At 42.0% G+C, this 61,063-nt stretch overlaps 4 protein-coding genes across 5 annotated transcripts in view; 3 read left to right on the top strand and 1 right to left on the bottom strand.

The window, feature by feature from the left end:
* Positions 1–3,002, top strand: part of smad3b (SMAD family member 3b) — a 16,543-nt gene extending 13,541 nt beyond the window's left edge. Inside the window, exon 9 of the mRNA XM_084058922.1 lies at positions 1,095–3,002. Coding sequence (XP_083915048.1) covers positions 1,095–1,218 — 124 coding nt within the window. The 3' untranslated portion in view covers positions 1,219–3,002. The remainder of the gene's footprint in view (positions 1–1,094) is intronic.
* A 114-nt stretch (positions 3,003–3,116) lies between these two features.
* aagab (alpha and gamma adaptin binding protein) lies at positions 3,117–7,856 on the bottom strand. The gene is made up of 10 exons (XM_084058923.1): positions 7,678–7,856; positions 7,025–7,215; positions 6,103–6,199; positions 5,268–5,357; positions 5,076–5,159; positions 4,886–4,965; positions 4,677–4,773; positions 4,446–4,550; positions 4,110–4,159; positions 3,117–3,772 (listed from the first exon to the last, which is right to left on the bottom strand). The coding sequence occupies exons 1-10, from the start codon at positions 7,778–7,780 to the stop codon at positions 3,695–3,697; spliced, it is 975 nt and encodes a 324-aa protein (XP_083915049.1). The 5' UTR covers positions 7,781–7,856; the 3' UTR covers positions 3,117–3,694.
* A 2,148-nt stretch (positions 7,857–10,004) lies between these two features.
* iqch (IQ motif containing H) lies at positions 10,005–34,005 on the top strand (the record flags this gene model as incomplete). Its single annotated transcript, XM_084059590.1, has 20 exons — positions 10,005–10,055; positions 10,358–10,465; positions 10,547–10,644; positions 11,254–11,329; positions 11,479–11,587; positions 15,975–16,100; positions 16,638–16,840; positions 17,007–17,561; positions 18,289–18,355; positions 19,405–19,488; positions 19,711–19,892; positions 20,823–21,095; positions 21,244–21,432; positions 26,807–26,927; positions 27,261–27,547; positions 30,574–30,729; positions 32,126–32,248; positions 32,401–32,462; positions 33,583–33,691; positions 33,928–34,005. The coding sequence occupies 20 exons, from the start codon at positions 10,005–10,007 to the stop codon at positions 34,003–34,005; spliced, it is 3,057 nt and encodes a 1,018-aa protein (XP_083915716.1).
* An 876-nt stretch (positions 34,006–34,881) lies between these two features.
* cUnh15orf61 (chromosome Un C15orf61 homolog) lies at positions 34,882–36,274 on the top strand. Of its 2 annotated transcripts, none has more exons than XM_084060026.1 (2): positions 34,882–35,762; positions 35,893–36,274. In XM_084060026.1, the coding sequence occupies exons 1-2, from the start codon at positions 35,420–35,422 to the stop codon at positions 36,018–36,020; spliced, it is 471 nt and encodes a 156-aa protein (XP_083916152.1). In that variant the 5' UTR covers positions 34,882–35,419; the 3' UTR covers positions 36,021–36,274. The 2 variants fall into 2 exon arrangements, with proteins under 2 accessions (XP_083916152.1, XP_083916153.1); XM_084060027.1 differs by having other exon boundaries at positions 35,908–36,274.
* The last annotated feature ends 24,789 nt before the right edge of the window (positions 36,275–61,063 follow it).

Genomic DNA, 61,063 nt, shown 5'->3' on the forward strand with positions numbered 1-61,063 from the left:
CCCACTCTACCTTTCTCACGCAGGCTCCCTATCTTCTCACTTCTGCTGTCTCCTCCCCTGTTCCGTAGCTCACGGAAAAAAAACAAAAAACATTCAGAGTTTACTCTGGTGGGCCTGTCAACTTTTCCTACCTTTTTTTTCCAGCATTTGTTTGTACATCTCAAAATGTCCTTCCTTAATGGCTCCTTTCCTCTTACCACAACATATTGGGCTGTTTACATTATAGCATTATATTTCTTTGTCTCTGCCTGTCTGAACCTACTACTGAACCTATGCAAGACAATCAAATAGTCCTCAACTTAGGGTGTCTGGGATATCCTCTGACTCATGTAAGGACCTAATATTGTTATACTAGTAAAGTTTATTTTCCTGCAGACATCCGAGTTACATGTCAATGACAAGTGTCTGTTTCACTGCATTTGAGATGGCTGAAACATGTCATCAGTGAGTGGTTGAGCTCAAGCATGACAGAGACGCTATCGGTGGTGGTGGGGCTTTGGTCTATATGGCCAAAATGGGTTTTTGGAGTGGGGGTCAGACAAGGAAAAAGGACAAAGAATAAATGGATATTGTGCACAGGCAACCGGCAGACTTTTTAGGGGGAGAGGGGGCGGTAAATGATGGGGGAGGGGGTGCAACAGTGAGACGGCAGGAGAGAGTTGACTAATGGGGGAAGAATGCAGAGGAGGCATGCAGTGGCGGAGGGGTGGGAGAGAGTGAGAGGTGAACGCGTTCAGACACCATCTACAACGGGGATTCCCACTGGACTCACTGGAGCAGCCAGTGTTACATTTCTCTTTCTGACACCAAATACCCCAGAGAAGACAAGAATCCTGGTAAAAACATGCATGATTTTAGAAATGGCCAGTAAAATTCTGCTTGTGTGCAAAATTGGGCTTGTGTGCAGAAGAAAGACGTACAGAGTAGAGGATATTTTTTATAACAAAATAAAGTACAATCAAGTCAATTAAGTAAACTTAAAGGTAGGTGAGTGATAAAAACTACCGGTATACGTTTGTGATGTTCTTCTGATGTATTTTGTATGGACATAGATTATATGAACAAAGATGCCCTTCTCTGTCTCTGTCCTCCAGGCGTCAGACAGTGACCAGCACCCCCTGCTGGATCGAGCTGCACCTCAACGGGCCTTTGCAGTGGCTGGACAAGGTACTTACACAGATGGGTTCTCCCAGCATCCGCTGCTCTAGTGTGTCCTAGGACCACCCCACCCACATGCAACACACATAGGAAAACAAGACGCTCTGTCAATGTTAAGGAAAGACAAAAGACTTGGCTCACCAGATCACTCTCATCCCGCATCAACCACCCCAACATTTCACCTCACACACTGTAAAGCACTTTCCTTGTAAGGATAGCATTTCATTTGATGGTTTTGATGACTCATGTGTTGTTTTGTTGTCTCATGCTGAATGGTCAGTCATAGCATGTTAGCAGTAGGTTTTAGAAGGCTGAGCATATTTTACCTATTTCTCTCCCTTCATCGCACATTCAGACAATGTTGTCTGGACATTATGTAATGTTGTCTTTATCGCTGTTAGATAAACGGCATATAAGTTTTCCTTTTTTCCATGTTCTCGTCTTTGTACAGATTCAGTCATCTCTTAAAACATTTCACCATGTTTTGTGTCAGCTAAATTCTATTAATCTTTCAGCTAAAACTATTGTTTATTTTATACTACAGTAAGTGGTGTTTCACTGTGCCACCCTGCCCCCACCACTCTTTTTAATTGTGAATAGGGAGGCTTGTTTATCAACTTAACTTCATTTTGAACATAAAATTACCATTATTTTGGGTAGTGATTAAATGACTTATATATTTGTTAAATATATATTAATATATAATTACTTTACCCAGACTGATAAATGTCTATATTAACAAACTTGTGAAATCCTATAAGTCCTAAAATTGGTATTTTAAATGTTTTTAAGCAAGGAAATAGATAATAGTGCCATTGTGTTTTTCTTGAAAAGGAACCCTTGTATGAAAACTATTTTGATCAATGAAAGAGACATTTTATAAGTTATTTTTGCATACTGTCTTGCATGGGGAATATATTTTTATTATTGCCCCACTAAGATCATTGTACATAAATATTTATAGCTTGCATTGAATCGTGGCGTTACGTTGCTTAGTGGATCCAGCTGACCTCTTGGCATGTAAGAAAATAAATACATGAACAAGTGGGCTTTTGATCTATCAATTCAAGCCAGAATCTACTTTAAAGAAGTGTTGCAAACACTTCAAAGATATATATTTTTGTGCAGAGAAAAGGGAAGGAAGCGCAAGTTCCGCGGGTCAGGTCAGAGGCAGCGTTTAGGCTTAGTGCATTTCTTTGAATCATGACATTGTACCTGTACCATTAATGGAAACGGGAAAAGGACATTATATAATATCCTTTTCAGAATATATGACAAACCACATGTGACAAATGTTTGGCAGTTGTTGACTTGAGCACTGTGTGAACCCTGTGGGTAGAGCACGCACCAGCAGTGTAATGTCCCATTTGAGGTACTTAAGTCTGCAAAAACCTCCTACACCTTTTACCCTACAGTATGCTATGGGGTAAATTACGCATTTCCAACTTCTTTGTGATGATCCATATTAAGCTTTGGTAGTAGTTGGTGTTTTTGCTTGTCCAGTGATTACAGTATATCCCACATTACATGTACAATGCTACAATACAATATAAGGCATGTGTAATCTGCTAGATGTCTTTGAATAGTGTCTGTCCAATCACCATGTGAATATTGCACTTACAAAAAAGACATGTCATGTAATCTATTCAAAGCAGTTACACGGTGCTAAACTAAACATACTGTGTGTACAACAATGCATAATAGTTGGTAGACCTGTATCAGTAATTCTATTCCTTTGTACTCTTGTTACTTAGTTTGTGCTTTTTGTTTTGTTTTATGTACATGTTTTGTTAAATTTATTTTAAAATGACCATTGTTTTGTTATGTGACAATTTAATAAAACTGTAACTGAATGAGTCAAAACTCAGAATAGTCATTGTTCAGACTATAAATCACATAAGCTTACAGTGCGACAATAAGTTTCACTTTTGCAAAACACACAGAAGACCAGTGAAATAAATTAAAGGCGTCTTTAATCATCTATGTTGATTCAACAGAATGTACACTAAATGTCTTACTATTTACTTTTTTTCAATTGGAAGACACACATGTCACTTAGAAAGAAATGTGACATCTGTACCTACACATGGACAATCCAAAGATTTGAAAATCAACCACACAGAATTTATCTATTCAATGTTTTACTTTCACTTGTATTACCATAAAGCCTTCAGGTTCACTAAAATAAAAAAGGTGCAGCCAAGGATCCAGAAGAGGCGGTGAGTTACGGTTAGTGTAACCAATGCACTTAAGAACTGTCCATAGCCTCATGACAGCACTTTTCCATTTCTTCCAAGCAGCTTTCTGTCCCTGATAAGGAAATCCAACTGCTTCCCATTATACTGCAGCATTGCATAATTTAATATGAGGAGACGAAGGGCCACACGGCCATAATGTCACAATGTACCACCTTTCAGTCTTTCTGCAATCCCAGTGCTAGGAACCAGTCCAAAGGGTGCTGCATCTTGAAAGGGCCCTAGGATAGCTCTGATGGACCAGGGGAAAGGATGACTCAGTCACTGGCACTGGCGTTTGTTTAGCTTTCCTCTCCTGATGATAAGCCCTCTATCTCGTCTTCATCCCCACCAATGGCCATCCAAAAAGCTTTTGCAACCTGGAGAACAGATTAAGCTTAATTCGAATCGTCAGATGGAGAATTTTAACTCAAATTGCATTAACACATTTCTTGTTGACCAACAGATTGGGCTGTGCTAAATAATAACTCCCACTTACACATATCCTGGGAATAGATAGAGAAACTGCTAACAAATGCAAGGATACTGTACTCTATTTTCAGATTGTGTCACAATGTGCAACACATTACTGGTAATGCCTTTTTATCTCATTAATGAAAAAAAAAAGAAGCTCTGCACACAACACTATAATAACACTGAACCAATTCATTTTAATTGTGCGGAATCTTGTAGCCAGAGGCGAGTACATTTGCTTACCTTTTCCGCATGAACCTTTCTCTGCTCATGGGGTAAAGATGAAGCTTTGTCTGGAAATTGTAAAACAGAATGCATCTTCATATCAAAGAAAAACAGCACCTACTGCACATGAATTTACACAAATGTCATAACAATAGTAATGCTGTAGGTGATCCTGTGATTCCATATGTCTCATAATGGTTACTGTCCAGGCTTCCTAACCCAATTATGTATTTTGTATAGATATTTGTAGATGGTCCTTTATGACCCAATTTACAAATTGGAAACACCTGATCACTATCAGCTGACTGACACATATAGATGAGTGTGTGTTACATTCACTGGTTCAATGACTACCTTTCATCTCTTTTAGTTTGGTGAAGAGACGCTCAAAGTTCTCCACATCTGCATCCCCTGCTGTTAGATTGGCTAGTTCCTGGATGTCTAAATCAAGCATTGGATCTAAGAAAGGAAACAACTGGTAAATCATTATGTCACATTTATTGGTACAGTGCCTACAAGGCTGAACATACCCTTATAGGTAAATATATTATCCTCATTCTGGTACATAGGCAATGATTCACTCACCAACTATTGTTTCCACCTGTGTGTCTGTGTTGCCACCAGTCTCTGTTACCTTGGCATCATTGTTGTCATTTGCGCCCTCTAGTGGCAAACTAGAAGACTGTCACAGAAATTACAGAACAAAAATATGTTCAAACATGGATTCTCACGTGTTAAATACCCAAAAATAAGGTTTACATTTAAAATCAGTGATGACAAAAAATATGACTGACAGCTGGGTCTGGGCAGCTACGTGGGTTGTTATGCCTGTTGGCCACAAGGTTACTCATTAGGCCAAATCCCTGGTTGTGTTCTGGGAAACAGAGAAAATGTTCAGATACTGAGGTATGTATGTCTACACCAACAGGAATACAAACGGCAAATAATATGATCAGCTGAATTCACGTTGTCACGTTGTCTCACCGTCTTTCATCTCCATATTAGACCACACATTGGCATTGAGGGCCTGTACGATTCTCTTCACTCCCGTAGACTCCGGGAAGTCATCTGGCAAATGCAACCACGACAATATGAATGGGAAAGCAAACATGACGAATATGTAGTATGAATGTAAATATCAATATGAATGAGGTTTAGTTGCCATCCCAAACTCACCATCTTCATCTGGCAACTCCAGAGGATTGAGCTCTACTAGTTCAAAGGCGTGACTCAAACACCACTGCTGTGCTTCATGCCTGGTAACCCCTATAGATTATGAATGAATATATCAATGTCACATGTGGATGACACACACTGTCCTGGGCTTATCAGCACACAAAGAGGCACACTGATTAACCACTTAAGGCAGTGGTCTTCAACAGGGGGGCCGCCAAATCTTTGTGATTGGAACGTTGTTGAACCCTAGCATCCCTATTCTGAGTGGAACATTAGCCAAAAATAGCAGATCTACATGCACACACTGCGAGGCGTTGTGCTTGTAGATCTGCTATTTTTGGCAAAGAGGTTTGGGGTAGAGGGATAAAAGAGCAGACCAAGTACAGAGTGAAAGGTCAAGTTTGCTAAGAATTGATGGTTTAAGTGGTTAAATGTCTGAAAATACACATTAACATAAATACAACATGCACTGATGATAGTGTGCAGTCAAACAAGTCTGAAGCTATATGAAATTATGAAAAGGTTTAATCTAAACACAATTTTATACAATGTAGTGGGGGTCCTTGCTTCATCTCTCTCTCAGCTAAGGGGTCCTTGGCATGAAACACGTTGAAGACCCTTGACTTAATTAAGACCAATACTTTTTTTGTGCGATGAATAGCAAAAATAGCCAATCAACTTAAAAGCTCCCGTGTTCCATCGTGACGCGTTGTGAGTTTGCTTGTAGTGTAGATTGGCTATTTTAGCTTTTGAAAGAAAATAAAAAACATTATCGCCTATAATGACATGCCCAAAATAGGGACACCAGGTTGAAAGTGGTTAGGTTTTTACTCACCACTTTCACAAACTCTGTCACACACCAGAATGAGCACCTCTGGTGTGAGATCTTCCACCACAGATATCCAGGGAGAAAGCTTTTCCAAACCATCCTTCTGTGAACACCACATATGACATGCACAACATTGCATAAGCTGTTTTAGCCCTAGAATGGCTGATATTCCATACAATACATGTATTCTATACACAGCCATAGTACTCAATGCATTTTCTTGGAGGGATCCATTTCGGTGGCATTCTGAATAGTTGTGCTCTCTGTGTGTACTCGCCCAATAATTAATTGCTGCTTTATGGAGTCATCATCTACGTACATTTTAAAGTTATGGCAGAAAACGTGTATTTAGAAAACTCCACCTTTCCACAAGATTCACAAGGACCACATTCTCTTTACGTGATCACAGCAGCACTAACACACGGTAACAGGATAGGTGGGCACCAAGGAAAAGTGGGCACCTCTGTGTTAAATTGGGTATTTTTTCTAAAATGTAAAAAAATATATATATATATTTGGAAACTGTTTTAAAATCAACTATACATTATTAGAACATGCTTAAACATTCGACAATTAAGGTCTAATATTTGTACAATTGCAACAAAACCTGTATATCCACTCATTTTGGGGCATAAACAAGAGGTTGAAGGATAAAATTAAGTCTGGTAATGATGCACCGTGCATGTTCACATCATGTATACTTTATACTTAAGCATTTTTCGAATATTTTATTTTCTAACATTTTAGACAAATAGGTGCCCAGATGTCCCTAGTGCCCACCTATCCTGTATCCCAAACACACCACAAATTGAATGCCTCCACGAAAATGCCTTGAGTGTTCTATGGCGAAATAAGACATTAACTTAAATATCAGTCATTCTAGGCCTAAAGCTGTCTTGGAAGTCAACTTCCTGATGCAGGAACCTACCGATGTGCTGTCAAAGTAAGCTATGAAAGCTTGCATGGACTGAGCAATCTCTGAAGTCATCTGGAATGTGCTTGGCACTGCGCATAGACTGACATCCGCTGTGTAGTATTTGTTGTTGATCGTCCATGGGTACCAAACCACTGACTGTTCTTGCTTGGAGGGCTCTGGCAAACTTTTTGGACTGAGGATGTCTAAAATAAAGAACAATTAAAATCACAAATGTTCTTCTGTCACACGAGCAAGTGAAAATCTAAAACAGGCTACAGTTTACTTACAGAGAGGTAATACAGGAGGACAAACTACTGAAGATGTGTAAAAAGTCTAAGTATATATATTTTTTTTTTCTTAAAATGTCTCGATGAATTGAATGAATACACAGGACCCCAATGTAAACAAGCCGTGCTTTCTTGGGTTTATCCTTTTAGCATCTCTGTGTAAAACTGTACCTCTGTGCTTATTTTTGCTAACTGTTAAAGTATTCAATCAAGACAGGTCAACAACAACATTGTGTTTACTTCGGCACATCACAAGTGAGATCACAAATAGCGTGTCATTAATAACAACACAACAACATATATTGTCGACCTAATGTCACATCAGCGGTGCTGCTCGTCAAGTACATTTCCTGCGATGTCAAGCCTCAATAAACGTACGTTTTATCAGCTCTTCTTCCTTAAAGGAAACATCACAGCTCGTGATGAGCACAGATGGAGGTGTGGTTGGTGTGTCTTCTTCTTCTTCACACGCCGACATCATTGCTGTGTTTACAGTTTAGATCAGACCAGAACCTCTAGAAAGCTACTAGCATGGCACTAGCTAGCATCAGCTACTATTACTTTACCTTTCAACTATGAACCGACGGGACTCCCTCTTTCTTTGGTGTTTCGCCCAGGTGGGCGTGGTTATGTGTCTAAACCTAAACCTAACCCATGCCCTAACCTAACCTCACAGAAAATTAAGTGGTTCCCAAAGGCGTGACCCAAAAGAGAAATTTGATGTCTTCCCGGGACCCAAACTAGTGAAGTTAGCCGATTGTAGATCTAGTTATTTTTTTTTTTGGGGGGGGGGGGTTAAAAAAAAGAGGTTAAAAAAAAGGGATATTTACTTTCGAGTAGCGATGGGTCCCGACCATAGAGTGGTCCCGACTCACTATTTGGGAATCGCTGCCTTTTAAATCTAATCTCAAAACCACGCCTACCTGGGCAAAACACCTGGTAAAGTGAGAGTCCGTAACCGACCGACATATTCTCTTCCGGTGCAAATATCTGCAGTAAACGCCTCATTGGCCACTGGGCCGCTCGTCAACGCCCCCCTTATTATGTAGGGCGGCCAGTGTTGCCATGTCCACTTATTATAAGCGACTTTGGGCTTATTTTTCTGTGAAGTTACATGTAAATATTGGTGGTTGCGGTTTTTTGGGCTTGTTTCTAAAGTGTGGTTGCATATTTTGTATTGTTTAAACCAGTAGTTCTCAAATATTTTTATGTCAAATATATTCGTTTAATAATTAATTTAATGTATGTCCCTAACCCCCCATCTGAAAATGTTTTGTGTCAGGGAGCCCCGTACCAGATTTGTGTTGTTAGACTGTTTCAAAAACATTCCAAATATTCCACATTTTATATCAAGATACGTTGTGAGCTTGTAGATCGGCTATTTTCAATGCATATAGGTTAAAGTACTCATAGTGCCTTAGTTGCTTCTTTTGGGCTTGTTTTCCTAAACCTGGTTGCTTATTTCTCTCACAAAATCTGGCAAAACTGACTGGGCAGCTTGTCATCCACTGCAATGTACCTGTGAGACTCTCAAACGTGTTTATTTCTGCTACTATACTGTAAGATAAGGTGTTTTGGTATGAAAACCCGCATTCGTTTTTTTTCACCAACTGCTCTATATCATAATTACATAGCGTCAGACATTTGTGACAAACCAAACCGCATGGAAATCAAGAATTCAGCGAGTTGTGATTAATTTAATTGTGGAGAAAGACCTCCTGCTGGGGTACACGCACGGCCGCGCTGACGCATGCTCTAATGCAGTAGTGGTTCCCATAGAAAGAAAAGAAAAAGATGAGATGTTTTCATTTTATGTATGAGCCACTTTATAAACTAATTCAGGGGTCTTCAACAGGGGGTCCGGGACCCCTAGGGGGTCCTCAGAGTTACTACAGGGGGCCCACCCAAATCTTTGTGTGATATGATTTTTTTTTTTTTTTAAATTAAGCACTTGAACCCTAGTTCAAGTGGTTAACTTTAGCCAAAAATAGCAGACCTACAAGCTCACAGCCTCGCAGCTATTTTTGGCAAAGAGTTACAGGTGTGTAGAGGGACAAAAGAGCAGCAAAAGTTTATCTGAAACACAATTTTATACAATATAGAGGGTCCCTGTTTCATCTCTCTCTCTTAGCTAGGGGGTCCTTGGCCTGAAAACGTTGAAGACCCCTGAACTAATTAATCTACATCGGCTATTTGAAAATAGCCGATCTACAAGCTCACTCACAAGGCTTTGCGATGTGATGTGTTGTTGTGAGCTTGTAGATCTGCTATTTTCAAAACGATCTTGAAAAGAAGGGCAAAATGTGGAATATTTTTTTGAAACATTCTAAAGACACAAATCTGGTACAGGCGTCCCTGGCACAAAATGTTTTCAGATGGGGATCCGCAGACAACTGCATATTAATTTGGGGGTCCATGACATGAAAATGTTTAAGAAACACTTGTCGAAACAACATTTACGTAGCAACACACAGTGGCTGTAGTTCCATTGTTGTAGTTTGCCTCCCAGTGCAATAGAGAAAATTACGTAGATGACCTGAGAGTGCGTCGTGTTGTTGCCATGGTTACGAACAATGTTTCGGAACAGATTTTTACGGAGTGGCTTTTTGGGGTTTGTATGGATACATAGGTTAGCTAGCTTTTACCTGCATGAAATGTATTGATCGTGACATTCTGATACTTATTTTGAATACAGGTTTCACAAAATGTCTGAAGCGCTTCAATACGAAGATGAAGTTGGAAAAGTTTTAATTCAGGTAATTTGTTCATGAATCATCTGCAAAAAAAAGAAAGCACCATCCCGAATGTTTAAGTTTGGCTAAGATCATATTCTTGACATTTTTAATCTGAAATACAGCCCAACAGATATGGCAAAACAACTTAAATGATAAGTGTACCTTGCATTCTAAATATTATATATATTATAACTTTCATAAGCACAGATTGAAACGTTCTATAGGTTTTTAATTAAAAAAATATGGTCTGTTCATGGGTGCTTGTGTGTGTTTTTTTTATAGCTAAATTAAATTATCCAGAATTTGTATAATGTGTCTTGCAGGTCCAAGATGACTTGAGACAGCTGAAGCACACTATCAGTGGTGGAGGAGAAACATTGGACTTTCAAGCTCTAGATACTGCCATCTGCAGGACAGAACGTGTGATCAAGGTGTGGCTCTATCTTTAGACAAATATTGACTGCTGTGAGGAACATCTTCATCTTATTTTCTATCTTCTCATGTCTGTCTAGAAACGTGCAGAAGACTATCTGAAAACAGTGAACAAGCAGTTGCTAATTCTTCCTTGCATTGAAGACCTACAGAAGAAGACATCACAGATTCCCAAATGGTAAGATAAAGCAGAGCCCATGTTCCATGCTTTAACACTGGGGTCTTTAATGTTTTTTCAGCCCAAGGACCCCCTAGCTGAGAGAGAGAGATGAAGCAGGGCGTTTTCATAGGTTTCATAAATAGCTTCATAGACTTGTTTGACAGCACTATCATCAGTGTTGTGTCAATTGGTTACAGTGTTGGAGTTATTTATTTTCAGATATTTAACCACTTAAACCCTCAATACTTAGCGAACTTGACCTGTCACTGTGTACTTGGTCTGCTCTTTTTTCCCTCTACACCAAACATGGTTCAAGTTATTAATGTAAAAAAAAGAGCCCCCCCTGTAGTAACTCTGAGGACCCCCTCCTGGACCCCCTGTTGAAGACACCTGCTTTAACATGTTTAAATTGCATTCAAACATGCAAAGGAGAAAGTAGGCTACAGCATCTAAACTTTGAGCTTTGTGAACTCTCCTGCTTGACCTAGCTAGCCTATAGCCCTAGGGTGGAGACTGGTGAGACTATAATTCAGTATTTACTTTAGTATCAAGTTAGTTACCAGCAGCAATATGAAAAAAAAAAAATGGTAATGGAAATTGTGAGCCTAAAATGTTTCCTTCCTACAGGAAGCCAACTTTGGAGAGTATTCCAGCCATCAGCCATCAAACAGTGGACCCTACAAGACCCTCACCTGGCGAAAAGGTAGACAAGATGATTGTATTTGTTTTTTAATCGATATTTTCATTTTGACATTGCTATTGCGATAGGTCATCTATGTATTATCTATACATACAACTCTAAACGTGATCGCATTGTTCATTTTTCATTCCTGTTCTTTCTGTCTCCTTCAGCACAAATCAGCATTTGCGATGCGTTTGTTGTGTAATCCTGGGCACCCAAAGAACAGAGCGCTGATGCATGAAAAGTTTGGGATTCCGCTCCCTGATGTGCACAGAAAGAGTATAAATACAGTGAGTAATCTGTGAGAGTGTAACTTAGTTTACCTTTTGCTACAGATAAGGGTCGTAAGATTTGTTTACACCATAAATCTTTAGGCTACTCATTTTTCCTTCCAGTATGTTTTGTGCAGCCAAAACAGCCAAAATACATGGTACTGTTTGTGCTAAAAGTTTGTCATTGTGAGTCGGTGAACATCATAATTACAAATCAGGCATCAGTTCAAGTTGAGTTCAGCTTTAATTCTGTTGAGTAGCCCGCACATGGCAAGAGGTGTTCAGAAGAATAACTAAATTTGATACCTGTTCCCACTCAGGAACTATAAAGGCCTCGAATTTGATGCTCATCTGATAATGAGTAACTGTCGAATTGCATAGAAGATACCTAGATACAGTATATTAAAAATATGTACATATAAACATGTGGCCAGCAGTCCGAGACTATGCAAAGATTAAACATTAGAAGGACAATGAAAACAGTACATATGGTAGTTAAGTTAAATTGAATTTGAAATGCTTCGCTGTCATCTTTTAAATATTCTGGGACTCGTTCCATTGCTCGAAATAGGACACTCCACTCATAAAGCAGGTAAAAACAAAAGGACAAAAAAGAAGACGCTAGGAATGATATGCATTTGAATGCTGACCCAGGTCTGTCCCAAACTTGTCCTGGAGTCACACAGACCCTCAATGGACGGGAAGTGACAATTGATTATTCTCTCCAGTTGCCAGAAGAGACACTGAAGTTTGCCCTAGGATCAGGCAGATCATCAGATGGAGTAGTGAACAAGACAGTTACGACGTATGTGATACTATGGCTGCGTAGAATTGAACCAGTACTGTTGACCTCCTTCATTCACCAATTGAAATGAGATCCATTTGCTGTCAGGGCTTGATGGAGGTGAACTTCTTGTTTGCTGCAAGCTCAGCTATTTTTTGGGGAGCTGAGGCCTACCAGGGTTATGAGGTGCTTAGCTGTCACCAGTAACTGCATTATAATGTACAGCTGTGTGTAATTCACCTATTATTCACTCAATCAGTGCTTCTCATTTTTTCATTATACCATGAGATATTGATCCCCTGTGTCCTGAGCTTTTATTGATATCAATTGTAGCATACAGCACCACTGTTATAGGGAGGTTTTGATTAGGAAGCATTATGAGAATTCTTGCAGCTAACTGAGATGAATTCGACATTGCTGCTTCTGTGCCTGTTATTGCAAAAGACACTTTATGCTGGAGTGAAGAGTGATGGGATCGCTCTGTATTAATAGATGACTCAAGTCTCCATGAACAGACAGAGAGACAGTGACACAAAGGTCACTTGGCTTAGTGATGACAGCCCGTACCCATCACAGTAAACAAATTAATCTTTGCAAAGGTCGCCATTAGTTTCAGACATACTTTGCACACTTCCCTCTCCAATGCCTTTTTTTCCCGGTGCTTCTATGCCATGCTTGTCATGAGGAATAGAGGCCAAGACTGTCACTCTGATACAGGAGAGGATGGAAGTGCTGGCTGCGAGAAGCGTAAAGCGGCAGATTGCAACACATCAGCATTCTTCTAAGGAAACGGGTGCCTGATTGCTGTGCTATGGGCTACTGGTTTACAGCTGTCTCTGGACAGAAGTGGGTACCTGCTCCAGCATGCCAATAAGACAGCCGTGGCTTACCCAACTGCTAACCACTGGCTCTCTGCCTGCTTCCTCCTCCCGTAAACTCAGGCCAGCTCTTCTCCGCTCCCCACTCATGCCAGGGGAACAGCTTTTGCATTTTTGCAATTTTACAAAAGGTGCCCCCCCTAGCCCCATCTGAAAACAGATGTGTGCCTTTGAGGGGAGGTTCTCTCAGCACCTGGCTGCTACCTGTGGTCTGTCAGAGAGCTCAGTGGTCTGAGGAGAAACAAGCAGGTGGACATCAGGTGACAGATTCAGAGGACCAGCAGCACTGACTTCATGTGCATCTTCAGACCAGTCAGATGCTCGGAGCCATCATTCTGAGAGGAAACAGAGGCCACTATTTCGCTAAAGGCGGCAAACAAAAGTGTAGCTGCTTTTGTATTATCTGTTGTTGGATCAGTTATGTGTTTTAATTCCAAGTAGTGTGTTTTCAAACTCTACACCTTCCATGTTGATAATAAAAGAATTAATAGTTTGTGTTTTTTTCACGTTTTTTTTGTAACCTGTAAGCTTTGCCAACTTGTGATTAATTGCTGCAGGAAGTGGGTTTTTGGCCAGTTTACAAGTTTGTCAATTCCTGAGCTATAGCTCCCCCGTTCCTTAATGAATGCAGAAAATCTGTTGGTTGTAATCATATACAATAACCCCTCCCTCCCTTTCTCACTTATTCTGCCAGAAAGTCATATTTCCTGACATCAACAAGCTGCCACCGGTCTGATTAATGGATGGTCGCCTTCCTAGACTTTTGCAAAGTTCTGTCTTGAAGAAAATCTAGTTACTGACCCGAAGCAAATTGTATTCAGATTGAACAAGCTCTCAAACTTGCACTGCTTGAATTTCCTTTGATGAGGCCGGGCCAGACTTTGGCTTGAATGTTGACAACTGCTTTTTTGGGACTGCATAAGTAGCTATCAGCCTTCTGGAAATGCATACCATTACGGCCAAAAGTCATGTCTCGGTTGCTTACTTATACAAGATAGAAATAAATGTAGGCAGGTAGGTAGGTAGGTACATTATTCATCCCCGAGGGGAAATCAAGGTGTTACAGCAACTCTCATAGTTGTCATACTTCAAAATTACAAAACATAAAAAATGGCCACTTTATATGTAGAGTATTATATACAGTTAAATTATGTTAAGTGTTGCTTCTGCACGTCTGTGGTGGGCACGCACTTATGCCCATATATGGACTGGACATTTGCCTGTAATGACTGGCAATGGAGCTCTGCGTTATCAACCTAGATATGGACATGCTAGACGTCATCACAGATCGTCATATTACACGCCCATACATAGAGATACTTGTGGGTGTTTGTACCAAATTATGCCCATATATGGGGATTTGTGCCGTCAGCGCAGATTTACATTGTTAAGCAACGTTTTCTGTTGTGATTGACGTTACATGCCCATATACAGTAATGGAGATCCCCAACAACAGAGAGACAGAGAGGCAAAGAGGAGCGCGGGTGTTTCGAGTCCTATGCTGGTATTATTTAGTTGCATACCTGAAGCACATTTCTCAATTAGTTTAGTCACTTCTACACAGGGGAACATGTTTATTTAATGCAGCCAAAATATATCTAAAATGTATTTGTCAAAATGTATTTTAAGAAATATAGATTTGTGAACATGTTTTTTGCATATTTCGAGTCATATACTGTGCATGTGAAATACACTGTGTACAGTGTGGAATTAAATAATGTTTTATGATGTATTTCATATATATATATATTTATAATTTTGTATCCCCCCTTGTTATTTTGTTTTAGTATTTATTCTAACACTTCTATCTTACTGGTTAGGTTCCACATCATAGAATAACCACAGGCACCACAGTGAGCAACATATCTGCTGTGGCTGGACCATATCGCCATCCCCTCTACCCGACAAAGGCTGAAGAAGACATGAGAGCAGGTGATCACCAATTATACCACCTCTGTTTCACACATTTTACCCCTATGGGGTACTAGCAAAATGGCCACCGACCGTGTGAATGTAGTCAATTCAATTATTTTTTTGTTTGTTTGATCATAATCAAATTACTACACTCAACACATTATAATTATATTGTGACTGTACAGTAGTTTTGATTTGATTTAGAATTTTGACTATAGCTCCACATTAGGTAGTAGATTGGGCAGTCCACTCCCTCTGTAATTTTCCTTAATTGAGACTCACAGAAGGAGATGAAAATGGAGTAGCGGAAAGATGGAAGTGATGGGTCCAGTATGTGTGCATGTTGTTCCAGGGACGGGGGCATAAACCACGACACTATCCCCTGACCACAGGGATTTATTACATTTTTTTCCTCTTAAATGTTTATTTGTCAAGGATAATGTATGTGTAAACTAATAAACCAGGAATACATGTATTAATGACGTATTAATGCTAGATTTAGGTCTCATGCTAGAGTATTCGCTTTAATGTATTATTTGGATTTTGGCACTGATTGTACACACACACACACACACACACACACACACACACACACACACACACACACACACACACACACACACACACACACACACACACACACACACACACACACACACACACACACACACTTTTTATTAATTTTTATTAATCTTTGCTTGATTATAGTATACTTTAGTTATAATTTAATATAACCACATTTTAGGCCTATTTCTGTTTTACTATACAGCATTTAGAAAATATGTATAATATGGTTCTCATATTCTTCTGTATCACAGACATCTCAAGTCTGTTGGAGACGGGCTTTCCCTCATCAGCAGTAGATGTGTGTTTGCTTCAGACTTTCATACAGCACAAGTCAGCCTCTCTTCACCGTAGAGAAGAGCCCTGTTCTTCCAAGATGGGTGAGTCCATCTTCTGGGACTTACCGCAGATTGCACCTGCTTCTTCGGTGGCATATCATTTTCATGTCACTTTAACATAAAATAAACATATTATTATGAGGGGATCGAGTTGGTCCACATGAATGACTTTCAATTACCAGGTCATTAAGAACATTGTTCATGCTTGGATGAGCATGAAGAAAGGCTGCGTCTCTCCTCGGAACCATTCCTGAATTTAGGAAGCTTGGCATGGGAACACGATAACAAAAGCCCTGCCTCTGTGGCAATCAAGCATTGTGTTGGAGCTTATTGGAACAACACTGGCGATTATACATCCCCTCTCCTGCTCCAGAATTGTGAGAGTCAAGCCAATCTAATCATTTGCAGTCATTCGGTCATTGTTTGAAAGAGTTTTGGTTCAAATCCCTCACTGCGAGTCATCGGTAGTTAAAGATGTGGGGACAGCTGCCAGTCAGATTTGACAGTGATGGCTGGCTGCACCTGATTAAACACAGCCAGAGATAGAGTACAGTTGCGTTCGTATGTTTGTGTCTTCAGGCCTGACAGACAGGAGGTCCAGGTGTCACAAGCGGCTGACATGGGGGAAGGAGCCCGGACCCACCCAAGAGAGAGCTGGCAGAGGATGCACGCCCACCTGGACCGCCAATGCACCCACGCCCCCTCCCTCGGCAGCCTCCAAGAGTTCAGGCCACACCAGTGTGAAGGAAGACGCCAAGTGCTTCACCCTTGAAAATCCTGAGGTATAAACACTGAACTAGTTAAAAACAAAAGAGGTGATCAGGGTGGGGATGTGAACTCTTTGGTCCAGGGCTAACCCTAAATATAATGAGTTGGTGAAATCCTAATAGCTGTTCTGTCTGACTACATGGTGGCTGTACCTCACACTCGGCTCTCTGTCTTCAACAGGACCTCTCTGCTCTAGTCCCCGTCGCCAAAAGCAAACTCCCCTTCATCATCACGAAGGGGCGTATTGATCCATCAGCTGCAGATTTCTGCCGCTTCAAACAGCACTATCAAATGTACTGGGACAGCATGATAGACCCTCTTGAAACCCTGGAGAAGCTGCTCAGGGAGTTTGCCGTGCCTCTGGCCAGGGTGAGTGGGGAGCGACTAGGGGTCTTCCGCCGGGGCAGTGACATTTGCTTTGGACGTTGGACAAGGACTCCTCTGGTGACGGACCTGCTGTGGGTGCTTGAGAACAGGGAGGAGGTGTTGGACGTGGTGCGACAGCCCGGTCGCCGCTACAAGGGGGAGGGAGGCGTCGAGGCTGCCTCCATCCGCATCCAGTCCTGCTGGAGGCGATACGTGGCGCAGGCGGCCTTCGCGCGCCACCGCCGGCGCAAGTGGGCGGCGGTGACCATCGCCACGTCCTGGCTGATGCATGCTCAGATGCGCCGCGTCAGGGAGGCCCTGCAGGCCCGACGCTTCAGACAGCTGGAAAATCACCGGAGCCGAGTCCAGGTGAGGGTGCTATAATTCAAAGCTGTGCCTCATACCAAGACTTCATATAATTTAATCTCTTTCTCTCTCTTTTTCTCTTTTTCTCTTTATCTCGCATGTCAACACTCGTGAAATCAATTTCAGTGGTGTAACGTTACGTTCCACATTGTTGACATACTCTGCTTGCTTTAATGACGTCTAAATCAAATTAGATTAGACAAATGAAATGAATGCTTTCGATTAGTTCTTCAACAGAGTGGCGTGACAGACACGCAATCTTCCTAGATACACCATGTGTAATATCCTTTTTTCCAGTCAGTGCAGATGTCATGTCTATGCTGTCATCTTGGTTGTAACATCCTGGTGAACATAGACAGTGTTTTAATTAGTGCCTACGAGTTCATTTACTTTTACCATCACTCTGTGTGTATACATGCACTAAATGTATGTTCTCACCCTTTAAACATTCATACCCTGTTAATTAAGCCCCCTAATCTTCCCCTGGCAGTAGCATCATGTACCTTGCTGATTGAATTAATTGGGAGAAGATGTTTCTAAGTAAGCGCTTAATTTAATTATGGTGGTATTTTATGCTTGGTTTGATTCCGTTAGGCCCAGAGAGGGATTGGCTTGATGTATTTGTGTTGTGCACTCATGTGATGATTTGTGCGTGTGTGCATGTATGCATGTGTCTGTGTGTCTGTGTGCATGTACGTATGTATGTATCACTCCTCTCCTCCATCCCTAGCATCTGGCAACCAACTGGAAACACATCCAGTCCTCCAAGAGGACCATTATCCACATCCCATCATTAGGTAGCTCTCTCTCTCTCGTCTCTGCCCAACACACACACACACACACATATACACGTGCACACGCGCACACACGCACACACACACACACACACACACACACACACACACACACACACACACACACACACACACACACACACACACACACACACACACACACACACACACGAGTGTCTGATCTAGCAGCAGTCAGCCCTGCCACTCTGCTGTCCCAGTCTGCAGCGCCTTGTGGAGGTTGCCTGTCTCATTCAAATGGCTCTCTGCAGGAAAGCACTCACAAAGATGATGACAGTCCACATGCCAGGGAGCTGAACAATTTAGCCTCAATTGCCATTTAATTTGCAGATTAAGCAAATGAAAAGCCATTATGTCAGAATATTTTCAAGGGGGCACAAGGGACTTAAGTGCTGATCAAAATGAAAAAAGAAAAAAGAAATTGAACGAGACCTCCTCCGCGATCGTGCTAAACATGGAGTGTAAGCTCTGATCCCTTCGTGTTCCAATTTCAACGAGGAGCTAATATTTAGACAGTAATCAGGCATGTGCATTGTAAATCATTGAGCGATTGTCTAAAATTATTAAGCCTAATTACCAGCAGATGGAATGCTTTATTTGCACTTGGGGTGGCTATGGAGAGTGCTGTGTGAGCAAGGATAATTAGAAAGTTGAACCCCATTGTTGTTAATTAGCATGAATCCAATCATTTAATTACCTTGATTCATTTGAGGATTCTCTCTCAGGCAGAAATCCAGACAGACACGCTAGTGAGATCCTGGATGTTGCTGTGTGGCGGCTGGACATGGCTCAGCAGGGCTCCGAGAGCACCGCACATACTGTTATTAACCTGAATTAATCACCTAATTGCAGTAGCGCATGATTGGTTTCCCCCCACCCACCACCACACCCACAGCCCAAGTCTACCTGGGTTTCCCAGTAGCAAACACACTAGAGGATAGCTTTACAAAGCTCCAGGTCTTTCAACATAAAGCCACTTAGAGATGAAAGGAGTGTTTTTTTGTGCAAGCTGGTGACCCTGTTCTCTGTGCCAGGCTACTCCCAGAGTCAGCGCTTAAAACTCAGGGGCTTCGACATCCTCCAGAACATCCAGATTTGCAGACTGTGTGAGGTCAGAGGTAGGAGTGTACACACACAAACACACCGTGTTCTGCATTCCCCTCTTAACTGAAATGAAGTTGGTGCATAAGGAGCTTGCTCAGCACCTGTGTTGCACATGCCCCTTCCTTCCCATAATAAACTAATAATCTAATTGACAACACAACATCAACAACATCAATTTCAATCCATAACATCTGATGCTCTTGACTTGTACTGTAAGTGTGTGCTGTTGTTTTTAGATGAGAATGTCGAGGTAATCTACGTTTCCCCACGGCCTCTTGGGGAAGACATGCTTCGCTACTACGCCAACCTTTTAAAACATCCCGGCGGGACCACAGATGTGGGTGAGACAAGCCCAGCTCAGTCCTTCTGCCTCAAACACTTTACCATCCTTACACCTGATGCTGTAGAATGTTTCCCGGTAAGGACATAAACTCAACATAATTGATTTATTTACAAAATGCTCTGCTTTATTCATTAATGAATGCAAAACGAAATTGCATTGTATCTTGTAGATTGCTCTGAGCCTGTGTGTGTAGTTTGAGCATTGGCCTGTAGAGGGTAGTGTAGGAGGCTGTCAGAGGCGTGCTACTGTCATAGTTACATTGTTTCATCTATTTAAATATTTTTCCTTCTCATTGCTTTTTTATGCATCTAAAATGGGTCAAGGAAAATGTCAATGTAAATTATCTATAATGATGATTAGTGATTTAAAAAATGGTTAAGATATATCTCAGTTTATAGCTAAATGCCAAATGAATAATTAAAATGCATTTTAATTAATTTTATTGACTTGATCTTTTGACCGCTGCATTCTTGCAGATTCTATCGTTTCATCAAAAATATTTTCCCCTACCATTCAAATATGGCTTACGCCCTTGTGTTTTAACTTTTTTTAAATGTACAACGCGTCATGGACTTCTTCATATCTCTCTATTGATTCTCCTGCTGTTTTGTTGTTAAACCATGCCAGACATGTTGCTGAGATGAATCACTGCTACCCATGGCTGGCAGCACATTCTGCCAGTGACAGAAGGGATAATTCCATGTGGATCAAATAAATACAGATGTGAAGTAATTAGTTGTATTCCCAAGGAGCTCATTGCTAGCACACATTAAAGATGTGAAGGATTGGAGAGGCTTCCCACCGGCAGCTTTTTATCAATTCAACCTGCTGCAATACAGAGAGGTCAAAACCCCGCCGGCTATTACAATAATAGATCTGTTGTGTGTACATAGTGATAAATCAGGTCAAGGGACCGTTGGAAGAGATGCAGAGAATTCCAAGCTACAGCAGTGAGCACTCTCTTCCTCTCTCTCTTGCTCTCTTGCTCCGTTCATCTTTCCTCAGACCCACAACATGTGCCTGTCTACACTGTTAAAGTACAGCCCACGCTGCCTGCGGCGGATCAGGAACCTGATCAAGGGCAAGCAGGCCTATATCGTGGGCGGAGTGGCCCATGCAGATGACCTGGCTGTGGCCGATGAGCTCGGGGTGCCAATCCTGGGACCGGAGCCGGCCGTAGCCCAGCTCTATGGCACCAAATCTGGAGGGAGACGAATCTTCACTGGGGCAGAGGTCCCCGTTCCTCCTGGACAGGGAGACATCTACACGCTTAACCAGGTGGGAGACCAAAAAACCCATCTACACATGTGCACACAAATGCAAACTCTGTCACAGCATGGAGTCTTCCTTGAGGAAGCCATTTTCTCCGCGTCACCGGTCGTTGTAGTTGCGATTTAGTTCGCTAACTTGCATGTCTCCGATGCAGCTCCATGAAACACTGGCCCGGCTGATGACTCAGAACATGGGGGTGCAGCGCTGGCTTTTCAAGATGGACTGTGAGGCGGGAGGCCGCGGCACGGCATACTGTGATGCGCGTCACCTCAGCTGCTATGGCTGGGCCATGCAGGAGTTCCATCGTCATGGTCCTGAGCTGTGGAGCACAGCATGGGCTCAGGTATGGTTCGACCTCTGACCCCCCTCCTCATAAAAAAGAAAGAAGGGGGAGAGAAATAGAAAGAAATCACAACATTCACTCAGTGTCACAATCTGTCAGATGTGGGTTCACTTCAAATATATTTCTACAATGACTCGCTTTTATGTAATGTTGCATAGAATGTGCATGCCTTTCATGCTTGTGTCGTTTTTATGCTCTTTCTTTTTCTTATTTTGTTCCCTTTATATCTCCTACTTAAATTGATGGGGTTTTGTTTTTACGATTATGCCTTGTTTTTATCGCTACATCTGAAGTGCTTTGTAGATTCTGCTTTTACACAAGTGCTATTATTATATTAAGACCCATGAGAAATCACGGGCCATTTAAATTTAGACTCTTATAATAACATTTGGTTATTAAAATGGGGTTTGCCCTCCTGGCTGCAGGAGACCCAACTAAGGCTAGGCGGCTCACAAATAGGTCAGGCCATTGGTGTGCCTGTCAATGGGTGAAACACAGTACAGGTCACGACGGGGTCAGAGTGTCACCATCATTCAGCTCAGAGTAAAGTACCTTAACATAACAGTCCCACTCCCCGCAGTGGTCCCTGTGGTACAGTATTTTTAGCATCGTCCCCAGAGCCTCCCAGCATTCAATCAAGGACGGAGATATCTGGATACACATGCATCTGCCCATTCAACCAAAATCACTAGTTTGTGCTAATGTGTAGAAAAGGACTTATTAATCCCCTCACTCACCTTGGCACTGACCATTAAAACTCAACCCAAGATGCCAGCTCATAGAGAAATCCTCGTCACTTGTAAATGGCTGTATATGCCTGTGAAAAAACGCCACTGAGGTCTTAGTCTATGCTATGATTCGAATGTATTCTGACATTTGCCAATACACTTTTGCAATGTGACTGTCCCTTGTGCTAATGTAGGTGAGCACCTATATGGTAATATAGTTTAGCTGAATCCTTGTTAATGTTGTAATGGACAAAGGAGCACACATTTAATTAAAAATCACCCTTTCCCTTCACCAATACCAAGATTTGTTTTATGTTGCACTTTGGACAAAACAAGCATAAGTTTTAGGTGTTGTCTTAATGTGTTGTCTTAAGGCTCACATCTTAAGGTGTTCTTCTTAATATTTACTAATACACAGGCAGATTGAGATACCAGTTACAGTTACACTTATGACTTCAATCCTTAATTACAATTGATTATTATTATGCATGCATCTATTTCTACCATTAGCACACTGCATGTTCATCCATTACACTCATTTCATGGAGACGATTAATTTTAAACGGACACATTAGTGAGTGCAAATATGAGAAACATGTATTCAAATTTACACAGGAACCTATCCCAATCTGAATTAATGTCTTTAATAGTTAGTAAAGTCAAGTGTTCATTTGATACACTTGTAATCTGCTTGTGAGCCCCTGGCGCTTATTTCTCATATACTTACAAAGTAGCCTTTGATTTTCTGTCATGTGTTAATTACCGCATTTTGCCATTTAACAGGGAGCTTTGTGTAAACTAATTACAGGCTAATCATTGTGGGCTTGGAGCATTTTGCATTTACCTTTTATTTTTATTCCAAAGAACGGCAGCCATCTCAAGGTTCTTAGGGGCTCGTCATGCCTCCCTCCTATTAACTTCTTCTTTAATTCATAGTGTATGTGCAGTGCAGGGCTGTAATTGTCGTGGCATCGGTGCTGTTAATTATGGCAGAGCGCGGCTGAGCCACAGCCAAGGTCCATAATGGTGGCTGAAGCAGCGCGGGAGAGTAAATGGGGTTTGTTTCACCAGCTGGGGTCCCATGGAGAGGGAAGAGTGCCGAGGCCCCCAGCGTAGGCCCACAGCCTCAGGGCTCCTGGGCCATATGGACACAACACTTTAACTGGCCTTTATTCTACACCTTGCTCTTTTAATCAAAGGCAAGCCCACATCCTGTGATCCTCACAGGATGGGGAGTGTGGAGAGGCTTTTGGTTGTTTTTGTGTGTTTTTTTAGCCTTACCATCGTTTCCCTCCTAAATTTATTACACCACCCTTCTTTGTGTAGATTCCAGCTGGCTATTTAAACTTTATGAGCTCTGTGGAGTGCAGAGCGCATAGAACATTTGACCTATAGAGCTTACAGTACATTGTTGGTACTGTAGTCAAACATATGAATATTTTATATCGATGCATCTTGTTGCTGTCATATCCCCACAGCGGCAAGTGTAGATGGATGTTTAAGTGTAGCAGTATATTTTGAGATATAGCACTCATTATGGCACCACTTGGCTGAAAAACAGCGTTGACCTAATTGCGATAGCAATGAATGCTGGCGAATGCGATAGATATTCACAATCTTAAATATTTGTGAGCAATTTAAGCTTAATGCTTGTAGATATAGTAGATTAAGCCATTAAAATGACTGCAGTTCTATTAATTATTCAGGAGAATCAAACTATTAAATAAAGTACTTCAAATATTAATTCATAATTTAACAGTTCTAAGTATAGATTAAGCCACACTTTCTTTTGATACGTTCAGCAACTCGCTAGCATGTTCCACACCAATGAGGATGGGGATGGAGAGTAACCTCAGCATTAGTTTAAGTGGACTGTGCATTATTGTTTAATTATTGCTTGTTCTGTGCGACTCAGTGTGAAGAGCTGTCTATCTAAACAAACAGAGAGGCAGAGGCGGATTTTACTGTGCAACCTTGTGCACAGTAAAATCCTCTGTTAATTTAACTCAGAGTGTAGAAACCCTTACGGCTTAATTCGGGTAAATTAACATTAAGGATTTTACTGTGTCGTCCTTTAGAATAATACTTGGCCCAACCTCTGATCCCTTCAGGCAACGGTAAAGAAAGGCTGGAGGATTAGGGAGGAGGGGGTGCAGATAGTCCCATCTACACTATAGCGGCTTCCGCGGAGGTCTAGAGAATAGGGCGCTCCTCACAATGTTGCGGCGGCCGAGGCCCGTGGCATAATGTTCCAGCCTGCGGTAAGCCCCCGGGCCTCTTTCAGCGTTTACACAGAGCGAGTGAGAGGTTAAAGAGGTGTAGATCTGCACATACACAATGCCTGAAGGGGGCCATACACACACTTAAGCACTCAAACACACAGCTTGCATATGGATCATTAGGCACAAGAGGGTAAAAATGACACCTAATAGCGTCAACAGATGGAGTATTTCTTTTTTCTGCCATGCTGTGTGAAAACAGATCTTGAGCAACACCTTATTTAGGTTAGGTTTGTCAAAGAAATGGCTCATTTCATAATCACTGCCACTAAAGAGTAAGGGGGCACTTTTTTACAGATGTTCTTGTCTAAGTGGTGTGCTGTCTCTCTGTTGGGACAGAAAGACTTCCGATATCTACTGTTCTGCGTGAGCATAATTAATTCCTAAAACCATTTTGCTGTGGCCCGCCTCTGGGAAGTGTGTGTGTGTGTGTGTGTGTGTGTGTGTGTGTGTGTGTGTGTGTGTGTGTGTGTGTGTGTGTGTGTGTGTGTGTGTGTGTGTGTGTGTGTGTGTGTGTGTGTGTGTGTGTGTGTGTGTGTGTGTGTGTGTGTGTGTGTGTGTGTGTGTGTGTGTGTGTGTGTGCGTGCGTGCGTGCGTGCGTGCGTGCGTGCGTGCGTGTCCTAACCGTGCCGATGATTTATAGTGGCTGTTTTGCTTCTCGTTGTATTGAAAAGTGGTGGCAGTGAAAGCAAACCATATGTTTCATTTCTACTCTTTTAAATTAGTCATGTTTTTTAGGAGAATGCGGCTTAAAGTCATACCCAGTTCCTCAAGCAGAAGCAGAGTTGGACAGAGTGTCCAATAAATGTGCAATGTACAGATTGTAGGGCTAGTCATGGTGAGGTGTTGATCCTTGAGACGTTTAGGTCCTCAGCTGTTCTGGCAATGTAATAGCGAGATCAAAAGGCAATCAAAGAAGCAGGGCTACATCTATTTTATTTATAGGCAGATTGCTTGGCTTTATGTGGACACCAAGCAAAGCTTGAATCCTATCACAAAGTGCTGCTTGCAGTTTAAGTCCAAATAATTTATTGCAAAATACCGCTCTTTCTTTTCCCTGTGTCCCGCTGTGTCTGTGAACTGCATAGGCAAAGTCTTGGGGTGAGCTTGCTCTTCCGTTGAAAATGGCAACCGTTCCCTTACACTTTTTGCCGCGCCATTGTGTGCTTTATGGCTTGTGGAGGGGGGAATCACTGTGTAGCGTTTGACCTCGTCTCTTACAGTACTTGAATATGATGATGGCTGCTACATGACTAGAATATCAACAGCATAATCTCCAGTTCTGTCTCCAGTGAAGCCAGACAGAATATACTCAAAACAAAGTGACGTTCTAGATAAGAGTTGATAAAAGAACAAAGACATCTTTTGCATTTAGAATCTACTCTTTTTCCTCTGGGTGGCTCAGTTTCACAGAAAAAGGTAGAGCCGCACACTATAGCTCCCTTTGTCGGTTATTTATTATTTTGCCGTTTCGAGCCATGCATGCTCTTCTTCAGACGTGGCTCAGTTTCACAGAATTTACTGTGTGTGGCCAAAATGATGTCCCTTGTAACAGGGGACATTACAGCACTTAGTACTTTGCAATTAAAAAGAACAGCGAAGAATCAATTCTTCTGTTTTCATCTAAACACCTCATCCAGCGTACTTAGGCATGAAAATTCAAGATCGATAGATTTCTGTCTTGCTTCAAGATTCATCTGAGTTAGACAGTTGCATGACAAAATGATTTAAATAATAATAATCTTCACTACTTTACAGCAAGGTTAGACAAAAAGAGAGGGTGCATCATGTTAAATTGCCAAACAGTTATTAGACACACCCACCAAAACTGAAAGTTGGCAATTAACAGTATAATTAAGTGGCAAAACCATTATGGCATTTCCTAGTTACAGAAACAAGAGTGATATCGATCCCAGTCAGGCCCCTGATTGATCCCCAGATAGATGGGGGTTAGCTTAGGTATTCATCAGCCGGCCAGCGTAGGGAGTTGTTATTGAGGGCAGGTGCTGTCTCCGTGGCTGTGAGTTAAAGCCATTAGACTCCTGAGGCCCTCTGATAATAGGCTGTCACTCACAGACGGACCCTCTTGCAGTGTCCATCAGATGCTCACAAAGAAACTGAAGCTGCCACCGATCAGGTCTCAAGGATAACAGCCAGGTTAGCGGAGCCGTCCGGGTGGTATAAGGGTATTTCCAGCAATGTAGTTGATGCTGGGAATACTATGGTAATGCGGCAAAATGAAGTAGTGGCCCCAGACACGATCTCCTGTGATTGAATGAACAAATTGTGCGTTAGTGCCCTTATATCTCTCTCTAACTCGGATCCAATAGATCCCTGATGTACACGTTTTCACTTTCCTCATTGCAGGAGCCCGTTCTGCTCAGATATCTAGACGAGGTCCCAGAGTGGCTGGCCCGTCACGCCAAGCCCGCTAAAACCTCCCGCTATCCCAACTGGGCCTGCTTCCTCAAGACCTTCCTCCGGCAAGGTTAGATGCCTATTGTCAGCCGCTGAATGCTATTTGCAGGGAAATACTCCCATTTTGCATATGCCAAGTCTAATTTTCGGTGCTCTTTTTAGTGCCCGAATGTTGCCCATGTGAACTGACAAATGAATTTATTCTCCTTCAGCTGGTTATTAAACATGTTTGAAAAAATCATGAAAACTAAAAAACTAAATGGTCGCGATAACATAAGGGAGCTCAGTGTTGGTGTGTTTTTTTTTATATGGCTAACCTTAGCTCCTCTGCCTCAGTCAGGCTTGTTGGTACTTTACCCATCCATCCATTTCTTGCTGCCATCTCCTTCGTCTCTGTGTCCAGGCGGGGTAGTGGAGGCCTTCCCTCCCTCAGACAGCGTGACCTGCCTGACAGTGGATGTGCTGCTGGAGCCTGGGGGTGAGGTAACTATGCTGTCCTGCGGAGACCAGCTCCACGGCCCCGGTCAGCTGGAGACAGTAGGCTCCTTAGTCCCCCAGACCTCCGTGTGCCCAGACGCCCTGCACTCCATCTGCGCACGCGTGGGCCGGGCCTGCCTGCAGCGTCTCATCGTAGGCCACATCTCCCTGGATCTGGCCACCTTCCTGGACTACAGAACCCTGGAGCAGAAGGTTAGCCACGACACAGCCTTTAAATTAAACTACCAGGATAAATATGGTCAAGCTGTGGCAACGCATGGTGTCAAAGCACTCCATTCGACCATGCCGGTGAGAGGGATCAATTTTTAGGCTGGGTCAGTGGATCCACATGAGTAGATAGATGCCTCCCCTACGGCTCCCTGGGGACCTGTGAAACACGCAAGGCAAACACTGGGCATGGGGCCAAATGTTTCACAAGACCATCTAATAAACTGTCAGGTCTTATTGTGTCAATACACTGATTCCTCCATTTAAGGCTTGACCTTTAACCCCACGAAAGCTGAGAAACTCGGAGCTCTCTATCTTTCAGACAATAGGTCGTTCTAAAGTGATCTGACTCCTCTCAGGAAGGCGCTGTCAGTGTTTAACCTCTGTCTAGTTACAGTACTTGCAGCGCTCTCCTGATATTTATCTACTTGGTAAAACAAGAAAATATGGAAACCTCATCTTATTTGTCATTGAGTTTAGTTCTGCTGAAAGTGTCACTGATTTATGATATTGGAAATAGAGTGCTTTATGGTGGTTTAACCTCCGCTCCTAGCATGTGGCTGCATTGACTCCTTATTGATCCAGAGCTGTAAAATGAAATACTTTTGTTCACAATATGGCCTATGAAATACTGAAAATGCAATACAGTAGTGAATCCACTGAAACAGCCTTGCAGTTTTACAGAGGGGTATGAATAAAGGTATTAAATAGCCTATGTTAGGTTTTCTTTTCCCGCCATCAACAAACAATGCGGCTGCTATTGCACCTTTTATTTTATGGTAGGTTTTTCATTTCTATAGGTTTTTTCCTTATTAGAATTCTTGTCAGTGCTGTATTCATTTTGACACTTATAATGGATCCCAAATCAGAACTGGATTTGGAGTCAACATAGCAGTCGAGGGCTGAAGCACCTTTGCCACTAGGGGGTAGTATCTTATGGACAGACAGTGAGGCAATCCACTGTAATAATTTGTCTCCTCTCTTCACATTTATGTGATTGATCTAAAATTTCACTTGGTAGGGCAACAATGTTTTTGACCATTTAGAGAGATAAAAACCCTGTCGAAAAATGTTTTCAGTTTGTAGAAGTGTGTATTCTACCGAAGTGTATCCCTTCATGACACCACATGGTTGCAATTGTTTTATTTCAAGAATAATGAAATGATTTGAAGATAGAAGATGAATTGACCCAAAATAAGGTCTCTTATCTTTAAACTGTGCTTTTATCTCTTTACTCACAGGTAAAATATGACCACTGCAAACCTGCAGTATGTGGCATGTGAAATACTATTTCTGAAATTTAGCATTTGAACAGAAACTGCTCATTCTTTAACCACTTAAAGTGACAGCCCAAAAGATGATCTGAGCTGTAATGGTCGTGGTGAATTGTGCAGGATTTCATCGGCCATGTTGTTAAGAATTAAGTCTGAAAAGCATGTGCTTTAATAGAAATGGGAGACATTGAAGTCTGAAGCCTTTCCCCATCTCCCTGCGCACAGAGCCGCAGACAGAGAAGAGCCACAGGGGCAAACCTGCCTGCATTTAAACATCGATTTACATTCAAACCTGTTGCTAAAAGCTGCCTACTTTATTTGATGGGAGGAAGTGGGTCACATATGTTTGCCCTTGCAGTCTTTCCTCACATTGTGGAGCAGCAGAGCCTCAGCTGCAGCATCAGGGTTTTTTAATGAAAATGCAAGGCTATAGAAAACAGGTACAATCCAGGCTTATTTTTCCCACGTCTTTGTTAAGTGTGACAATGGGGACATGGGGGTTTGATTTTTTTGTGAGTGTAGTGAATGGGTCTGTGGAGTCTGTCCGTCACCCAGGCTCAGGTATTAACCTGATACACACAGAGATTCATCTCTATCCATTGGTATACTGCAGTAGCTACAGGACATGCTGTACTACTGAACTGTTGTTATGCATGTATGCACACAGCACTTAGTACTATTTAAAGTATCGCATTATCTTTATTTCCACTATATGGAATTTTAGACGATGCAAAAAGTGACAAATTCTTTAAACAGGTTGGAAAAGGGCAGACAGTTATGTGCAGACTTCAAGGTCTTGAATGGAAAATACTAAGTCTTCATTACATCACAAACAGTTTGCCTTTTTGTGCTGAGAAAGGAGATTCATAGCAAAGAAGAAGAAAAAAGCTCTAGAGCGTTATTGAAACAATATTGAATGATAAACACCACAATATGATTTTCCATCATTATATGAAAGCCTTAAAATGAATGACTAATTATGCTTTTAAGCATACCTTTACAAAGTTAATGTTAAACCCCTGAAAATGTTAACCTTGGAAATCAACACATACTGTAGTTTTACTTTTATAAGTACTGTTAAAGAGAAATGTTATTCCTCATCAAAATCTTGTATTACTGAATCATAAAGAAATATACAGTATAGGACAGCTAATTTAGGCTATATAGGTATATTACCGTCAAATGTCAATGCGTTAGTAGAGATAAAGCAGCAGCCAATGTGGGCTTCATGAAGCAGGCAGCTATTTGCATTCAATGGCAGGAGCGTTTACTTTGACAAATAGGAACAGCAAAGGAAGGCAGCCAACTGCCACTTAGTTATTAACAACTCCTTCACTGGTGATTTATTTGCCACGTTTTGAAGAGAGGGCATAGCTATTACGTTATTATCGTGAAAATTAGCCCTGTTTAAGCAGAAGGCTATGACCATAGCTGACCCCCTTAATATACTTATAATGATGCCATTTACCATACATATCTGAAGTTAGCGTCTCACCAGACATGAGCCAAACAAGCTGGTCCTTGGCAGACTGAACCTGCACATTTACTGTAGGAAAAAGGGGGCTGGTTTATGTGTTTGTAATTTTGCAACTGTAATACCGCACCTAAATCTGTATGTGAAATTCTTTGATGTTCTACGTTTGTAATCAAATAATAAGCAAATGATTGTCTCTGTTGTACATTGCCTATCATATGCTGTGACAATCCGTTTATGAATGTGTCCTGTGTGTACTGTAGGTATGGACCATTGACTTGGACCTGAGATACAGTGACCAGTTGGCCATGACCCAGATGCTGCTGTTGATGACTGGTGGAACACTGGACTGCAGCACGTGTCGTTTAGAAGTGCCAGTGCCAATCAAAGAGAAATCTGCACACCACAGAGCAGCCAAAGTATCAATTTATGCCTGCTTTTATGTACTATATGTTTTTATATAATCTTTTTTTCAGGCTTTTTTAATAGGCTATATAATATATAATATTTCCCCAACAAAATGAATGTCATGTTTTTTTTCTGCCATTTTATACTATTATTGTTCCCCCCCACTGTTTGTAATATTTAACCTCCAGTAGATTGAGACTGTAGGGGTCTGAAACAGGAAGGGGATTCAGAACTGATTATTTCAATATCACCAGTAATCACGAGGATTGATCAGTGTTTTGCTATTCATTTTTGTTAAATACAACTAAATACTGTAATTACGCACTGAGCTCAATTGCTGTTTAGGTGCTGAATTCATTATCATTTTGATAGATGAGGCTAAATAATCAACACATTAATAATTCATACCGTATTCATTATGCATGTGTATGCATGCTTGAACACCTCATCAACCTGGTGCCAGGCCTTAAACAATAGCGTTTCTTTATTAGCAGCATGCCTGAGTTTACGCTTGTTAATCCATGACTTGTATTATTTTATCAAACATTCATTTAGTTGGTGGCACGGTGCTTCACCACAGCATTTAAGCCACTGTGGCGGTAATGGCTTTAGCAGTGGCCATCATTAGTGCCCTGCATATTACAAACACAATTAAATCCTCACTGGACACTTTTATTGTTGTGTGAGGGTCCGGTGTTTGACAAGTGGAAACATGCGGCTATCATAGCGAGTTATGAGCTAGCTCCTGTGCTCACAGCCACAGGGGCTTAGCCCTGTGGTCTTTCTTCTCCCTGAGGTGTCCGTGGCCCCGGCACATTTTATCCTGTGAGCCCTACCACCTTTAAGTAATCAACCTCTCTACTTTTTTGACACACGCTTCTTGTAGCATAGACTCAAGATTGAAATTGTATTTATTTTCTACGGGGAAGTGTATTATGTTCATTGTGCATTCCTTGGTGTGTGTTTTTTTTTCTTTTGCCTTATCATAAATTGGAAAATGTGTGATCCCCAAAGTGTACCTAGTTCTTTTGATTGGCATCGTACAATTAAGTGCATCTTGTATTTGGCATGTCTTCCAAACGTTAATTGTTCCTCCCTGCAGTTAATTAAGGGAGGCCCAACAGTTTACCACATGTGCCCCACACTCATCATGTTCACTAATCACACATACTCCCCAAACTCAGCACTGACCCTAAGGACATGTGTACAGAGTTCAACCATCTCTTCTCCAGCCATGTTGGCACTGAATGCACGATGGCAATTATGCCTTAGCCTGGAATATAATTCAACATAAAAATGAATTCCATTTTGCCACGGGTAGAACTAATGGAAAGAAACAAGACCAGAAATCATACGCTATTAAATCTCTCTGTTTTCTCTCTTTATTTCCTTTCTCTTGTCCCACAGTCTCTTGTGACTAATCGCTATGCAGTTATTGGGAGCTGCTTGCTTCACACTAACCTCTCTATGGTGCACTATAATGTGTTTTTCAGCATGTGCAAGGCTCATGGCATTGGATTTGACTTGAAGGTAAACCACACTCAGTATGAACCTATTGCCCTAAATTATGAAAAACCCACCATAAAGATTATGTCCCACATATGATTGTTTCAATTTGAAATCAAATGACAATAAACATTTTCTGTTAACAGTGTTCATGTGACTGTTGCTTCTCTTTGCAGGAGAGGCAAGGCACTGTTTTTGCTCTTCATGACAGCAGTGAGAGATACAGTCTGGGAATGGTGTAAGTACAGCATGTTTTTACAGTGTAAAGAAATGGCACAGATGTATTTGTCCAGTCTAACCACTTGAAACATAGTATCCCTATTCTGGGGGGAGGGGGGGATCTTCTGGAAAATCCAGATCTACAAGCTCACAATGCATCGCAATGCAACACTTTATGAGCTTGTAGATCAGCCATTTTTGGCAAAGAAATTTGGTGTAGATGGGGGGGGGGAGCCAACGAATCCCGGTCAACAAGTATACAGGTACTGTATACTATTAGTACCATTTCTAGTTACCCGTGTATTCAATACCTTTGGGTTGAGAAAAACGTAGAAATACCATAAAATAGACCTAACACTTTGAATAGAAAATGGCTTCTACCAAAGCAAGATATTTCCATTGTATCCTTCTATATCTTAAATTACAAATAAGGTCTGCACACTGGCCAAATAAGCCCCAATGTTTCTTGCCATTCAATGTTTCGATCCCACACAGATCTTCATCAGCTAAAATTCCTGATGAAGATCCATGTGGGATCGAAACGTTGAATTGCAATAAACAGTGGAGCTTATTTGGCCAGTGCGGACCTCATTTTTATTTTATGCATTGTTTTGTCCTGCACCTGGCGCACTGGGATGTGCGTGCACTGCGCTATCCTTCCTATCCTTCTATATCTTACCTTTTACTGTCAAATATGGTGATGGTTATCTGCTATGTATTATACACGTACTGACTAAAAATATGTACCTCTACGGCAACCTAATTTTCAGAGCATGTAGGAACAGGGAAATGCTTATAAAATGACAACAGAGAATTACCGGAGTACTGTCGGCTGATAAGAGAGACTCCTCTTTTGGAGGATTAAGTTGCCACCTCTGGCTTTGTAAATATCTTTTATGTCTCTAACAGGCTTTAACAACAGGGTTATTTAAGATATTTATCACACAAATCCTTGAGCTCACACAATGGTCTAATGGTTAAATCAAGCTCTGCTCACATCTCCCCCTAAAGACTCGAGGATGCTGTCAGCTAAAAGGTTCTCATTTAACCACCGCCACCTGATAAACAGGGCAAGTGTTTGTTTAGCCGGCTGCGAGGGAATCATTAGTAAACTCGTTTGTTCTGGGTGTCGTTAATAGAACCGTCTCGAAGGATCTCCAGGGAGCCCTGATGACCTTTGCTCGGAATCTGTCCATCATTCATCAGGAAATATCATTCCCTAAAATGCAAGGAGAGACTAATTTCAAGGTACCGCTTTAATGACCCTAACGATCACTCCCTTCATCTACATCATGAGAATATATTGTATGTTCGATTAGGCCGTGCTGTGTTGAGTGTGATCTGCTGGAATGTTCTTTTCACAGAAGAAAAATTTGATCATTTAATGAAAAACAAACCACTTGCAGTGAAATAAGAGACATAGTAATCCATATTTTGTACGTGTTATGGTTTTATGAATGAATCTTTCTTCTCGTGTATTTCAGGACTTGATAAAGAATATAGAAGATATGCTACGGATGACTATGCAGAACAAAGTGCAAGGGGTGGAGGCTGTTTCCTAAACTTAACTTGGACCGCTGCACCGACACAACTCTCCCCGAAAGGTTTTGTCAAGATGTTTTTGCAATATTTCTAATTGCGCTTTATGTATTGAATCTGGACTTGTTTGTTGGGTTGCAATCAAAACAAGATGTGTAGTGTATTGATACAAAATAATTATTAAAACTTTCAATACTAGGGGACAATAAAAAATAACGTTATTGAGCATGTTGACTGTTTCATTAATCTAAACACTTAATAATTCCCACTTGGTGATCATAATGACAGTGGTGGAAAGTAAACTAAGTACATTTACTCAAGTACTGTACTTGAGTACAATTTTGACTACTCCACTACATCTCAGCGGCAAATATTGTACTTTTACTCCACTACAATTATTTGACAACTTTAGTTACTAATTACTTTGAAGATTTTGATTATTATTACAAAACATGCATTAATCACTTCAGCCCTATGCATAATTAGACTATTTGAAAATAGCCGATCTACAAGATCACAAGCTTGAGCTTGTAGATCGGCTACTTTCAAAGCATTTTTATACGTTTGGAAACTTGTGAAATGTGACATTCTGCTATGAGAACTTTTACTTTTAGTACTATTATTATATATTTTAATGCAAATACTTTTGTACTTTTACTCAAGTATATTTTGAATACTGGGCTTTTATTTGTAACAGAGTATTCCTGCATTGTGGTATTGGTACTTTTACTTAAGTATAAAAGTACTTCTTCCACCACTGCATAATGATAACAATCAGGCAGTCATCAGGTTCACTCTCTGTAGTCAAAACCGGAACTGAAATGCTGCGCTGCGTTTCTGACCGGATTGTTATTGGTGCCGCACTCACGCTCAAACCACAGCATGAAAGAAGTGAACAGCACTCTCTGAATTACCTTCACCTTGGGCCGACATGGACCTATTTAGTTAGGGATCTTGCCCTGAATAGCGGGATCTCTTTGTGAAGATGTAATAATTCAATTTAGGTCTTTAATTGTGACGATCCTACCTGTGCCTGTTAGTATTAGCACTCCACGGTAGCTTAGCTACACAATTTCTGCGTATCCTTGTCCTGTCTGAGTGCCAGACAGGCTGAGACAGCTGATCATCTATTTGCTGCAGACTTTTAGCAGCAGGTTCCGCGGTGGAAGAAGAAGAACCATTCATTATTTCGTTTCGTGTACTATTTTTTTCTATTGCTGCTGAAGGATCTACAGATGTCATTTTAAGGAGTCCACAGCTAACATTTGGTTCGAGTAATTTATTAACAAGGTCGTTGAAAGCAGTCAAGTTTGTAAAGGGGCATGTTACACAACGCCAGCGTGACGTCATCCTACGATTGCATGACGTCATACTCTACCTATAAAGTACCACAATGATCTCATACCTTCCCCAAGTGATAAAAGAAAAAATATTATTATGAAGTTAGTTTTGAGGACGATACACAACCTCTTTCTAAGAATTGCTCTGTTTCCGAGCACATTTGGCAAGACAAGTCCGCGCCCCAATGCATCAGAGGTGTTGTCCTGCCACCTGGTGCAGCGGAAACTGCCACCATGGACCTCGTACTGTGTCCGGTACAGTGACGTCCACAACGACCAGTTCGGACTGTCCAACTTCAACTGGAGTGTTCAGGGAGCCAACTACCAGATACTGAGAACAGGCTGCTTCCCCTGCATTAAGTACCACTGCACTAAAGCACCTGCACAAAACCTGGACTTTGAGGACACGTTTTTCACCATGTTGAAAGTCATCAATCTAGGTCAGTGTGGTTGGATAAATGTAATGTCCTTTCTGGCCCTTTTATAAGACGTAGCCCATTATAATATCAATGTTTTATATTCATAACCCAAAGACATTATGCACAATTTAATTGTATCCACCTGTTGCAGGTATCCCCTCATTAGCCTATGGCATTGGCTGCTGGCTGTTGGTGGGGGCTGTGGAGACGGTGCAGACCAGTGCTGGACCGGTCAAGGTCTATTTTGCCTATAAAGAGGATGAAGGAGCACAGTACTGAACTAAGCAAAATCACCACAGTGTTTTTTATACACGCATACAGCTATGTCTGTGTATAATGTGACCCCGTTATTCTATTTAAATTGTGCCAGAGACAGCTACACTGGGCCCATGCATGGAATAAAGCTACATTCTTACCTTTTGTCCTGATATTATTTGTGTAAATTTGCCAGTGATTAATTGTAAAAGATTATTTAAACTGAACTACTGTATTCTTTCAAGCATCGATATAGAGTCCCACTACTTACATTAATATTAAAGGGATAGTTCACCTAATTTATTTATTTTCTTCTATCGATTAGTCACCCCATGGAGACTTGAATTCATGGATATTTTTTTGTATTGTTGCATTCCTAAACCAATAATTTGATGACCAGCAGACAGGTAGGCAGCTGTTCCGGTAGGAGACACAAAGGACTCTTTGTGTGTCCTACCGGAAGCGCTGCCGGTCATCAAATTATTGGCTTAGGAATGTGACAAAAACTAAAAAATATCCATGAATTCAAGTCTCCATGGGTTGACTAATCGATGTCTAAAAATGTCATTTTGGGGGTGAACGATCCCTTTAAGAGGGACATTTCTGAATTTGTGAAACCTGTCGATCACAAATCAGCACCGTCCCCTACCAGGACAATCATAAGGTTTTGGCTCTGGCTCCATGTGCTTTCAACTCTGTTCAAATATTTTTTTGTAACTTCAAGCTATGGAAATGTTTTAATTTGTGGTTAATTTTATGTGGTTCATAACTCATTAATTTGCAATAGCACTGGTCTTAACTCTAGAACATAAAGTCGATGCAGATTTCTTAGAATCGAACGTTCTTTTGTGAAAACGTAGTGTTCTGATGGGAACGGTCAGAATTCTTTGAAGCCTCTTCTGATCATTATTCAACCTGAATAATGATCAGAAGAGGCTTCAAAAGATTCTGTCCGTTCCATGTCTAAATGCCCCTAGCCCTGCCTAGATAAAGGCAAATATTGAAACTTCTAACTGCTCAATTGGAGAGGAATACGTTCTTATAATAGAACAGTTTTCCAACCGTACAGCAGCATCCCCTATTTGACTACACGTCCCCTTTGCCTCGTTTAACTTGTAAAATTTAACTAACTCATTTGTTTAAAGTGAAATTAGTGATCACTCTCCATGCAACAGATTGTCAATAGCGTTGGAGAGGACCTGGTGACAGGACAGGTCTGATAAAATGGGTTTTAATTACCAAAGTGTAGCCTTTTCTGTATGGGCGTCTGCATTACCTCCTTGAGGCCTTCCCTGGACTTTGATTTCTGATAATGTGCTTTGCTGACAGGGCACGCTCGGCGCCGTTGCAGAGAGTCCTCCTCCCTATGAGAGGCAGGTTGACAAACTGCCATATTGATTTTCGACCCCCCTCAGCATCTCCCACTAATAGCATTTATCAGCGACCTCAATTTTCTGGCCTTGGCCTCTTCTCTTTTAGCAACAATGAAGCTGCAGGAATAATTTCTTGTTGAACATGTAAATCAATGGACCTTTTGCCCCTCTTTGCTCTTGGTAATTCTCAGGGTTGGCTGTGATATCAGCTTACATGGCAATGTTTTACCCGTTCCTTTTTGGTGTTATTTGACCTTACGAACGTGTTAATGTGTTAAAATCAGTGCATAGAACTGGATGCTTTAGTATTAAAATGTGTTAAATATGAACCATTATTTTAGGTCAAATTGTTAACGTTATGTAACTGGGAGCTTACCCCACACCATGGAGAAAAACAAAAAATAATGAATGGTTCCGTTAAAAATAAAATAAAAAACCTTTTTGTAACCAGGACTCATTCATCTGTACTGAGGAATAAAGTGGCTCTAAAACGGAACATTATTTTAAGAAGTGATTTATCAGATAGCGGTATATGTGGCTGATTTGTGCCATTGTCTACTTGCTATAAAATTAAGCTATTTTATTGTTTTTCTGGAGATCCTACAAGATGCCTGTGAGCTGTCAAACTAAACCGATGGTGTAGGCTGCTGATCCCTCTTTTGAAGCAAAACATTTAACTGAATAGTATTCCTTCAAAGTAAGCAATGCTTCTAACTTTACCTATTGTTAACGGTCCTCATTTATAAAATATTCCTAAATGGAGCATGCTGATACCTATCTAACTATCTCCCAATCATACTAATTGCCTTTAACAAGGAACAGTTAGACACACTTATGGAAATCTGATCCATGGTGTCAGTCTACACAGAGATCCCACCCCTCCTTTCATCTCCCAACCTTTCGTCAGTGCTGAAAGTGTGCATGGGGAATGCTCAGGCAACCATGTCTTAATTACTCATTGACCCTTTGACCCATGGGCTGCATTGATACTGCAGTACAGCGTGAGACAGATAATGGCACAGGCCTGCAACCGGCTGCAGCTTTCTGTCTGGCTATTAAAGGATGATGTGAGTCAGTGAAACCCAAGCTTGGGAGGCTGCGAGATCATTGTATTTGTTTTCAGGACTGCACCTTTGGGCCACTCTAAACTACAGGGGAGGGCAACCCTTCAACCCAAGCAGAGGCTTAGCGTTACACACTGTACCTCAGTCACCACCAGCACAGGTCTAGGATATCTACCCTGCAAATGGCCTACTGTAAATTAACAGAAAATATAGTTGGACTCTGTTAAAAGATTGATGCCTTTCAATAAGCCGGACTAGTCCTGGCTCTCTATTGATGGAATTAGATTACCCCATGCTCAACTAATGTAGTAATAAACAAAGAATTAATGTCTGCTTGGCAAGTTTAATTGCATGCTGAAGCTAAGTAATATGTTTTGTCAAGGTGAAATCTTTAAATACTAATGCAATTTAGAGTTGAGGTAAAAGCAAAACAAGTGCTGGAATTGAGTGTAGCGTGGCTGTAAGTTGTTAGTGTGGAATAATGAAATTGCTCATCAACTCACAAGGTCTTAATTGTATTTATCCACTAATTGGCTTATAAATTCTCATGTTTCCTTGGTGTAAGGGAAAATAGTGCCACAAACCATGTTCACTTCACTAAAGTGTTTTATGCAGAAGGCGGATTCCGAAAATCAATTATTTAGCAGGAAAAATCACGCAATTCTTTTCTCTGTCATATAGATATATGGCTTGGCAGAAACAATTATTGTATGAACCACCCCTGCAGCTAATGCTGGTGAGGTTATCATAAAGCCCCTAGACGAGCCAGAAGCGTTTCCTAGCCTGCTTGTCTAACAGCAGGGGTAACACAACTATCATGCAGACCACCACAACGAGGATCACCCATACATTACACCTCACTTCCAAGGTGTCAGCCAAAATTGTAACAGTAGACATGGCGGCGGGGCATTTTGTCACAATTAAAACACATATCACATTACCTTTCTGGTAGAAATAGCTCCAGTGACACAACACAGACATTGATATTGGTGAGCTTAGAAGGACCCATTGTTTGGTGTACAGAAAATGACTGCCTATTGAATGATAGGTGTACAGTATGTTAAGAGAGTAGAGCATAACACATACAAAAAGGTAATATAGTTGTTAGAGACCTTTGTGGTTTCAGTTGCTGACCTCATACCATTGAAACTTGAATTACTACCTTTTACATTTGCTGTTGGTGTGGAAGTGGTTTTTGTTGGGGGGGAAGTTGGAGGGGTGTTGGGGATCCATTAAAAATCTATTATAGTGTATTTCTTCACCCAGGGGGGAAAACGCTCTCATTACTAAGCAGAATGGAAAGGATGACAAGTGCTGCCATATTTCTTTTTTACACTCCCCAATCCTTCTTTTTCTTGTCTCGCTTTTTGATGGGTGGTGGAGGATGGGGGGCAAATGAAGGACTGTGCCTGCTGTGCCCAAGCTCCTGACGGTGGGTGGGTGAAAAGCCTGTCAGTCATCTTGTTCTTCTCAAGATGGGTCCCAGTTGAAATAAGGACTTAAGTGCAATGAATGAAGAATACAGGACTCTCCCATCAAGGTCTCTTAAATTAGATTTTGTACTGGAGAATGCATAAATTATTGTCCTTATACAGTAGTTCTGAGAGGGTTACTGGTAGTATAATACATTGTTTTATAATGGGTTTAGCTCAGTGCACTTTTAGTTATATATTTCTTTGTTCCAATGTCAGTTGATTATTGTTTTATTTTTCTCTCGGCTCTGATATGATATCACATTCACTTCATCCATACTTAATGCTTACTCTGTTGACATTAAGAGTAATGGAGTTTAATAGTTTTTTCTGCGACTTATCGGGAGAGTTAAATGAACTATCCATTTTTATTATATATTATGCAGTATTTAAAGTTTCAGCTCATTAAAAAACAGACGCCCTCCTCGCCCCCCCTGGGCCGTCTTTTACCCCCCACCAGCTTGCAGTCAGGCTCCTCTAGCCACAGGCTCTGCGTGATCTGTTTTTGTCAAGTCAAAAATTGAAATCTTCCGAAATATTTATTTATTTGTCTGTTCATTTCCCCATCGCCAGAGAAGAGCCCTTAATGTGTCTGCATCATAAACAAATGGCACCAGCAGAATCATGCAAAGGAGGGTGATCAGGGTGGATTTTATCAATCCATGCAGTTAGTTCTTGCTTTGCTTACATGGTTGTGATCAGGGGGTCAGCGGCCTGATATTATGTTGAGGTGTCCTTGCTTTAATTTAGACGGAGAATAGGCCTCCTGTGTCGCTTGATTGCACTCATGAGCGACTATACCTACACAGCAACTCTGTGGGCTGTGGGATGGAGATTTACATTAAATACACTGATACCGCTGCTGCATACAAACGCAGAAGTGGAATAAATCAATTCTGTTCTCAGAAATGCCTCACATACTTTTTTGATACTGCATGATCTCCAATCTCTCTGCAAATGAGCTGCGGTCGCCTGTAATGGTTTCTGCTCCTCGTGGGAGGCCGGTGTCTGAGAAAAGCTGCTGATTGAAGGAGAAATGTAATACAGGTGTAAAGCAGACTTGATAGGGGTCTTACGCGAGGGTTATGCATTTTAACAGTTATATACATACTGTTACATATTTATCAAAGAATATGGAATTTGCTGGGGTTGCCTTTTTTCCTCTGCCGGCGCGGCCCCGTAGAGACTTCCGCGTTTCTGCCAGGGTGTCGTTAATTCTGGCAGAGAGGATAGCTATTATGTTGAATTACTAGGAATTAAGGGGTCTAATTTGGTTAAGTAAGCACTTCATTAATGGTGAGTGGATTGCTGGTGCAGTGCGTGAGAGGTTTATAAAGGGTTACAGGTCACTGTATACACGGCAAAATCCGGAGTGTTAATTTGAAAAAAAAATACCCTTACGGGTCCATAGCTGGCAAACTTGAAGGGAGATCTGAACAGAATTGCTCAAATGAACTCTGCATGTACTATGCTCCATCAGAATAGCTTATGAAGATTTAGCTTGAATATGTCCATGCTGTGAATGTTTAAAAACGTGTGACTTACGGAGAACATGATTATTTGGGCCTCTGAGTCTGGACATAATAGTGGACAGCTGGCAGTGGAAGTGTGCAAGGGGTCAGCTGGAAGCACGTGCCTTTACTTGATGTGCCTCCCCTCTGCAGAGGTGAACTAATTGAGGTGTGTTTTTATCTCGGCTTGCTAATGATGATGAGGGTGCAGGAGAAGTAGACTGTCCCCCTAGGCTGAAGGATAGCATGGCTTAGCCAACCTTCTGTACTTATTGTCCAACAAAGGGGGAATTCACTTAATACAGCGCCTCAGAAAAGTGGGTAATTGTAGCCACAATCAATAAGGTAGCAGAGCAGAAAATGAAAGGTGTGTTTGGTGTGTGTAGTGTAAATGTGTTGTAGATATTGGACAAAAAGCAGTAGTGAGGTTCCTGTTTATTGTGCTTATTGTTTTTTTTGGGGGGCTGCAAGTGCTCATCTATGCAACACACTCCAGTTTATACATGCAGGTTACACTCTATTTCTAAATATTTGTGTGTCCATGTGTATCTGTGTGTTCATGGCGTCTGTGTTCATGCATGTTTTTGTGCATGCATGGTAGAGGGGGTAGGTTTGGTTGGATGAGCCACATTGTTCCTGTGCGGCCTAGTGACATCGCTGGAGGGCAGAGAGGGATGGAACCTGAGTGGGGTGACAGTGATAAATAGCCCTTTTAATAACAGCTGCCCCACTTGGCCAGCAAGTCCCAGTCAGTGTCCTCTGTGTATTTATGCCTATGTTTATTTATGCATCCATAGCAAGCAGGAAATCACCACCGCGGGGGTACAATCATTCTTTTTTGTGGTGGGTGGGTGGTAGTCCAAAAGAAGGGGGGCGGGGGGTGCATTGGTTTAACTTTGGGAGGAGGCATAAGCATGCTAGTCCTCAAACTAACATTCATTTGGACTTGAGGTTGATCTATTTTTATGTCCATGAGGAATTAGACATATACAGTATCAGATACATTTACATTCATTCTTATGGCACTGTTGTATGCCAGACGTAAGAAGAGCATTGACATATACTGAGAGCGGAATTGTAGGTTCCACTTGTAACTACTGTACATAAACCCAACCTGCAGGTGTTGTATTAACCTGCAGTTCATTCTGATGCTGGGGGAGACATTCCAAGTAAATTGTAAACACCATCCAGTTGGATTTTCTAAAGCATCCAAACACACCACCAATACCGCGGGCTGACCTCATGCGTTATCATAACATCCTTAAATGTGCATTGCTTTTGAATAGTCGCTTTCATTGTTGCTGTATGACTGAAGGGAAAGTCCTTTTGTCTGCTGAAATATGACCCCAGGCCTTGCACTGTGAGCAGGGAGGCTGTAGATCAGAAGTGTCAAAGCGTCTTCCTGGAGGGCGACATCGGGGCTGTTCTCTTTCAAACCAATTCCCTCCCCTTAATTGGTTCAATTAGTTAAGCATCCATATACATTATCATGTATGCATTTTTCATGATTCTTCTTAACGCTCTGCTTAAACAGAACAACTTCCGGCTATGATTTGCCATTTGGATGAATGTCAAGGAGACTAAATGATTGCGCTAATTGAGTAATTAAAAGCAGATGTTGGAGCAAGAGCCAGCAGCGTACACTTTAAACACTTTGCCCTCCAGAAAACCTACAGTGTTTTTGACACCCCTGTTATGTATGGATATCCCAGAGGTGCCTCTGTAATAGTTACAGTTTCACCCTTGTGATTATTCAGTTGAAGTCTTTGCTATCGAGCCAAAATGGTGTTTTTATGCTATTTTGGCCACAGGAAATGGTCTGGAAAGGAAAAGCCCATCATGCTGCCTAATGGCCAGAGTCAGTGGTGCACAGCTTCAGCACAAGCTCTAGACAGGCAAAGCATGATATCTCCACCCTCACCCTATCACTCTTACCTCCCGCTGTCCTCTGGTGAGATAGTAGTGGCCTACGTGAGGCTCTTTCGAGGGAGATGATGTTATGTTGAAGGTAATTAACATTGGAAATGTGCCAGTAATGGGATATCAGCGTGGCATCAAATCGCAAAGGAGTGGAGACTACTTCCATGATTTTGACAGCTCCAGTGATTGGAGCATAGCTGGCAGGCATTGCAAAGTGACGATCAATAAGTAACAATTTTCCTATTAAAGAAAAATTACTTGGACATTGCTCTTAGATAGCTTGTGGCTGCTTCATTTCAGACAGACCGGGATAAATGTCTCCCGTTGTCCATTTTTGGGTGAAGTGTATGTATTTTTGTCTTTAATAAAATGCTTCCTGTTCTGTCATCATACGCTTTTACAGAAACCTTAACACTTGCAATCCATTTTGAGACATTAATGTTACTTAGTGACTTAAGATGCTCACCTCATTTGCCCCAAACAAGCTATCCTGGATATTTCATGCCTTTAATGCACAAGCACATCTGTCTGTCATATAGTGATGATTACATACTTGAATGCAATATGTAGACAGTTCAGATATTCAGAAGCAGTGAAGAGAGAGAGAGTTGATGACAAATCTTCTTTTAATAATACTCTAGGCCACTAGTGTGACTAATGAACTTAGTAATTACTCTTCATTGGCTGGAAGAGTTTAGCCCGGGTGAGATGGAAGCGGTGGCTGCTGGGAGCCACAGAAATGGCACAACAGGCAACAATCAACACAGTGTCTGCACAACAATCAATCAAATCTGTCAGGCCCTTAACAGTCAGTGTAATTTGTTGGTGTTCTTCAGAAATGAGTACAGCCTGTAAAATGTAGCTAAGATCACTTTCCCAAACACCTCGCAGCACAATATGTTTAAACCAATGAGATTTGTACCCTATGATTTATCACGCTGCTTTTCAAAAAAAAAAAAAAAAAAAACTCTTTGTTGAACTAGGAACGGTTCTGTGAGTTCAGACCTCACCCTCTGAAATGGAAGTCAGTACTTCTTGCAATATTAGAACGTTTTTTGGGTGGTTTGCTTTAGTATTCACAGCTTCACATTTCTTCACTTGAATTTTTAGCTGACAATTCAGTTGGTGTCATGACTTGAAATTGGATGAATATGTGATTTTGAAAATATACTGACACATTTGTTATCATAATGCACACTTTCTATGAAACCTATAGCTATAATGCATTATAGATCCCTTCATAAGATATTGTAAAGTAGGCACAATGTGTTATAATTGTAGCTGTAAGCCTTCATAATGACTTATTGTGTCTTATTTCAACATTCATAAGGCATTATAAGTTAGACGTTTAGAAGGTCAGATATCACAATTGCTCATAATTGCTCTGCATTTTTGTATGAAAGGTTATACGGTCTTATGGACATTATGGCGCTTTGTCGCTTTCTGCAACCATAATGTGTCGCCAGTGTATAACTCATTTTTATTTTTTATATACGGTGTATAAAAATGAGTTATTTCTACATATAAACACATTATAGAGCAAAATGCCCTGGAAGCAGTCAATGAGCTGTCATAAAGCTTATGGCATGCGATAATCACATTATCCTGAGGTGGAGATGGTTACAGAAGGCAGTGCACCAAGATGTTTATAAGACTTTATAACCTTTAATGCAAAATAGGTAGTGACCTTATTGAACATATAATGCATTATGACTATTAATATAAGACATCATAAGGCATTATAATATAAACAACTCTTATAATGCATTATGCATGTGTTATAATGCATTATGAAGGTATGCTGTATATCACACATTATACATAGAACGTGTTACATTACTACAAATTCAGTTGTTTCTTTTATACTTCTTTGGTTTAGTACAACGGTGTGGCTTGTCAAAAAGGACTGATTTTCAACCCAATGCATCATATCGCCTCACATCATTTTCGGTAGCCTATGCAAAAACATTGTGCAGTGGAGTATAAATACAGCTTAGCCAGTAGCCACAAGCATGCATCCATATTCTGGGCATGCCATAATAGGCGAACATTTAGCGAAAATAGCAGTTCTACAAGATCACAACTTATCGTTGTGAGCTTGCTGATCGGCTATTTCTGTCAAAGAGATTTGGTCTTGAGGGAAAAAAGGAGAGGTACAGTATGTAAGTTTTAAGTGGTAACAGTAGACTATTTTGTAAGCGTATCATAATAAACTATTACAAGGGATTACACAATAGGCTTATACGAGATACTACACGGCAAACTAAAATAACTTGGAAATGGAATCCCTGGTCCAGACCATATTCCATGTTTTATTGTGAGACAATGATGAAACTTAGTCATTGTATTTAAGTCTGGGTTGTGGTGTTTTACTGAACATCTGCTAAACCGCAGTGATATTTAAATACGAGCCAGAGGAGTGTGGTCTGTAATACTGGACTATTCACAGATGCTCCTTTTTGCGGAGCTCCAAATCATGTTTCTTAATTCCCAGAGCCACATCTCAATCATATTCCCTGCTAATTTGAGAGTCACCCTCATTTCATTTTAAACGATTCATTTTCGGCAAATTTGTAAATGGCCCTGATGTGTTCTACAATTTAGTCAATTACTGTTTCAGCCGTCAGGGCTCGGGGGACCAGGAACACACATGGCCTGGAGGTACCGTCTCAATAATTGTTTCAGAAAAGTTGGGACTGGATTGCTAACGCTGTGTTCCACTTATTGAAATGTCAATTGGAGCCAAGACCCTTTTTACATCTGCTCTCTCTTTTCTGTGCTACCGTACTGTGTGACTGGTTCCACACCTCGCTTCTAGTCTTTGTCCCACACACACTGGTGAAAGCGTAAAACAGTCAAATGTGTTTCTATATTCCTTCTTGTGGTATTCTTCTCATATATATGACCAGAGAGTCATCAGAATGGTGCCGTACCTGTTTAGAGTATGTGTTAAAATGCGTCGTCAAGTGGGCAAATTCACTTTGAACATGCATAGCTTTAGTTGCTCATGTATAATTCATTGTGTTGTCTTTATCCCATACTTCCTACTGACATTATTTGTAAAAAAATATAAATATATATGTATTGTGGTCAAAACTTTACTTTAAGCTGAAAATGTAATTAATTATCAATTAGCTGTAGAAAATTAAGAGATGATCAAATTTCAAATTAGGTCTTAATGGGCACTAATTAAGAGGGAGAATCCTGTTTTATGGAACCAAACAGAGTGACCCACGGAACCCCAATTAATTAAGTTATTATTAGCCCCTTCCCAGTGTTTGGACAGTCTGGCTGTGGTTCCAGTGAAGATAGAATATGTTCTCCTAACACTGGGAAGTGTATTTCTGTTTGTTTTTCGCCACAGAGTCCCTCACCCATTCTCCAAGCCAATTAACCTGTGATGAGGCTGCTACTAGGGCCCTGATTAATTAGAGCAGGGAAGGGCTCCGCTTGACAGTGTGGAGAAGCCCTCAGGTGAAGACATGTTAGTGCTTGGCCATTATCTGGTTCCCCTGAAACAGAAGGTCTGCCCTGGTCCTAAATGTTCACGTACAGTATACGAGTTTTGTTAATTATTTGGTTTTGTACACAAAGTCAGATTGGGTCAGCATAAGCAGACCGTTGACTGGCCAGTTAGCATAAATAATTCTGACTGCACACACCACACACAAAGCGTGCCAATTTCATATTTTCTTTTCAAAGAGTGATCATGTGCGAAGTCATGAGGTCCTAATTTGTAAGGAACGGTGTAGGAATGTGTTATCAGCCAGCCAGATGTAAAATGTTATCTTAACACCTGCATAAGAATTTCAAAACAGCTCCACGGCACATTCATGAATAGTGATCCAACTCTTCCGTCATCATGTAATACTCTTGTTTCTCAGCCATTCAACTCTCTGGCAATTTATTGACTGGAATCTTTAAAGTAAACGTCCCCGTACCGTACAGCCATTTTTCAACTGAAAAGCATACCTTGGGGTAAAGCAATGAAAACTTATGTTATCAGATTGTTTTTCATTTGCTTGTTTTAATGTATGTGGGAGTGTCAGATTCACATTTTGGTCCACAAAGAGGGTTTATGGCTGATGATTTAAATTATCTTAGAGTATGTATGCTAAACTAGGTTGAACTTTTTAACTAATCCAGATGAATGGTTTAAAATGTAGAGTTTGGGTATAGCTTGAGAAACTCTCTACCATTGAGGATTACACATACTACCCTGAAAAAAGCTTTTTATGTTGCATCATCCAATAAGATGTATTTTTCAATTGATTATTACAAATACACAGTGAAACAGTTTTGAAACCGCATAGTTTAAATTACACTTAAAACCTAACCTTACACGTAGCTTGAGATTTGAAAAGCAAAGCTTTTTTTTTAATTTAGTGTCTCATGGGATGATCTTCAATTGACACTCAGACGTATATACATGGGAAATATTGTTATTTTCATTATGTTGTATTTTGTAATTTCTTTTTTTTTTTGCCTTTGCTTTGATTTTGTTTGAACATTTGTAATCTCTGCACTGTTGACAAAGAGCGCTCAGCCCTCAGTGGGTCTTCTGAGAATTAAATAAAGGTTAAAATAAACCATTTAGAAATATTTTGCACATTACACAAATGGGTGCTTTGAGAGATCAAGTATATGGTGCTGGCTTTTTTTTTTACACGTCACTGTACCTGGCCTCAGCATGCTGTTGTTGTTTGGGTCGGTGGGGTTGTGTTGGTCAGCTCAGCTGCATGGGTTTGTTGTGATCACTGGATGCGTAATTTGGCACTTCTGTGTGGAAGACCTTCAACTCCTTTCTATAATTAACTTTTGCCGGCGCCCATCAGGTTCCATTCCAACCTTGATGTGTCCATAGTGACTGTTACACGTTACCAGCTTGCCATTCAGTATGTATTAAGCTGTCAGAGAGGGCTGCTCTCCCCAGCCGCTTGTCTTCGCGGAACAGCCCAGCCTATTAACTCCTATTGACTGTGACACACATGTCCCTCCAAAATGAGTGGTTCCGTATTGATTTTTCCCGAGCGCTGCTCTCTTCCCCTTTCATGCCGCCAAGGGTGAGATCTTTATCCTGACTGATTGTATATGTTCATCGTCTCTGAGTACTGTTGTGCGATTGCCATTTCAGACCGCTGCCTAACCACCTCCTCCCCCCACCCCACCCCACCCAACTCGGCATATCATGGCTACTTGTATGCAGCCGAGTGTCAAAGAGACAATTAAAAGGCCTGACTCCCCTGTGTCTCCCCACTCGTAACCCCTCCATTCTCCCTCCAGCATACATACTACATAGAGACATGACAGCCAGTCCCCCCCGACACACCGCCATCTAATCAATAGACCTGAATAGTAAGGTGCCATATCCTTCCAGATGCACTCGCTCCAGCCGCTCTGGCCAAAATGAACTCTGACAACCTGTATCGACTTCATATCAAGCCCTACCATGGAGAGAAAAATGATTATCTGCTGGTGAAATCAGCTATTGACATGTTGCAGAATAGCCTCCCCTCCCCGAGAGATTTATTGATACAGTTTATAGCATATAAATATTTATCTAATATGTGTCTGCCTGAAATGGATTCTTCTCGTTTAGGTGTGTGGGGTGTGCGTGAGTGTGTGGTCTGGTGTTAGCCCATGGAGGACCATCAACACCCCCCTCCCTCTCTCTCCTCCACTACTCAACCGTGACTCTGCCTTTTCCCTCTTGCTGGATACACTTTTTTCAGAGGCGACATGAAATTGCTTTGGTGTTTCTATCAAACGGTGGTTGTGATTCCGTCTTGAAGTTAGCAGTAAAAAACATGTTGTAATTACATTTTATTGCCTCTCACCTCGTAGTATCCAAATAGCTATACAGTGGCCACCATGATATAAAAATGCATGTAGAATCGGAACAAGATGACTGCTGCTGATCCCAGTTGTGGATACAGCCTAATATCATTTACACTACAGACACATTCTCATAATTTCATAAGTCATGCATACATAGGCATGGGACGCTAATGTAAAATGTGTATTTATCATTAGTACCCCTACCCAATGTATATTTGCTCTTCATGCCTGGACTAGCACATTATTTGCAAGTGAATGCATCATAATGCATAATGCTGTAACGTAACTCATCAAGATTCAAGGGAGAGACTTCTCATGTGAGACTTCTCACTCTATTAACTAAGCAACATATATTTGTTTCTTGATGCAAGAGCTGCAATGTTCACTGCTTACAGCTTACTTAGACATGCTTTTTCAAAGACTTTTAGGGAAAATATGACAAAACTACATACAGATATTCTGTCCTTTTCCTTTCACTGCACCTTCAGAACGGTATTGAAATTGTATTGTATCAGGTATGTATGGTGCCCAGATTGGCTGAAACTCACCACAGACAACTCCTTCAGGCAACAGACCAGTTTGTAGTGCCTTTGACATAACGAAAATGGGAAAGACTCTATCCCTCGGCTATTTCAAACTCTCTTCTGGTCTCCTCGAGCCAACAGGGACTTTGTTCTCCCAATGCCGTTCTGACAGCTTTTATCAAAATCAAATGAAACAATTCCAGCCAAACAAATTTGTCATTAGATCTTCCATCACTTTCTCCTCTTTGGTATTATGCTTTCATTGTACAGCAAATGTTCTATTGATCTTTCCCCCTCTCACTGCGGCTGAACTTGAGGTGACCTGCTTTTTTGGTCCTATTGTTTATAGATGGGTAGACATGTCCTTGACATGTCAGTCAAAAGAGATGGCCTCGTTTTATTACTTTGGATCCTTACCATTGTTTTATTGGATACATACAAATTAATGCACATCTTATTCAAAGTTTACTGGATGTTATAGGCTTTCTGTCAAGGAAACGTTAAAAATGAACAAAACTGTTTCAGTATATTCATAGAAAAATCTTTTTTTTTCTCCTCGATTTTGCCTGTTATGCTAATTCCCTCCATGTACATACTAGCGCCAATCCCTGCTGTTCATCTTGGGGAGGTTGTAGACAACCACATTTCTCCTCCGATACACAGTGAGGAGTTTCACCGGGAGGACGTGACGCACTCAGAACACTCTATCCCTCCCTACTCTCTGTTGAACAGGTGGCCCCCAACCAACCTGTAGGAGTTGTTGTTGAGCAGCGGGGATCGGTGTCCCCTGCCGCCTTTCCACCCACAAACGCAGCCAATTCAGTTTGTTCGAGCAACTGGCACAGCTGAAGGCAGAACAGCAGGAATCAAAGCCCATTCTCCACAAACTTATACTCTATATCCAGACTTGGACATCATGGGACATACATAACATATTATGTGAATGCATGATATCGATTTTGCAGGCAGCTGCGTGGCAGACATGGCTCTATCTCTGGGCTGATGCACGACCATGGCCCTGTGAACATGACAAGCGTTCCCAGGTCATATATGTCTCCCATTCTCCGCGGTGTCTCCATTACATTCTGTTGCTACTGCAGCTGACTTATTGACCAACTCTCAACAGGGGGCAGTTTGCCATGATTGATACCATGACTCATCTAAGACCTCTGTCGCACTCCTCTGCTTTATCCGCTTGAATCCTATCTGTGGTTTTTAAAGCCATGAGTGGGCTTCATTAATGGCTTCTCCTGTTTATGACAACATAATTAGAGTTGAGGAAAAGGCACCTAACTGCACCCGGTTCCGCCATACTGGGAAAGTCAATAATGCGAGCCAAACAACTTCTCACGCAATTGAGCCCTGCAGAAAATCCATATACTCTGCCGCTCCATGTCTTTATGGCGCCGTTTTAGAAAGACCTGCCTGATTTGTTAATGTTTTGTCCCCCACTTTTAACTAATCCCTCGGAATTGATTAAGAATACCAACCATATCATTTAGCATGTCTGTATACAGCCGTTTTCACCGAACAGAAGTGGAGATGTGGGATGTATCTGTGTACAGACAGTGTTGCGACATTGTGTTTAGTATTAGCGTACCAGGCAGAGCCTTATGGCTATTTACCTGCTTTATAATTTGTTGTTTGCCCCACCTCATGTACATGCAACATCTCCTTTAAAAATGCAGTCAGGCTGACCGCTAGGCCTGTGTTATTTGTGTTGGAGCAGGTCATTGGGGATATTGCATTAGATTGCTTTCCAAGGAAATAATTCAGCCAGGTGGTCTGCAGGGCTTTTCTCCTTGTATCTGTCAACCGAAATAGCAAGCACTTACATAGAGTGAGAGAATTGTCTGTCCACACTCAAATACACTCTGTTTTTTTAATCACCCATCTGTCTTTTTAATTAAACACACCAACAGAAAACATAATGAATGCTGAGTAGTGCTAGTGGAGAACAGCACCTGTGTTTGTAGGTTTGTAGACACCCTACAGAAGACAAGAACTGCACGATTTTACACACCAGTTTCATGAACAATATTTCAATGTTACAGTGAACCATTCTGGGTAAATTCCATCCATTTCAGGCATTTGTCTAAGTCTTGCACTTGTATAATTATCTTTTTAGATGCATATTATGAAGCAGCATTCAAGGACTGTGCAGTGTTGGAAGAGTGTTCCTCTAAGGGATGGCATTGCATTTCTTTCCTTTAACCCAGTGGGGAGGGGCCTTGATAGGTGTAACACAGCCCCTCGTTCTCATCGGGGGACACAATTGTAATCTGATGGATGCTTTAGAAAGCGGCATGAATAGTTGATGTCAGAGTGTTCACCATGGCCTCAGATGTGAGTGTAAATAAGAAGCAGGTGACTGGGACACAGTTTCAAGGGTCATACGAACTGGGGCGTTGGCTCACCTGTCTCTTGGTTCTCCACTCCCAGACTGATGGAGAGACACGTCTTATTAAGGAACGAAAAGCCAAACGTTAATGGCAAAGCAATTAATCCCATCTGACCCTCCCAGGTTTAGTGCATAGAAGCACAGCCGTCACTGTGTATTATGTGTTAATGAAAGCTTGTGTTAATCAGGCCAGAAAAACATGTTGGGATGACAGCAGTCTAATGACTTCCGTGACAGTATACAGGCAATGGTGTAATCACAACTAAATGTCAGACACCATAAGGCCTGGATGCATAATGGCTCTAAATTAATATCTCCCACTTGCCTTAATTAAGGGATGCAGATCTTGCTTAAAAGGTATTGATTGCAGCTAAAAGGAAGAGTGAGCCATCAAACTAAAAAGTAAAGGGAGAGGACCCTGGAGTGAACATTTGCATGGGGAGATGGTGTTCTGTGAGAAATAACAGGAATATAATCACCAGTCAGAGCTGGCTGCTTCCTTCACTGTTTAGTGTTTACTGTACAGGAGATCAAGAGGTTAATTAAGCAAGGTACAACAGGGTTGAGTTTAGTATCAATTATGATAGCGCTTGCCACTCCATAGAAGGTATTGCCCATTAATCAAAGTAGTCAGTCCGACACTTCTGAATCATTTGTCTGGGCAACCCAATCCCCCAGAGTGATGTGTATTACTCACTTTTGCAGCAGATGAACTGGTGCAGGTAGCGAGACAGTGGAGAGAGAGCCATAGTTATCTGTCATGAATAAACTAGGCCTCTGAGAGCAGGGAGACAGGCCTGGCTGTGCTGCGCCGTGGCAGGACGGTGGGCCGGATGGGGCCACTACCCTCCGGGGACCCCACCCTCCGGCTGCCCGTCCAGGGAGATTAAATGTGAGCCGTTCAGGAGGCGACGTGCGCCTGTGTAAACGTAAACCTAAACTAAGCTCATATCAGCTCACCCTCGACTGGAAACCTAACCTCGGTGACTGAATGAACCGGTATCATAATTAAATCATCACAGCTTCGCTTTTACTGCGGCTGCAACACAAACCGCAGTGGGAGAGCGGTAAGGAGAGCGTGACTCTGCCGGGCCGGCACTGACAGGAGGGCTGTGAGCCGCTCTGAATGTCTAACTGTGGGCAGAAGTTGGAGGAAGAGCTACGGCTACCAACTTAACACCCTCTTAGTCCTTATCTGGATATCTGTGCTCTCCGGCGCTTAGTTACTCATGCTTTACTTTTACTTACAGCAGGCCTCTCTCCCCGAGTCCCCATAAAACATAGAACCCTACCGTTCTTCTGCAGAAAACAATGACGTCTAAACTCTGGAGCGGCTGCTATGTAGTGCTAGAAGATAACTCATGGCTTGGGAATGTCCATCCTCCATGTTGTACCCAGAGTCACATTGCCATGTCTATTTTGTTAGCAGACCTGTACAATAAGTTGCCTTAATGCCTGGTGGCTGGTGATACTGCATGTTTAATGACTGTGGACCTAGCAGAGCTTATCCCGTTTGAGCTGAGGATATTAAGGAGGGTAGTTACAGTGGCCAGGCTTTAATTTGACCCCTGCCTGCCCTCTACTCCAGCGCAGTGGCTCTGAGAAGCAGGCTGGTGGTTTGGGCAGCCGGTGATGAATGACTGTATTTGGTGGGCAGATTGTTACAGTTTCACACTAATTGAGGGGTCAACACAAGGAGCAAATGTGGTAATTGAGTCACTTGACTGTGGCTATTGAGCTTAACACAACTCTTTTGACCCTGACCTGCCCCAGAGTTTAGAACAGAACACTCTCCTTTCATGTCTGTGTTTATTCTATTGTTCACTCATTTCTTTCGTTTGTCTCTCAGATGTGTCACACAGTGTGTATTGAACACTGTGTGCTGCTCTCTTTCATCACTTTAATCGTCCTTTTAGCAAGCAGCCTGGGATCTGGGCTGGTTCACAATGGCGGTCAGCTTAAAATGTATTAAACAGCTGCACCAGTGAGCAGACAAGTAACATGGTCACTTGTGCTCGGCAGCGGCTCAGGGGTTAGAGCGACCGCCTGGGAAGCCGAAGGTTCTCGGTTAGATGCTCGGCTCCTCCTCTTTTTGTCTTGAAGTGTCCTTGAGCAAGACACTGAACCCATAACTGCTCCCCATCAGCAGGTTGGTGCCTTGCATTGTTGCCTCTGCCATTTGGTGTGTGCATATGTGTGAATGGGTGATTGTGAAGTACATAGTAAAGTGCATTTGAGTGGTCAGATGACTAGAAAGGGTCAAGTATGGTATATAAACGCAGTCCATTTAACATTTCTGTAAACTGCTGCTACTTGCGCAGTAAAATCCTCAGTGTTGATTGATGTTATTGTGATTGATGTTATGTGGAGAGTCTGCTCAGGTTTGGTTGGCTACTTGTGAATGTTGGGTGATGCAACTGAATTGCTTGGTTCATCGTACAGTACGACAGTTCTTTGGAACTTGGCACTGGGACCCGATGGTCCTATTTAGTGTCCTGCTCAATAATTCATCGCGCCAGGCCAGCTCTATTACTACCTCTTCATTCTGTCTGTCTGTCTAGTAAACCTGTCAACAAGTTACACAATTGAAGAAAAGGTTTCCTGCTGTAAATACAAAGATGCCTTATTCTGTTGTGCTGTAAATCTTACTTCACTAAACATACAGTTGTACTTTATAAAGTACATACTTCACTAATGTACAAGGAACCCCCCTTGGGCCACAATGCAGTCATGCAGTCTGTGGGAGCATTATAACTGCAACTGATGTCAGGACAGAGACCTGCAGTACACAGTATACAGTACAGTACTGTATGTTATCAGATGGAGTTAATGGATGTTCTGCTTTTAGCTCAGACTTTGCCAAAACACAAGCATTGACACCTGATGACCATTACCTTTGGATGTGGTGAGTTGTGAACAGAGTGTGTGTGTGTGTGTGTGTGTGTGTGTGTGTGTGTGTGTGTGTGTGTGTGTGTGTGTGTGTGTGTGTGTGTGTGTGTGTGTGTGTGTGTGTGTGTGTGTGTGAGAGTTGTGAACAGAGTGTGTGTGTGTGTGTGTGTGTGTGTGTGTGTGTGTGTGTGTGTGTGTGTGTGTGTGTGTGTGTGTGTGTGTGTGTGTGTGTGTGTGTGTGTGTGTGTGTGTGTGTGTGTGTGTGTGTGTGTGCGCGTTTCTGTGGAAAAGCTACAAGGACAGATGCATTCTGCTTTTAATGAGTGTGGACCAAAGGGAATGTGGGTAGTTAAAACTGAGAGTTGGCGAGACTATTTGGTCCCCTGGTACCTGACTCTACGGTTGCACCTTTAAACTGCAACATGCCACTAAACTGCTCTGATGGTCTCACAGGACACATGTAGCAGCTGTGGTCCTGCGTGGATGCAATTGATGGCCCACATTAAACTCTCAGCTAAACATCCTGTTTAAATGCCTTCAGACTCCAAATCTTTCACCCTGTATATCACCGGGGGTTGGCCACGGGCTGTAGAAGATTGATCCAGAAGATTGCTGCAATGTCACCTGACCTGTTGGTTGACGTGTAGGTTGACAGTCTGCTGTACCTAACGCTGTGACTATTTATTTTTTTATTTCATTAATGAATGAGAAGGGAGGCAAAAACAAAACAAAGCTCATATCCCTTTGTCTTCATCTCCTGGCACATGTCCCATAAGTCTCTGTAAAAGGTCTACCGTTCTCTCTTAACCCTCCTCAGCACTCAGACTAAGACGTCATTGTTTTAGTGCGCACAAAAAAATATGTGGATGTTGTAATTACCATTTTGAGCAAACATGAAGGAGGCTTCATTGATATGCTGCTGCTGATAAGGCAGGAAGCCTGGCAGCGAGACAATAGCTAAGGCCACCGGGGGGTTTGCCAGCACCAGGGACACGGGACCGTCCTGCCTTTCCCCCCTTCGTCAATGCAAGGGACCAACAAAAGCTGCCCGTCATTCACCGCACACTAGCGTTTTTAATTAATTTTCACTCAGTTCTCCTTGGAGTGCTTGTGTGCTGATGTTGACCTCATAGCTCTGCTTGTGAATGTTGCCATCTCCCGAGCTCTGGCTGTCAGAAGGTCAGTGGTGGGCGGGAGCCCCCCCCCCCTTCTCCACGGCGCTGGACTCAGGAGACTGTGACCATTGTCCTAGCCGAGAGGGTGCGTGTGTATGCGAATGTCTGTCTGCGCAAGTGTGTATGTGTGTTAGAGGTCGGTTAGCAAGAAGAAAAAGAAACATTACGATTCAATTTGACTTGTATGAGGAACATGTCCCAATGATAAACAGCATTGATCGGGAATCTGTTGATATCAGGGTTGCAGGTAACGGCATTCAATAGTGCCATGACCCTCATTTTAGCACTTGTTATGGTAATTGTCGTTATCGCAGCTGTATCAGTTATTGACAAAAGCGTCAAAGTGCATTTCCTCTTCTTTGGCCAGCAAAGACATGAATGTATTACCACAGCCCCAGCTTCACTGCATTAAGGATACTCGCTGATCCACTCAAGCCCTATTTCTTCGTTGCACGATGATATTGCACATTGAAAATAGCCAGTCTACAAGCTCACAATGCGTTGCATCATAGCGCGTTGTGAGCTTGTGTGTGTGTGGGGTGGGGGGTGTGGGTGCTGTGGGCAAACAGGATTGGAGTTTAATCTAATTGCATTTGTCTTAAAGCCATTCTGATTTGGATTAATCTGCGGAAGTGGTGGCGCCCTGTTGGTGTGTAAATGTATTGGTCCTTCTGTTTCCATCTTGCACCCCACTGGGCTTTGTGATCTGCCAAGGCTTTGGAGGATGAAAGGTGTGTATGCGTGGGTGCGGTGGGGGGCGGGGGGTGCTGGCAGGCTACATGAATGTGCCAACTGCGTTCAAGGGACTTTTTAAATAAGTGCCATTTGACCTATCTCATCCCTTCCCTTGTTCATCCCTGTAGTCTTCTTGTCCCCTCTCCTTCATCTCGACAGGGGGTTGAATTTGGGCTGATAAACTAATTACTGCAATGGTTTTAGGGTGGGTGACTGTGGAGCACCCATCAAAGCCCTGTCCCAACACCGCACACTCCCTGCTCCTTGTAAGAGATTGGACTTAACACAACCCACAAACCACTGATGGTGATTTATTTCCTCTTATCATGTACCCTATATTTATAAAGTGAATTTTCATTACATTCCCTTTGTCTCCTTCTCTTGCCTTGTCTTTTTTCCCTGCTCCACACCAGGTGAAATTTTGGCTAGTGGCAAGGCAGGATCTCCTCTGGTTTCTAAAAGCATTAGTGGTAATGGTGGACCATTTTGCTCACAATTAATAGAGTTCCCCGGGAGACCAGGAGCCTATAGACTTGTGGAAATTCTGTAGCAGCCTTCAGGCTGCCGGGTAGAGGTGGCTTTCCCCCCGTCACTCACATTTGTCGTAATGGCACAAGAGCCTCAGTGGCTATTCCCCAATGCTGTGTGTGTGTGTGTGTGTGTGTGTGTGTGTGTGTGTGTGTGTGTGTGTGTGTGTGTGTGTGTGTGTGTGTGTGTGTGTGTGTGTGTGTGTGTGTGTGTGTGTGTGTGTGTGTGTGTGTGTGTGTGTGAGCCCACTGCCCCGAGCATGTCTCATTTCAAAGTGCTGTCACTCCCTGCTTCCTGGCATCTATTAACACCCACCATTATCATGCTAATCTACATTGTATGATTACATAAAGTAATTTATGCACACTTCTATTCCATTGGCTTCGCGGGGAGGCATGCTCCCATTGTTGAATGTTTTAAGAATATCTCGCCATCTCTGTGTTCCTTTACGCATCATGAAATGTGTCAAATATGCTTTCGCTTTGTTACAATTTCCACAAACCATTCTTCTTTTGCCAACATATTCTATAATAGCCCTTGTAAAGAACTGAAGCCCTGCTCCCACTGAGGAAATAATAGCTGAAATGGCTCAGCCAACCATGTTGCTTTGTTGTTCACAAAGAGATTATGAGTTGAGATCACGTTGTGTACTTTCCTCAAAGTCCTCTTAAGCTGCACTGGAGAGGGAAATGGAGAGAATGTGTATTGTGTCGGAAGCGGAGGGGCAAGAGATGAGCTCTCTTCCTCATTTATTCACAGCTAGTGAAGTAATTAGGAATGCAGAGGGCTGTTAAATTAAAAGTGAATTGCACTTATTAACATTTTAACTACCAACCCCACCCTCTTTAGACACTAAACAAGGACAGTTTCTGCTCTAATATGCCTGAAGAATCCCGCTGAGGGGAACCTTTATGTATCTCTCTAAAACAAAGACATGCTTTAAAGTAAGATCTCCCTTTTGTTTAAACAACCAAGCATTTAGTGTAACATTCAGTGTAATGCGCACAGGCTTCTTCCATGCCATCAGGAGACATCGCCAGCAGAGCTTCTCAAACTCTTTGGTTAATGGAACACTATTTGTGGTCAGATTGGAAAGCTAATGGTTGCCCCTTTGAGGGTAACTCTCCAAATTAAATAGCATGGATTCACATCTGTCAGACAAAACCAGGAGGCTCTTTGTAATCAATGACCCAAACCAAGAGATACTCCATGGGGGACCCCCCCCCCTCCTCCTCTATGATGGAAGCAAGCAGGAGGAGCCACGGGGGACAAAGGCAGCTCACCTGCACTAACAGCCACTGTGCTGGGCTTGTGGGGTGGGTTGGAACCTGGTAGAGAGCACCGGCAGGGTTAATGTACATTTATAGAGTAGGTCAAACTACTTAAGCCAGGCGCTGATTTATAATGCGGCGGCGCAATGTGACTAAACTGTAAAGGGAATTCTTGTTTTTCTGTGCAAACATTGCCGTCGGTGTTGCGTTAAAATGTTGAACCCCATTAATTTTATCACTCCCCCTCTCTTGTTTCTCTACGTCTTTAAATTTTGTTTGGAGGAGAGTGCAGCGAGACCTCCCGCTGCTGTGGAGAATTTCCTCTCGTTGTTAATTTTCCCCGCTCCATATGGCGCCACAGACACTTCACCTGCAGGCTGTAGCAGGCCGCGCGGCAGCCAGCAGACATCCTCGGGCTCAGGCTGTCATTTACACAGGCCCGTGCATCTGTCTGCATGGAGCGGAGCACCACAGAAAAGGAGAAAGCTCTTCCCTTCACCTCCCACAGCCCAAGACTGTAGCACCATCCACTGTACAAACTCACTAGCCTTTATCTCTGATAGTGAAACACGGAGGGAGCTTGTGTGGGCTATAGAGTGACAGTGGGCTCAGTGTGAGTGTACCCTCTCTACCAGCCTGCTGAAGTCAGACTGGAACAAAGCCAGTGAGCTCATGCCAAGTTTGTAGATGTGTGCTTGTGAGAGAGAGACTTTTTTTTCATTGTGTGTGTGTGTGTGTGTGTGTGTGTGTGTGTGTGTGTGTGTGTGTGGGGGGGTGGGTGGGTGGGTGCGTGCGTGCGTGTGTGTGTGTGTGTGTGTGTGTGTGTGTGTGTGTGTGTGTGTGTGTGTGTGTGCGTGTGCGTGTGCTCGTGTGCGTGTGCGTGTACGCATTCATGTGTGTGAGACTGTCTGTACTGACGTGTGTGTGTGTGTGTGTGTGTGTGCATACATGCATGTGTGTGTGCATACATGCATGTGTGTGTGTGTGTCTATAGTGTGTGTGTGTGTGTGTGCATACATGCATGTGTGTGTGTCTACAGTGTGTGTGTGTGTGTGTGTGTGTGTGTGTGTGTGTGTGTGTGTGTGTGTGTGTGTGTGTGTGTGTGTGTGTGTGTGCGTGCGTGCGTGCGTGCGTGCGTGCGTGCGTGCGTGCGTGCGTGCGTGCGTGCGTGCGTGCGTGCGTGCGTGCGTGCGTGCGTGTGTGTGTGTGTGCACATATGTGTGTGTGTCTACATGCGTGTGTGTGTGTGTGTGTGTGTGTGTGTGTGTGTGTGTGTGTGTGTGTGTGTGTGTGTTGAGACGGTTGCAGTTTGCCCATGGCAGGGCCATGGAAGAGAAGCTTTCATCCTGGCTTGTCATTGATTAGAGAAGGGTCTTTAATTCCATCTCACCCCATGTTGTGATTCATTTGCATTCTGTGTCAGGAGGTAATGAAGTTTTGCTCGACGGTTTGCTCTGAAAACCTCAAAGACGTGGTCTAATGTGCATGCGGCCGCCAGCAAAGAGCTCTCTGATTTATTGTTTCTCTGGCTGCGTGCTCATTTTTTTTTTCTCTTCTTCCTTCTCTCTCAATGGGCCTATGTGTTTTCCAAACCGTTTGGAGAAACATGAAGAACAGGCTGATTATTCTATATTTCTACATGCAGTCTACATTCATTCTACATTCTATTCTACATTTCCTGGTGTTGTTTACACCCAGTGCCGAGAAATGCATTTGAAATGGAATAGTCATATAGACTGTACACCTCACATTCAATATTTGCAAATCCACATTCTGTGTTGTAGGCTGTAGCCTACTTAGATACATTGTGTACACTTTTGCAACAGTGACTATACAAAAGAGGGCGGCGAGCCGTCTCAGCTGTAGCTCCCAAATTGTGGAACCAGCTACCCCGTGTCAGGCTGGCTCCCACACTGTCTGTTTTTAAAACTCATTTAATCCAGATTGAGATTTGTACTTATGTTTAATTGTATAATTATGTTTAGTTGTATTGCATTATGTTTTTATTTGTTGTTATGCCTACTGTACAGCACTTTGGTCAACTCTGTTGTTGTAAAATGTGCGTATAAATATGTGTTTATAAATAAAGTTGAATTGGATTGGATACAGCAAGCTGCACAGTGAAACCCTCAGTTATAATTTAACCTTATGGGTCCATTTCGGGTCATTACTACACATCTGTGTTAAATTAAAACTGAGGATTTTATTGTGTTTAAACCACTGGCCAATAGTAATATTTGTAACAATATATTTTTAGAAAGCGTACAAGTGCTTTATTTTTACCGGTAAGTGCTTTATTTCTGGCAATTCTATAATTATTATCAGTCTATACAGGACTCACTAAAATGCTCTCTGGCCAAAAATGC

Source organism: Gymnoscopelus microlampas (genome assembly GCF_963454915.1).
Source record: "Gymnoscopelus microlampas genome assembly, chromosome: 6".
Lineage (NCBI taxonomy): Eukaryota > Metazoa > Chordata > Actinopteri > Myctophiformes > Myctophidae > Gymnoscopelus > Gymnoscopelus microlampas.

What these genes read in the sequence shown, in the direction of transcription:
- cUnh15orf61 (XM_084060026.1), top strand. Translation starts at nt 35,420, where the DNA reads ATGAAGTTAGTTTTGAGGACGATACACAACCTCTTTCTAAGAATTGCT. An exon ending in GTTGAAAGTCATCAATCTAG is followed by an intron (nt 35,763 to 35,892) that starts GTCAGTGTGGTT and finishes CACCTGTTGCAG; the next exon opens with GTATCCCCTCATTAGCCTAT.
- aagab (XM_084058923.1), bottom strand. Translation starts at nt 7,780, where the DNA reads ATGATGTCGGCGTGTGAAGAAGAAGAAGACACACCAACCACACCTCCA. An exon ending in GTAGCTGCCCAGACCCAGCT is followed by an intron (nt 4,774 to 4,885) that starts GTCAGTCATATT and finishes TTTCTGTGACAG; the next exon opens with TCTTCTAGTTTGCCACTAGA. An exon ending in ACAGGTGGAAACAATAGTTG is followed by an intron (nt 4,551 to 4,676) that starts GTGAGTGAATCA and finishes TTCCTTTCTTAG; the next exon opens with ATCCAATGCTTGATTTAGAC.